The sequence below is a fragment of the Chelonoidis abingdonii genome, chromosome 2, assembly GCF_003597395.2.
Source record: "Chelonoidis abingdonii isolate Lonesome George chromosome 2, CheloAbing_2.0, whole genome shotgun sequence".
NCBI classification, from domain to species: domain Eukaryota; kingdom Metazoa; phylum Chordata; order Testudines; family Testudinidae; genus Chelonoidis; species Chelonoidis abingdonii.
In genome coordinates this window covers 260,476,292-260,548,380 of record NC_133770.1, presented here as the reverse complement: position 1 = coordinate 260,548,380, position 72,089 = coordinate 260,476,292, and the positions used below count along the sequence as shown (strand labels likewise).

Genomic DNA, 72,089 nt, shown 5'->3' with positions numbered 1-72,089 from the left:
TCTACCAGAAATCTCAAGGTGAGAATAACATTTTTCTGAACTCTGAGAGAAGATCTGTAAGCAGCTCATGCCAGATTTACCACAGCTCAGTACTTCTCGGCCTCTCAACACCACAGTCAGGCAGACACAATGAAGTCCTCCTATAACTGATACGTCAGATTCTCACATTTCAGCAGCCAACGTTGAAGGATATAATACAAAGAGGGGATTTTCTAATTCTCTCTTCTCCTTTGAAAAAGAGGTCAGGAGAAGTGATTTGTTCTCCATCTCTCACCATACTCTTTGGGCTGGTTATTATTCTGGAGTAGCCTGCCTCACTAAAGTTAATGGGATTACTCTCCTGATTAAGGATACTGGTGTGACTGAGTTACAGGACAGGGCCTGTTTGTTCTGAAATCTGGTTACATATTTCCTTCCCTGGTGGCAAACTGCATGTTGGATGCCCCAACTGCCTCCTACTCTTTGGGTAATCTGGCTTTTAAACCCAGCAGATTGGAAAACACATTTTAAGAATACATCACTTTCCTGGTTTAAAAAGCATAAAACTAAATAACGCAAACCCCCAATGTTCTCTCCCATGGAAATACCCATTGTTTAGGAAAAAAGACTATTGCTGTTTCCTTCCCAGTCTTCTTGACTGGGGGGACATTTAACTTTGCACTAGGGGTGTGTCTCATAAATCCCTGAGCCCTAAAATGTGTGATGGAGATCCCTTCCCCTTTCTCCTTGCAGCTCCTTCCACTGGGGCAGTTTCAAAATTGTAGATGAGAAGAACCCATCCATGCTATATTTACTAGAACCCACAACAATGATTTTAGTTATCACCTAATTATTTGTCAGGCAGCAGACTTGCAGTCTGGAAACGTACTGGAAGTGATCTTTCAGGGTCAGGCACAGTTGATTCTCGTATTGATTTTTACTCCTGAAGTATTTGCCTCTTGAAGTTGGCAAGCTGTTACTATAAATACTTGAAGACAGGCCGATGCATTGTCATTTGAAAAAATTCTAGGAGTGAGGGAAGAGCAATTGTTACTTTTAGTAGCTGAATTTTGCAGAAGGTAGAGTCTCAGCTAGAGAAGGTAGAGTCTCAGCTAGCATGGCTCTATATCTTAGTCCACACTGCTGCTGTGCATGGTATGACTTTCCTCAGCTCATCTGCATACCCTTTGTCCTTTACTCATGTAACTCCTTGTCTCCACTGAGGATTTGTCCTGATTACAGCCATTGGTGTCGCTGAAGTGGTGAAAAGCCTTGGTGTGGACAGGCAAAGCCAGTATTTTCAGTAGTATGGCTTATCCCTGCTTGAAACAGTTGACCAATGGTTAAAGCCCTGGTCCATAGTCAGGAGACCTGCATTCTATTCCCAGATTTGCCACCGACGCGCTGTGTGACCTTGCCCAAGTCACTTCATGCCTCTATGCCTTGGTCCCCTACCACGTTTTTTCAGTCTTCTTCATTCAGTGTGTAAACTCTGCAAAGCAGTGCGGCCTCTTAGAGTATGTCTACCCAGCAACAGAAGCCCGGGCTCACACCTAACTCCCCTTGTGTCCGCACACCAATTGAGTTAATCTAGGGCTTGAACCTAGGGTCCTAGGTCTCTGCAGGGCTGGAGGGTCTGAGCCCATATTAAGCTGGAATTTAGGGTCCAAGCCTATTGCTTGTCTGTGTGCAAGCTGTCCCACCTTGACCTGGGTCCCAAAAGTCCTCTGTATGTATCCCAGAGTTCCTTGGGGCAACTTCCTTAGTCCTCTCTATGGCAACAATCTGTTGTGCAGTCTATTGCACTCCATTGCAAGTAGAAGTGTGCACTGTCAGAATGGCACAGAGGAGCCAGTCCCAAACCCTCTATGTAGCCTCCTGTAGCAGTGGCTCTGGCTCCAGCTCCTCCTCATGGTTGCCCAGAGCTTGCCCACTGCTGGGAGCAAAGCTGACAGGTAGGAGGCAGCTCCAGCTGCCAGGATGTTGAGAGTAATCTCTCCCCTGGCTGTGCTGAGCCAGGAGCTCTTCATTTCCCTGCAAGGCAGCTGGTTGATCTCACACTGCTTTCTGTCCCTTACTCCCAGGCATGGGTGGCAGGTATCACAGGCCCAGGGAGGCGAAGCCTCCCCAAACAGTCCTGCATGGTCCCGCCCACACTCCGCCCTGTGACCTGCTCTTGCTTGCCACTTTTCCCTTGGCCCCAGCCCAGGCAGGCTGCTCCTCTTCCCAGAAGCAAGCTGGGGATGCCCAGTGCTGGGAGGGCCTTAGGCACTGGGACCACAGTGCCCGGCCCTCTGGGACTGGGGGCACTGGAACTTCCTGGCATTCCAGGGTTGGAGCTGCGGCTCCAGGGAAGGAGGATGCAGGGCCTTGGGCAGAACAGGTAAGGCTGGAGACTAGCCTCCCTGAATGAGCAGCTCACATGCCAACCATGGTCCCTGGCCCCTGCCTACTTTCCCTGGGGTGCACTTGCAGAGGTGCCTGGTCAGTGTGCACTGTGAGGGAAGTGAATGGGAACTAGCGCCAAAACTTCTCCACAGCCTCCTAGGGATCCCTTATCCCTGCCTCCCAGGGTGCAGCAGGGGCCTTGGGATAAGGGATGCCTTGGGGGGTGCTGGAACACACTGCACCCCAAGCCCTGGGGATGCACTTCACCGCTCTGCAGCTTGCAGCAGCCAGGCTGGGATGTGAGTTTGTGTTTTTCCTCTGAAACCTACATTTTATGTCAAACCTCCAAACAGACAAAAATAAATAAAAACCCAACCAACCAAAAACCCTTCATTGAACAGCCCATTTTAAAAATTAAGAATTGCAAAGTTTTATTTTAATAGATAACAGCCCTAGAGACTGATGTCTTAATTATCCTCACAACAGGTGCACATGGGCATTTATCTGCCAATGTGACTCAGCCTAGAGGTGGAGAGCCCAATTCTCCCATTAGGTGGTAGTTATAAAGCCTTCTAAAACTGCTGTCATTTTACTGAGACAATCACCAAAGGAGCTAATTCAGTTCATGCACTCGTGCTTCTTATGGGCAGCTGCATCCCATCAACAGCACCGCCACAGCTAGGAACAGGGTGGCAGTAGCTTTCCCACACTGCAATATATGCATACGGCTAGAGTGTATACACTGTGGGATGAGGGCTACACACTGTGAGATAGTTACTTTGACTTGGCTCTGTGCACTGCAGCGTGGCTGCCAGAGCCCTGGGTTTGAGCACAGGTCAGAAAGTCCTTATCCTAGGGTTAAAATGCAGTATAGATGCTCAAACCCAGGGATCAGCACCAGCTCCAGAGTTTTTGCCGCCCTAAGCAGCAAAAAAAAAAAACCCAACCAAAAAAACTCCCCCGCAGTCATGATCTGGGGGAGCTCTACAGCCGTCGCGTCAGTCTTCAGCGGCAATTCGGAAGCAGGTCCTTCCCTCTGAGACGGACCAAGGGACCGGCTGCCGAAGAGCCCGACATGCCTCCCCTTTCCTGTGGCCGCCTCAAGCATCTGCTTGCTGGGCTGGTGCCTGGAGCTGACCCTGCCAGGAATCCCAGACATGGGTCAGCTGACTCGAGTTCCACTAACCCTTGGCTTATATTGCTGTGTAGGCATACTCTTAGTATGTGTCTTTCCTGTGCTGAGCACAATGGCACCCTGATCTCACTTAGAGTTCTAGGTGCTACTGGAATACTGCACATAAAACAAAGTCCTCCCACCACTGGAATTTCTAATATAAACATGTAAAGATATGATATAAGAGGGAGGGAAAGAGAGGCAATACAGCAACACAGAGAAGAGGAGAGAGGCAATACAGCAATAGATGTTAATTACAAACATCTAGTTAATCCTAGCAGAATCCTTGTACTACTTAGTCACAAGCTTGGAATAGTAAGCTAGACTGAGAGTGGTAACAGCATCTGTTAGCAAGTAAACATGCAGTTCCAGCTCTGTAGACGGAACCCAGACCAGGGCTAATAGTAGATATATTTTCATTTGGGGCTAAATCATGGAGTTAGCACAACCCCTGAGGAAGGGGCAGCATGTAGTCATAATAGCAGACTAGCTCCTGGGACGTGCAGGGCGAGTCCCTGGTTTCCTCTTGCTCCCAGGGCTGGCAGGGTAAGGAAATAATGTGGGGCAACCTTTTACCCGGCACAGCTTTCTTCTACCACACTGGCTCAGCTGCCCTGGCTTCTCAGAGCTATGACTCCCATATGCTACCTGCCTGTCTGTCATGGGGGAAGTATCAGCCACACCAGGTGTTCTCCTAGTCCTGTAGCCTGCAATGCAGGTAGCAATTTATGGCGCTACAAGAGTTTGTACACTACAGGCCATAGTTTCTCCCTCAGTGAGCACTTGAGCTACATCTCTTATGGATTCTTTACATAGTTTGTAATGAAACAAGGCAGTAATGTCTGATGTTAATAGCATATGAAGCTAACGATCAAGTTTGCTTAATCTTTAAAAACCTTTCTGGCATATCAGGAAAAGCAGATAGGAATACAAGGTCAAAAGCAGCAGGTGACAGGGCTTCCAGCTCTGACGCAAGAGAAGATTGAAATCTTTATTGTGTATCTTCATATTCACTTCCTCCCCTCCTCAGAGATTGATTGGGCCACTAATGCTGCTCTTCTGAATACAGAAATAGAAGAAGCTCTTGACTTCTGTCCACCATAGGCCAAATTCACCTCTAATGTTTCCTTCTATGATCCCTGGTGCCAGAAGAAAGATTGATGATTGAAATAAAATGTCTAATTTTTCATCCCTCACATTTTAATATCTACAAAAAGCTGCACTAATAAATTGTGTTATAATTCTACCGAAATCACATTTTATTTGGCAACTCTTAACCAAGTCCATTATAAACATTACTTCCATAATGTATCATAACGTATAACTTGGTAACGCATGCATTGCTTTAATTAACAATGCGTTTTGCCTCTTGGGATGGATCATATAGAAAATATATTACTTCATTTCCACCACAAAATATTTTATAAGCAGAGATCACACATCAAAGTTTTGGATATGCTATTTCTTTGTGAAATCCAGAAGGAAGTTGGATAATATTCCTAAATAAAACCATATTGGTCACACCATGAGATGCGACTCTGACAAGACCAGGTTGGTGTTTTGGTTTCTTGTAGACAGTGATCAGGAAGGTAATGGGCTTTGCAGAGCAGCTCAGGAAGGGCCATTCCGTACAAAGGGGCAGCACGGAAGGAAGCAGAGGGACTTCTTTGAGAGAAGCACATCAGCAGGATGTCAAGGCTGACATGAGCAGAATATAGAGGGAGTAAGTAACCCAAGTGTATGAGAGCAGGGAAGGACAATTCTATAGGGATTTTAGGGCAATTATAAGAAGCCTGAATTTGAGACAGTGGAGAAGGGAGAGTTATCAGAGCAATTCAAAGTGAGATGAGGTGGCAAGAAAGGAAGCCTTAGTGACTGCATGTTGGATGGAACAAGGAGGGTACACTGCAGGGGTCAAGGGTAGGGTGTCCAGACAGCAAGTGTGAAAAATCAGGACAGGGGGTGGTGGGTAATAGGAGCTTATATAAGAAAAAGACCCCAAAATCCAGACATCTGGTCACCCTAGTCCAGTGGTCTCAGTTCAATTCAGGCGGGAGTCCAAGCAGCTTTTTTTTTTCGCTTTGGCAGTTTGGGTGGGAGTCAGACGGGTTTTTTTTTTGCGCTTTGGCACAGCAGAGGGTGTGTGCTCAAAATTTTTTTTACTGAGAGGGGTGTGTGATCAAAAAAGTTTGAAACCACTGTCCTAGCCAAGTAGTCAGGGGAGGGAAGTTGCAGTAGTCAGGGGAGGGAAGTTATGAGGCCTGGGCAACAGTGTCACTGACCTACATTAGTTTGTCATGTTCGTTTTTCTCATCCTTCCTTCAAGAACATCCTCCAATAATTTCCTCATGAGCAGTCAAAACGGAGTACAGCTCAGATTAAACAATTGTAGTCTTCACTGGCAGTTTACAGGAGAGAAGAGAGACTAAGGTGGTCAAAACATGTATATTGAAACTTAAGATCACAGCAACACCTTTAAAGCTGGCAATGTAAACTTGAGTGGTGTAAGAAAGTAGACAGGTGAAAGTCCCCTTTTCCACACAGGAAAGATGTTCTCTCAATACATCTTTGTGACTTTGAAGAGTGATGTCCTCTCCCATTTGAGGTTAGCCTGATATCTCAATCCATTATGATTTACCCGGTCTGTGTGGTGACAATGTAAGTTGCAATACACAGTAGCATTTAAGACTTTGGCCAAATTCAGCCTTGGGATAAGTAAGCACAACCCCCTCCTCCCTCCACTCCCCCAAGAAACCCAATTCTAATTGCACGCCACTGTACCCCTGATTTGTAAATGGAGATCAAATTTGGGCTCAACAGAGAGTTGCACCTTTTCATGCTAGGACTGAATTTAATTCATTATTTTATGAAGCACTATTTAATATGCCATTAATATTAATATTAATGCCATTTAATATTCACTGAGACAAGTGAAGTGCGCAAAGTGCAGTGAAACTGAATTGTATCTTGTGTGTGCCTATTATACCATAGTCATGGGTGCACTGTGAAAGATGCATCGTAACAGTTCAATTCTCTTTTTTCATGTTTTGCTATTTCATTATTAGATTCTTTTATATAAAGCTATCTAAGGTATACTGTACTCTGGCTCCCAGCACCATCCACTTACATGTAAATTCCTTTCTCATAATATAAAGATCATGACCATCCTGATATTTGGTTCCTAAAAGTCAGTTATTCATAGGTATTGAGCTTGTACAAGCTATTTCTACTTCCTTCTGCTTCCTCTCTACCTTTGGTATCTTTAATACTCATTTCTGTAGTATCTAGCCACATATGACCTTAAGACTTGCAAGAGGTTGCCAGTAAAGGACGCTGCCTTTTCTTCACTGCTTTTTGGGTACGATGCTAGCGCACGCACACACACACACGCGCACACCCTTGTACATCTCACTTTGTGTAAAATTGTGGAGTAGGGCAGAAGTTTGCCACAAGACAAAGACGTTTTCCTAGAGCTCCTCTTTTGGAGTTTTTCTTATCAGCACGCCCATGATTCTTCCCATTTTTTTGAAATCACAGAACACTGTCTTTGTGGTGGATTGAACAGGAGAAACAGGGATGCAAGGCAGACTACCTATATCCAAGACAGAAATGGGATTTTGTCAGATATTAATGTTTTCTCAAGCAGGCATCATCATCTCAAAATTGGACAGCACTGCCAATCACTTCTCCTGTGTACAAGATTCTGTTCAACACTTGCCTCAATCCCAATGACAGAGTGGCAGAGATTCCTCCTCAGAATATGCAGGGAGAAGGAACTGTCTCAGAACTCACTATTTTAGAAGGTAGACTACGGATGAATGCATGGAGATACCAGACCCTAAAATACAGGCAGAGTAAAGGGGCAAATGGCTGAACAGCCTGTGCTTCCCTAAGAGAATGCTGGTAAGTTTGGCAGCATAATGAACTTAAGAAAAAAACAACCCTCAAACACCACCCTCGTTTAGGGCTTGTGTATTCTTAAATTAGATTTTTCAGGTCATTTCTATTTTATGTTCTCAGTTTTGAGGTAACAGCTCAAACACACATTTATCAGGTGCTTAGCAGAAAGGAGAAATAGATGAGAGATACTGCCGCGTGAAAGAATTTGGATGGGTCAGTCTCTTGGAATGTTTAACATTGCATTAGGTGTTAGTGGAAGAGATCTGGCTCTCTAAAGATGTTCTTTAAGGACAGTGAATTATAACCCAGCAGGGTGCATCTGTGCTAACCAATTCTTAGCAATGGAAATCTGTTATTGCACAAAATGTAGCACATGCAATCATGGATTATGCTGCCAGGGCATAGTTCATTTCCGGCCAGTTTGCTTTTTTGCTTCCTAACTTTCTACCTCCATATCTCACAGCTTACATGATATGCACAACTTTTTGGCTCACATTTTGCCTAGCAATGATTCATATACTGCTGCCATGACTGAAGTCAGGGAAATCTAGTAATCATTATACAGTAAAAGCCTCCCACGGTCATGAACACTCTCACTTTTATCAACCTTTGGCTTACATGCCTCTTCCATGGCCAGTGAAGAGCATTTTTTGGTCATTGTAGCTGGTGCAAACTGAAATTCTTTGATAAAGTGACAAACATTGAACGTAGTGAAATTTGCCATTCCATGTGTATAGTGAGGAGTGTTATACTTCTTCCCACCCTCAGACTGGGGACAAAGCCTCTCTCCTTATGTAAGCAGATGAGAAGGAAGGAAACCACAGTGCTATTGTTCATTTGTAGGTGGCTTCTAGGCAAACTGACACATGGCTCCCCACTCTTCCACAATGGTGTCACTTCATCCTACAGATACATATCCTTGCATGTAGAAATTCTCACAGCAGGAGTGGATCCACTGGTGAGGGAGGGACAGAAAGCAGAAGCCCAAGAGTGGAAGCTCCTTCCTCTACAAAATGTTACATGTCCCTAGCATGTAGGCAGCATGGGGGGGGGGGTACGAGACTTTCCTTTCTCCTGATTAAACTGGCTTACAGTAAAGCCAGCATCCATAACCTAAAGACTGGCTGTGGGAGCCACATAGCTTCAGATAGTCTTCAGCAAATATTGGACGTAGAAACAAGGCTTTGTTTCTAGGATAGGGAAACAACAGCCATCTCTGGCAGCAAAAGGAAGGAGCCAGTTTGAAAAGCACAGAAAAATACAAATGAGCCACCAGCAGTTTCTCCACTCCACCCAGAGGCTGGAGGATTGATCAGGCTGCAAAGGCCCCCTTTGAGAATTTTTTGGAGGAGGGAGTGGGAGAAGAAAAGAAGTAATGGGTCCCAGCAGGCTTCCATCTACCAATGCACATCTCACCGCAGGTGTTGCTTGTTACATTCCAGCATACCAAGATGTGTTTCACTTGGCCTCTCTCTTTTTATGGCATGTAGCCAGATGCAGATCCATGCCACACCTTAGACTCTCACCACTTTCTTGCAAGCAGTGGTAGCAGAAGTAGGCAAGAGATGGATGGGGGGCAGGGAAACTGGGAATGGCTTTGCCCAGCTGTCCTGACTTAGCTTTCTCCCCTAGCTGCCACAGACCAAACCCTCCTCCCTGGACTGGTGGTCCTGAGAAACTTAACACAAATCTAAAGAAACAGACTATCCTGAAGGTGTATAATTCCAGGATGCATCATTGTCTGTTCGAGCAAGTTATACTTGCTGGGGAAACCATAATGAATTTTGGACACAATGACAAAATCTAAAAATGTTTTCATTAGTGTAATTTCAATGAAAAAACTGTTTAGACTTTAACATTTACTGGTAATGTTTGCAACACACTAGAAAAGGTCAAACTTCTGTTTTCACTATCCACTCTGAGTAAAGTGTATAAAATAAATGACAAATGATGAAAAGTAAAGTTGTTTTTAAAAAATCTGTTACATTTTAGTACTCTTGGTATTAAAGAAATCTTTAAAAATATGCTTTAATTGGCAAATTCCTTTAAATGCAATAAATTAAATACAGTAGTGTGGTTGAGATTTTAACTTCCTTTAATGAAATAAATTCAGTAAAATTATTCAGTGAGCAATTTCAAAATCTGCTTCACATATTTTGATGATTGCACATTGTGCAAGACTATTTAAGAAACACTCTTACTTAGACCTGTGGTTTGTGTTTATTAAGTCAAACAAACAAAGTGGACAGTTGGAAGACAAGTTTAATAAATATTCAGTTTCCTACCACTGTCATCACTTCCATTAAAGGCTGAGAAAGCTTTGAAACTACATGTCTGGGTCCTCCAAGAAAGACCTCAAGCAAAAAAGGAAGAAAATATTCCTAATATTGCCAGATTTTTTTAAAAAGAGGAAAATTAAAAACTGATTTTCACTTTCAAACCAATTTACAAATTCAAAGGATGGTAAGGACTGTTGTGACTACACATAAATTAGCTCTCCACTCCCCTTCCCCCTGCAACTAAAGTTTTTAATGTAATTAGTTTCTGATCCTAGAGCCGGACTTATAACATATTGTTCAGTAGGATGGCTAACAGTCAAAGGGACAGTGCAAACCAATTATCAATCTTTATTAGTTATTTAAAAGTCCAAAGAGTTTTAAATAATAGTTTTAAGTGTTTGTCAAATATGCTTAAGTAGTTTACAGTCTTACAATGCACTGTCATACAATCATAATTAAATTCACCACTTTTCAGCAATGTGGTTGAGTTCAGCATTAGAATCAGAAATACCTATTTTGCTTAAGAAGCACTTCACACCATGAGTGAATTATCTTGCAAACTTTTATATTCTTGAGCTGAGGCACAGTTTCCTTTAAATTATTTAGTGTCAACAAAATGAATTTGCTACATCAACAAAAATCGCTAAATTAATCAATTGCTGAAAAATAAGCAAAAAATTTCTGGGCTATAAGGAAGCAAAATGTAATTGAATGAAATTAACAAAGAGCTAAGGAAAACTAATCAACACAAATATTATTTTAAGACACTTGCATCATAAGACTTTTTAAACTCTCTGGAATTAGACAAATCATACAATGGTTTACTGGATACAATCATTACTACCTGAATAGGTATTTTCCTGTTTCATGTATGCTTTATTAGCTTATCTATAAACACAATAACTATTTCAGCTGATTGCTTTCATTCAGATCAGTGTCACTTTTCATAAATACTTGTAACCATCTGCTAATACACAACTGCAGTAACAACTTAGTTCATTTTGAGGGGAAATAGCACAGAGTGTCTAAGGGTCTCACTCAAGTTACATAAGCACACTTACCTTAAATCAGACTGCAAGCTTATAAAGAATCAGAGGAATAAATTTCTTACTCAATTCTTAACATCTCCTTTGATTTCCGATTCAGGATTCAAACCATGTTAAATGGATGGGGCAAGTTATCTTGTATTCCCCAACAGAACTTAAACTGGTTTTGTTGGAAAACTAAGATGGTTCAAGTACCACTATCATTAAAACATGCCATAAAACTCCACAGCTCAGTATCCAAATGGCAAATATTTGTGTGCGTATCTGTATTTTCTATTCAGAAACACCAGATGCTGTTTGGCCTAAATACCTGGGGTGGAAACCTGACCCTACTGAAGTCAACAGGAGCTTTGCCATGGACTTTATTGGGACCAAGATTTCATCTGTTTTTATTAAAAGAGGCTTTTCTGTCCATTTCTTATTGGAATGCAAAATGTCTTAAGGTATATTCTGATATAACGTCAAGTGTTTAATTCTTACAATAGTTTCTAGAGCTCTCTGGTAGTCAGAAAAGGGAAGCTGCAATGTGTGGTATTAAAAGATATTCTAGTCATCAAGTCTATAGTCCAAAGTTGTGTAAATATCCTCAGCCATTTAAAATACCTACCTACAAGTACATACTACTTAATGTAGGTTCTCTTGGTCCAATAATACTCAAGTCAAGATGCCTGGTAATATAAATTTCCTAATAGCAGGTGGAGAAAACAAAAAGCAAAAACTTTGGGAAATCATCCCTTTACAATATGAATTGCCCCAGCTGAATAAATGCTTTTGAAAGCTGTCAAAACAGGGAAAACCATCAAATGGAAGGAAAAAGAATGTTCATTTTTGATGGGGTTAAGTAGAAGGCAGAGACACAAACCTGACTGCATTCATCATCAGAACTGCTCACACTAAAACCCATGAGAAAGCAACATATGAAACAATCTTTAAATAAAATATTAAAAGAAACACCTTTGATCACAGAGGGTGCTCCCAAAGAACCTCATTCCGCATCATCAGAACAAACTTGATATCTGGATTAGCCTAAGGGGAAATAAGTGTGACCATATCCAAATAAGCCAGTCCAGACACCAGGGAACTGCCCTAGAAGTACATAAGGCCAGAACAGAACGAGCATGGGACAACTGTGTGCAGGATCTGCCTACCACAGCATCTGCTGTGACATATATAAAAGTTGTAGCAACAGAAGGAAAAAATGCATGCAAAGCCAGATAGCAACCCCAGTTTTTGAGACTTCTTTCTACCCATGAATGTAGCCACTGCCCTGGTGCAGACCATGCTGGTGAACATAAGAACAGCCATACTGGGTCAGACCAAAGGCCCATCTAGCCCAGTATCCTGTCTTCTGACAGTGGCCAATGCCAGCTGCCCCAGAGGGAACGAACAGAACAGGTAATCAAGTGATCCATCCCATCGCTCATTCCCAGCCTCTGGCAAACAGAGGCTAGGAACACCATCCCTGTCCAGCCTGGCTAATAGCCATTGACGGACCTATTCTCAATGAATTTATTTAGTTTTTTGAACCCTGTTATAATCCTGGCCTTCACAACATCCTCTGGCAAGGAGTTCCACAGGTTGACTGTGTGTTGTGTGAAGAAATATTTCCTTTTGTTTGTTTTGAACCTGCTGCCTGGGTATATTCTTGGCAACATAGGCGTCCCTGATGGAATCTCAGATCTGGTTATAGAAACTATAGAAGTCTTCCAGCTCTTTTAGGAAACAAGTACTTTCATTCAAATTCACACAAATGGTTTAGTGTGGATTAGTATCTCAGTTTTGTTTCTGGGAGAAAGAAGATAGCTAAAAGGAACTAAGACAGAAGGCAAACACGGGAGGTATAGTCTTCACCAGGTTGTCTGGTAAGTTAAGTACCTGCAGGGAGAAGGGACTCTAGGGGTACATGTACACTGCAGCTGGGACCAAGCCTCCTAGTGCGGGTGGACAGACTCTCAGAAGCACTGCTTGAGCTAGCATGCTAACAATAGCAGTACAGACATTGTGGCTTGTGCAGCAGCTCGAGCTCTCATGCTCCCCCACCCCACTCCTGCCAACCAAGTCCGAGTTTGGGTAGCTAGCCCAAGCCTCTGCTGGAGCCACAACGTCCACACACAATTTTTAATGCACTAGCTTGAGCCCCGCTACCATGAGTCTATTTACCTGGGCTGGGAGGCTGATTCCCAGCAGCACGGTAGACATTTTAACTGTTCAACTTGCATGGTTGAGGAGATGGCCACTAAAAGATCACTTTAAGATCAGAAATCTTTCCAGTATCAAGCATAAGGACTGAAAAGGAGAAGTCATGAAAGCATTCAGGATAAGGTAAGGCATACAAGGAGTTATAAGTCTGGTTTGAGCTTGTCAACTTTGTTAAGAAACTGGGATAATTCTTCAGTGGTACTCAGCCAGAGCGATGTTTTTACCCACCAGATGGCCATAGCTTGAACCTACAGGCAATTAGCAAACTTATTGCTTATTTCAGAGGTTAAGTTAGGAACTTCAAGATTAAACAAATACAAGAGTCTCTTTGTGCAGTAATCCCCCAAAATACCTGAAAGCACATCAGCACAAGTAGAAAACTTACCACGTGTAGCACAGTGCATATTCCCTATTCCCAAAAAACACTCTCTCCCCCAAAGCTGTAGGGGATGTAGCACTGGCCACAGGAAAACAGATCCTGCCTGAGGAAGATGGATGGCATAAACTGAGCATTAGGTTTATGAAGACCAGACAGAGATGTCTCTGGGACCACTTTGGAACGATCAGAGCAATCTTTATCCGTTGAAGTGGATGTTTTCTGGAGGACCTTCTCTATTCGTCCGATGAAAATGGCGTATGCCTGTTTGAAGTCACATGGGTGAAGGCATGGACAACCACCTACATTTCCTATCATTATCAAGGAAGCTCACCAAGTGACAGTTCCCACTCTAAGTCACTCTGGCTGAGACTCAGACTCTCCTGACCCTTGTGTTCAATAGCTCTGTAATTATAGCAAAATGACAGACACTTCATCACAAGACTGGTGATGGGTGCTCAAGAATATAGCCTAGTTCCCAGTTACAGCAGCAGGAGGTGGGATGGTTCACTTCTGGCCTCCTTTATAATCCAGCATGAGCTTCCAGGAAGGACCAAACTGCATTGACAATTTGGGTGATCCCTGCAAATGATTTTGCTTGTATTAGCTGTCTAGATATGGACGGTCATATAAGTGCTATCCTTGGGATAGAAGCCTAAACACCATTTGATAGCCCACTAACAACTTTATCAGTTTAAAGTGCCACAGTGACCCCCAAATCCACTGTCCTGAACAGTGGTCTGCTCCTCTGCAAGTATCTATTGGCACCTTAACAGGATTGACACCTCCCCAGTCAGACAAACATATAGGAATCATGGTGGCCAAGTAACATAGCAACTTGCAATATTAGAACTTTGAAATGAGAAGGAACAAATATAATTGCACCAAGGTAAATTTCATGGAGTAGCTATGTGAGATTCATCACCAAAAAGTCAGATAAGGTAGTCCATGCCTGGGCAAACACCTGGAGTCCCTTTTGGTCCCAGCTCCCCTTAAGAGTTCATTGTGAGTGGTTGAGTCCTTACTGAACTGTACCTTCTCCCCCAGCATGTGCTGAAAGTGACATACTGAGTAAATTTACGGTAAGAGACTACTTGCTACAATTGCTTGAACTGCACAAATCCTCATCCAAGACTGCCAGAATTTTGATCCATCATTAAGCCATGAGTAGCAAAAACACAAGTTACCTGAAACTGCTTTGTTTTGTTTTAGAATTTCAGAACACTGTACATTGTTGTACTAGAAGTTTAGCCTGAAACACTGAACATATCCTGGGTTCCACTGGAGAACCAAAATTACTTCAATTCACCTGAAAAATATGCTTAGTACAATGGGGAAGTATTTAAAAAATGAAGTTGTCAACAGGTACGTAAGTTGAGAGGGAGACCCTTTGTATGGCTAGGCTATCTTCGTTAAAATGAGTTCCAGTGCCAGCAAGTATAGCTATGATTGAGCATGAGCAGGTTTAAAGTAACTGGTAGACTGTTGGGTTTTGGGGTTCTGTGCTTGTGCAAATCAATAATCAAAGCCACTTGCTGTACGAAATAGTCTAGAATAATATTCAGAATGCTCCCCCTGAAAAAGGATTTATTTTTTCCACTTCTTGAGCTTGTTCACAACAGGACAGAAAAGTCAGAAGAACTGCTGGACTTAACACAACACTACCAGAGAGAGGATCTAGCAACATCTGGAGAGCCACATGCTGTCTGTCCTCATTTTCCCAAGGTTCCTTCAGCTGGTTCCCTTGGCTCCAGGCCCCTAAAAGAATTGGGAACTCACTCTATCCACTGCCTCTGAACGGAAGCAAGAAAAATAGGTGAATGACTGTACAGAAAGTTCAAGGGACTCTCACAAGTGAACCCTTAACTAATATTGACTAAATCCACAGCTAAAAACCTGATAATCAGAACTCCACAGCGCAAATTATTCACCTGCATGAAGATGAGAACTCAGCTGGTATGAACTGTTGGGCTAACATCAAAGTTTTGTTTTCCTATCTTCATCCTACTGTCCACTCTCTAGTCTAGACTGGTATATTTGGACTGAAGAGAAAAATTTAAAAAACAAACAAAGATCTACCCTCTTGACAGTAGTATGCAGATTAGGATGTGGAATATAAATGAAACTTGAATACATGACTACAAGAATTCCAAAGATGTTTTACATTACCTTATTTAACTGGGAACCTTCTGAGTAAATTTAATTACTTACCATTTACGTTAGCCATAAAGCAGTTTACTAACTTTGAAAGTCTACTTTAGTCACACATTCACTCAAGACCTATTCCTCAGATCAGGCTTCCAGATGGGAACTATTGGTAAAATGGCAGCTTCCGGTGAGAAAATTTTGAGAGAGAGAAATAGTGATACTAGTGGCATTTCTATAAACAGTTTTGAAAATTCATTTTTAATGTATACATTCTTCAGTAAATATTTTCATAAGGTTTTTCTACTATAAGTTTTCCTTTAAGTTTGTGAAAGGAGATATCAGAAATACAGTTTTCATCCACCCTGAACCAACTTGCAGGTTGCTAGCTTTGTAACAAAGCACTAGGAATTCTGTACATTTTCCCAAAAGAAAAATGAAAGAAATTAAACCATGCAACAACTATTACAAAGAACAAAACATTAGATTCAATCATGAAAACATTCCACACATTCAGCAAAATGAGCATCTTAATTTCTTTAAACTGTATTGTTTTCTCTCTCTGCTCCAGGTGTACAGTTTATTATTAAGACTACCCGTTACTTGGGTAAAAGAAAAGCAATACATAGATATTTTTAAACCTCCATTCACAGACAAGTTTCATCTTCCTTTGGGGCCATTTTTGTCAAATAAGATTAGTGTCCAATTTTCCAAGACAATCAATCCATATACGTCCTAGTGAAAAAATGACTGGGAATGCTGCTAAGTGGACGGCATTCTGAAGGGAAGATTGGGCAGAAGAAAATGTGCGTAAATCAGGAACAGCAGTTCGTTTAGCAGCAAGTCTGTTATTTGCAACAAGTTTTATTAAGATGTCAAGTGATTCAAGGACTTATTTGGCAACCCTAAGCAGTCAACTCCCTCTGTCAAGAGAGACGAAAAAATATAACACTTAAGTCATCCAATTTTTAAAGCTTTTTTGGGAAACATCATTACTTAAGGTCCTCAAACTCCTCCTCAGAATGCCATTTCTAGCCAAGTGTAGAGACTGGGAACCATGCAAAAACAATTCTGGACATTCACTATAAACCTAAATTTAAAACAGGTAAAGTATGTCACATTTACAAAAAAAAGCAAGCAAAATGGAAATGCTATTTACAAGCAATAGCACTTTACATGATTTCATTTTTAACATTCCCTTTTTAAAAATCCCTGTGGAAAAAACTGTATTTCAGTTCAGTTTACATGGAATCCTGGATAGGCATCAAGGCTTAAGCATTACTCCCTTCCAGTAAATAAAACAATATCATCAATTTGCTCAATTTATTTTAAACAAATCAACTTAGAAATGTCATTGAATTAAACAAAACTTTTGAATATATAAACACATTTGCCATGTTCTTGACATAGGTATTGATACCAGTATAAGTTAGTATTCATTTATTAGGAAAGCTGTCAATTAGTAAGGCATGTCTTCAGTACAATTAAAATGGCAGCTTGTTTCTTTAACTATTCTTGTCTTGCAAGTAAATACTATCAAACTGCAGTCCTGTATAAGTTAATAGTGGATGGCTGATCAGTACCATAGGTTACAGCTTCATTTCTTTGCCACATAAAAACCAACAAAGTCAATCACATGAAATAAATCATGGCTCTTTACTAGAATTCAGTAAGTGATGTTAATTATGGTCCTTATGAAACACAAAAGTTTGGAAAGGCTATTTACAGTGTACATTTAGAGAGATACAAAGAAACCTGCCAGTTTGATACGATGCAATTACACAGTGCCTGAAAGTAATGACAATTCTCAAACACCACTTTAATCAACAGTTTCAAGTGGGAAATATTCTTTATTTTACAACTGCTACACTTGCATGGAATTTCTTATAAAAACACTAATTCCCTTCAAGAAGTCTAGATGCATACTCTACATACTACAGGTTAAGGCAGTAAAAAAAAAAAAAAAAAAAATGTATTCCTGATAACTGGTGGTCTTGACAATGTCAATTAAAGCTGTCTGAAGCCATTCTTTCATTCTCCACCAAATCCTTGAAGTCCTATACAGTTAGTGAATGAAAACAGCTGATCTTGCTTTAAAAAAAACAACAACAAAGAGAAAGGTAAATGATAAGGGGAAAGGGAAATATGAATTTTATTTTAAGAGTTTAAAAATTGATCAGGGATGATTTTAAATGAGAGTCTGAACTTACCAACCGAAAAAAAAAAAGGATCAAGTAGAAAACAATAGAACTGATTTTATGCACATTGCCACATTCTTAATTAAAATATACTGTTACTTTGAAAAATTCAAGTAATGCAATAGAGGCTATCAAAAATAACTTCATGAACCATACTCAAGTTTCAGCAATCACATTCTCAGCCTTTTAGCCCACCAATTTTTATTTTCTTTAACTTTTTATAATAAACCATGAAGATTGAACTGTACAAATGGATTTTTATTTAATGATTTTATTTGCACTTGTGATTCCTTTAATGGCTAGCATGCTTGGCTAACCAGCATATTGTAAAAATATGGCAGATTATGTATTTAATCAAAGCACTTATTTAGGCATGAAGGAAAATCGAAATGGTAGATATCTCAGTTTCTTATGCATCACTCAAAAGAAATGCAAGAAACACCACCTATTTTATAGACAACTATTTTACAGACAACCCTTCTTAAAAAAAAACCAAGACTTTATTCCCAGCTGCAGATGAGATAGGGCATAATCTGTTGTAAACAGGGTACTGTGTTGTAAAACCAGGGATTTTTTTTTTATTTTATTTTTAAGATCCTTCCTTTACAGTGGAAAAAAAAAAAAGACGACTCTTCAAAGCATCTTCCAGCACTGTAGCACTTTCTGCTGCTCTATCACAATTTCCTTTGATTCCTTTTTAAAGATGGTTGTGTTCACAGCAGTTCTGTTTTAAAAATCAGTTGAAATATATAAAATCCTGTACATGTTCACAAATTATTGCATAAACAGCATAATCTTCATGACAGCGTTTCACCAACACACGTCCATCTCAGGAAATTCACGTTTCCCTTCTTGCTTTTTTCTTCTTTTTAACTTGTTTTGGGGACTCCCAGCTATCTTCAGACTTGGCTAAAAAAGTAACAAAAACCAAAATGAAACCCATGTAAAGGTTCAGGACATTTATGCACAATTCACTTCAAAAATATTAATTCAGTACATTTCACATTAATATAAGATGAAGTTATGCAGAAATATAGCATGTACTGTTCAAGCAGTTTTTTTTTTTTTTTTGGCAAAGTTCTACTCCCCCCTTTCCCCCCTGCATGGCAAGTACAATTTGATCAGCCATGCAAAAGATGACAACCTAAATTTAAAATAGTCTATTGCTTAAATTCCTCTCACATGATGGGGTCTGGTTTTGTGCTTTAAGATATTTAGGAATCTTTCAAATTATTACACAACAGTAAGCTTTTCAGCCCTTTCGTAGCTAAGAAGTTAGGATTCTCTAAATTATTAGTACTCAAGTGACAGCAGTCTAGTGTACTAGCTTGTTCTTTTCTAGACACTTTAAATACACAAATCACAATCTCACTGTCACCTTGTACTCTCCCCTCTCTGCATTTGTTGTATCCATCTGTTGGCTCCCCTCATGTACTTACATTGCAAGCTCTTTGAGATAAGCACCATCTTTTTGATACACATGAGTACAGGTTCCTGATCTCTGGTTTGGAGCTACTAGATATTAATTAGCACAATGCAAACAAAAACCATACCATCACCAATAGCTTAGGCTGAGGTGCGTATGGCAGAAAGCCATATGCCACATCCACCTACCCAGTACCCAGTTACTCCCATGTTATCACTTGCTCTTTCATGACTACTACAATTCACTGAAACATTCTGAACTACAATCTATCACTGATGCATTAATACTCAAATATGCTCAATCCAAAGAAAAAAAAAATCAACTGTTAATGTTTTTCAACAAGGCTGGTCCTTAAATATTATAGTGATTGGCCCCTTACAAATTCCAAAATAGAAAAGATAATCAAGACTAAACAGGACTTCTTACAGTTAGTAACAAGACAGGTCGGTGTTGTACAAGCTTCTCACATAAGTCTGCCAAAGCATCTTAGTCATAACACGAATCTCCAGTTCTGACTTTAGTAAGCAAAATTTACCAAGTATGCTGAATTGTTCATATTTCACAGCCCGATACAAGCGTCCAGTAGGGACTCAAACACTAGGCACCAGTTTCATTTGTGAAACAAAATAAGATTTGAATCCAGGTTTCCATACAGCAAAAAGCTACTGCATTTGCCAAATACAGGCCTTCCTTCTCTCCTCCCCGCACTCAGCAGATGGTTAAATAGTACTCCCAGTTATTAAGCATGTAAATTTAACCGAAAAAAAGTCAGCATGACTTGACCTTCATACTGAGTGTTACTTACTTTGTGGAGGAGGCACACTGTTTTGTTTAATATTAGGACTGGAAACATCTGTCTCTTGTAGCATCTGTGGCACTTGGGAAGAGATCTTGTCAGAATCACACTCTGATACAATTACAGATGGCTCAGTAGAAACAGCAAGTGGAGGAGTCTCCTCAGGCTATTTTGAAAAACATTTTTTGAATTAATTTGGTAAAGTATAGAGTATATAACATTACGAATTGTTTAAGCACTAGCATTTCTGGCTGAATACTTACAGGTCTTCTGAAAGGATAATACTGAAAACAAATCTAAACTACGATCAATGTCTTGTCAAATTTTACCAACAGAGTCATAAGATCATGGCTGCCCCCTAGTGAAAAAACTGAATTAGTTTGAATAAATGTTTACAGGGCTACTAGGCCATTTCATTCCTCTAGTCAAAGTAACTGGGGTGAGGAGAAAGGAAAAAACCCAAAGGATAGAAAGAATTTGATCTAGTTTACAGGAATGTATTTATCACAGCTGTGTAGTGCACTGTGAAATATTACACACTTTTTATTTCATAGTAATACAATTGATCATTTAAGCAGGACTACACAACTCTAATTACTACAAGGTTCATAAGATCACACATTCTACAGTAATCAGAAAGTGTCTAGTTAATGTTGCTTAAGTATTCACAATACCATGTCTGTACAGTCAGACTACTAGTAGTACCACGAAAACATTACATACTTGCAAAATTTGTAAGATTTTAATGGTGACCACTGTATAATGGCCTAATGGAAAGACAGCATTATCCCATTAGCTACATTTATAGTATTTCAAAAAAGCAAATTCAATTACTGCATGCTTTTTTGGAGATACACATGTTCAAATATTGCAGGCAGCACTTGTATTTTAAGTAAAACCGTTTTATGTAACCTATTTGTATGGCACTTCTTATCTGGATTCAAGCACAATAAAATACAAGCCAAAACACAAAAATCAGACAGGTAGCCACCCCAAACACCAGCCAGAACAAAAAGGAATATGGCACAAGAAAAAACTCCAACTTTCAGGCTAAACCACTTGACTAAAAAGGACTTAAATCCACAGGAGTAGGGGAGAGAATGGGTAATAGATGAAAAGACAATGTAGGGTCTCTATAAAAGGTGGTTACAGATAGGCTAAAGCAGCTTGGACTTGACACTACCAAGGCAAGTGTCAGAGGACTGAGAAAAGGTCTGCCTTCAGCCCCACGATGACTGAGTCTAGGGACAAAAACTGATTGTAACGGACAGGCAAGATCATAAACCAAGATCATATGCCCTATGTACTACTCAAGTACAAAGGGCTTAGATTTTATATCTACTGATTTGTATTGTACCCAGTCATGACATCTGGGCACCTTATAATAAAAAAACTTTATGGGAACCTTATAATAAAAATTCTTACAAGAAATACCCACATAGCTACGAATAATTTCTCAGTTATGGAAGTCTTTATATACAAGGATATCCAGTTGAATCCGGTAGAATGCCATGAGTTAGAGCAGGCCTCAAAGGATGAGCACGACTGACTCAATTTCATTTGCTATCGTGAGTAGCAAGTAAGGGTACATCTACATAGCAAAATACACCTGCAGCAGAGCCAAAGTCAACAGACTTTGGCTTGTGCTGCAGGGCTAAAACTAGCAATGTAGACACTTTAGGTGCAGCCTCGGCTCTGAAATTCAGTGAGTGGGGAGAGTCTTGGAGCCATCTCCAGCTCAATCCTTAATGTCTAAACTGCTATTTTTAGCCCTGCAGCAAAAGCCCGAGTCTGTTGACCCAGACTCAGACTCACTGCCCGGGTCTTTTTTGCTGTGTAGATGTATCCTAAGAGGCCACATTTTGCAGCTTGTTATAAATCAATTTCAAAGGAAGCCAAAACTATGGAGCACCTAGTAATCTAGTCTAGATTTCACAAAGTTATGGATGGTGGAGGCAGGTCAGCCTTGCAGACGGGGACTTGTCAGATGGTAATAACCACAACAGTATGTCCAGGCTCAGAAAGCAAGAAGGTTGTCTATTCTCTGACCTATTTTGCCAACACCCTCCGTGGTCTCCAGAAAAGACAGGCACATCTATCAAACTGATTAAAACCATAATCATTACCCTCAGTCTTCTTTTGGGTAGAGTTTTAACCAGTTTTCTCATCATAATAAGAGTTACTTAGAAAGTCTGTTCACTGGATGACAGTCAAGAATGAGTTACTAAAATGGGATAATTATGTAGCATGAGCATACTGATACTAAAATCCATTCTTCTGTATGCCTTTCCCACCCCTAGGTGAAGATGAATAAGTGTACAAGATTACCTTCAGTACCCTCCAACCAAGGATAAGCACAGCAAGTCTACAGCAGAATCATCTATTCTCAACTGAAAAAGCAACCTCGTTATTACTTGGACAACAGTATCATTCAGCAAGGACATTGCTGTCCATCACAGGTAGTCAGCCACACTGATAAAAAAGTTACTCACCTCTTTGTAACTGTTGTTCTTTGAGATGTGTTGCTCATATCTATTCCAGTTAGGTGTGCGCGCATGCCGGGTGCATAGAAGTCGGAAAACTTTTCCCTAGCAGCTACCCGTTGGGCCAGCTGTGGAGCCCGCTGGAGTGGTGCCGATATGGCGCTCTATATAAGGCCCTGCCAGCTCGACCCCCCTTCAGTGCCTTCTTGCCGGCTACATTGACAGAGGGGAAGGTGTGTGTAGGGGAAATGGAATAGATATGAGCAACACATCTCGAAGAACAACAGTTACAAAGAGGAGAGTAACTGTTTTTTCTTCGTCAAGTGCTTTCTCATATCAATTCCTTAGGTGACTCCCAAGCCTTACCTTGGAGGAGGGGTCGGAGTCAAGGTAATGCAGACTGAAGAAAAGCCCTATCAAAGGGCGCGTCATCGTGGAATTGCTGGACTATGGCGTAGTGTGATGCGAAGGTATGCACTGAGGCCCATGTGGTAGCCCTGCAGATGTCCTGAAGGGGCACATTTGCCAGAAAGGCCATAGACGATGCCTGAGTCCTTGCAGGGTGAGCCGTAACAGCAGGCAGAGGGACTTTTGCCAGACTATAGCAGATACAGATACATGCGGTAATCCATGAAGATATTCGCTGGGCAGAGACCAGAGTGCCCTTCATCTGTTCCGCAATGGCGACGAACAGCTGGGTCGTCTTATGGAATGACCTTGTGTGTCTATATAGAAGGCAAGAGCTCTTCTAACGTCCAGTGAATGAAAACACTGCTCCCGAAGGTTGGCATGCAGTTTCGGGTAAAAAACTGGCAGGAAAATGTCCTGGCTTACATGGAAATGAGATACCACTTTCAGCATGAAGGCTGGGCGAGGCCTTAGCTGAACTTTATCCTCGTGGAAGATAGGTATAAAGTGGTTCACATGTGAGAGCTCATAGCTCGGAAACCTGGCATGTCAAAGTAATGGCCACCTGAAAGGCGGCCTTCCAGGAAAGGTAGAGGAGTGAACAGGAAGCCAGTGGCTTGAAAGGAGACCCCAGCAGACAGGAGAGAACCATGTTCAGGTCCCAGGCTGGCACAGGAGGTTTCATCAGGGGATGGATTTTTTCCAAACCTTTCAGGAAGCACCACACGACTGGGTGTGCAAACACTGAGCGTCCTGCTGCTCCTGGATGGAATACTGAAATGGCCATGAGGTGAACCTTAAGGGAACTGAAGGCTAGATGTTGGTCCTTCAAGTGCATCAAATAGTCCAAGATGCAGGGTATCGGAGCTTGGAGTGGGGATACCTGCCGCTGGGCACACCAGGTGGAAAACCTTTTCCATTTAGCTTCGTGAGTCTGGTAAAGGGTTTACGGCTTTCCAGGAGTATGCATAGTACTGAGTCCGAGCAAGCGCGCTCAGCCTGGTTTAACCACAGATCCTCCAGGCCATAAGATGGAGCGACTGAAGGTCCGAGTGTAGAGACAACCTTGGTTCTGCGAAATCAGGTTGGGACTGAGAGGTTGATGTTGGGGTGCCCATATCGATAGATCCACCAGGGTGGGATACCAGCACTGGCAGGCCCAGGCATGGGCCACCAGTAAGACATCCACCTTGTCCCTGCGACCTTGAGATGTACTTTGGGTATCAACAGAAATGGCAGAAAGGCTGGCCCGACCACGAGATCAGGAAAGCATCCCTGATCGAGCCCGGACTGTGATCCCTGAAGGAGCAGAAGGCTGGGCATTTCCTATTGGTCCACAAAGCGAACAGGTCGATTCGGGGAAACCCCCAGGTGCGGAAGATCGAGCAGATGACTTCCGGGTGAATCGACCATTCATGCGTGAGGAAGCGTCCGCTCAAGCTGTCCACCAGCACGTTTTGAACACCCAGCAGGTACGAAGCTTGAAAAAAGTGATGGAGTGGGCTAATCAGAATTCCCACAGAAGTAGGGCTTCGTGGCAGAGCGGCAATGACCAGGCTCTGCCTTGTTTGTTCAGATAAAATATGGCCGTGGTGTTGTCTGTCAGAACTTCCATGCAATGGTCTCATAGGTGGGGAAGGAATGCTTGGCATGCAAGAAGGATCACCCTGAGTTCCTTGATATTGATCTGGAGAGTTAGTTCATTTTCCTGCCACAGACCTAGCGTTGTCCCGGCTTTGAGGTGAGCCCCCCATCCTAGTGCGGATGCATCTGTGCCCAGAGTCAGTGTGGGTTGAGAAGGATGAAACGGGACCCCAGTACCTACCATTTGAGAGTCCAGCCACCAGCGCAGGGAGTCAAGTGTGGGGCTCAGGACTATAAGCACCATATCGAGGTTGTTGTGGCCCGGTCGATATACAGACGCCAACCACGTCTGTAGGGGTCTGAGACAGTCTGGCATGTTGCACTACATAGATGCAAGATGCCATGTGACCCAGCAGCTTGACACACTGCCTCGCCATGGTGGTGGGAACCTGCAGAGATTGGTGATTATGTTTGTTAGAGCTAGATGCCAGGCCTCTGGGAGAAACGCCTGAGCTTGACTTGCGTCTAAGACTGCTCCGATAAACTCTATCATCTGGGTTGGTAAGAGTACGGATTTGCTGGTGTTCAGCATGATACCCAAGTGGTTGAATGTGTCCATGACCAACTGCACCTGAGACTGGACTTGCTGGTGAGATCAACCCTGAATAAGCCAGTCATCGAGGTACAGGAACACGTGATTGTGATGACGGTGAAGAAAACCTACCATGACCGCCAGGCACGTGGTAAAGATCCAAGGGGCTGTGAATTGGTAGTCTCGTGCACCATGAACCGGAGAAAACGTCTGTGGGACGGGGCAATTGAGATGTGAAAGTAGGCGTCTTTCATATCGAGGGTGGCATACCAGTCTTCTGGGTCCAGAGAGGGGATGATCGTGGCCAAGGAGACCATGCGAAACTTCAGGTTGACAATGTGCTTGTTGAGCTCCCTGAGGTCCAGTATGGGCCTTAAGACTCCTTTTGCCTTGGGAACGAGGAAGTAGCGCAAGTAGAAACCATTGCCCCTGAGCTCTGGAGGCACTTCCTCCACTGTTCCTAGGGCGAGGAGTGCCTCATCCAGGAGGTACAGAAGTTGCTCATGAGAAAGGTCCCTGAAGAGGGACAGGGAAGGCGGGTGGGAGAGGGGGGATAGATCGGAAGTGGATAGAATATCCCGCCTCTATCATGTGAAGGACCCAATGGTCCAATGTAATAAGGGACCCAGCATGGTAGAAACGGGAGACAGTTCAGGAAGGGATAGCTGGCTGGGTTTTGCACTGGTGGTCTGTCCTCGAGCGCACCTTCAAAAATGGGCGCTTAGGACCCGGGGGGGCGGGGTGAGGGAGGGGCTTGCATTGGCCCTGGCTCTGTTCCAAAGGAGGGCATGATGGTCTACGATGTGGGTAACTACTTCTCCTATGGGAGAAGTCCTGCCTAGGTCTAGGCGGGAAGGGGTGGTGTTGCGGGAGCTGAGGCTTAAACGGCTTTCTTTGAGTTGCTGGGGTATGCATGCCCAAGGATTTTATGGTGTTCCTTGTGTCTTTCAGAGTATGCAGACGAGAGTCAGTTTGCTCAGCAAACAGGCCCTGGCCGTCAAATGGAAGATTCTGAATGGTGTGTTGCACTTCAGGTGGGAGGCTGGATGACTAAAAGGATGATATTTTAGGTAGCTCTAGTGCCTGAATACAATTTTCAGAATTTTATTTTCACATAAAATATAAATCATAAAAAAAAAATCAGATTCTTTATAAAAATCTTACTATATCTGTTTCCTTTGGGCGATCTGTGATCTTTGCTACAAAGTTATTCTAATAAATAACTATTTGAAATTTAGACCTTGTTGTCTCTGGAAAATCAATGACGTTTTGTATTTGTCAGAGGAATGTTTTTAAAAAAATTTCTAATTTTGCATGCCATAGTGGAAACCTATGTTAAACATCATATACCCATCAGAAGAAATTGTACCACCCAAACAGCAGTCTCAGTGACTTTTATAGTTTTAGCCATTACATAACTACAAGAATCTTTTACTAACAGAAACCGACAAAACCAACAGTACTACAGAGTTGTAGTGGCCTACTTAACTTAAATAAATGAAATATTATGTGTAACACAATTTTGTAAAGCGTGTCTGATGTTTTCAGTTTATACATAAATGCCATCGACACTGAACATGATTCCAGCCTACTACCAGAAGCAGAGATCCTGTGCTGGAAGATGAGTGTATCATTCAGTGACAGTATCTAAAGATCCTGCTGCCTGGAGAAAGAAGTGGGGGGGGAGGGCGGGGGCCGGCTGCCTCCTTTCTCCTCTCTTCCCCCACAACCAAAAGATCTCTTGCTGTTTCGAAGAGATGAAACTCGCTGCCAGAGCATTTACAGACTTAGATGACACAAAGTTCTTTTCACACCTGTTATATGCAACTTCCACATGCAAATTTCCTCCAATTTTTCAATTCTTGAGATAGGAGTGCATTTTAAGACTGATTACGTAATAGATACAAGATTAAATTCCCTGAAAGTACAGATTTCAAAAATGAATCTTATTTGTTTCAGTTACTTCCCCATAGCAAATCTACTTGGTTTACAAGTCTAAAGATGTTGTTTTTTTTTTCTACCAACACTGGATTCTGAAGGGCCAACACAGCTCACTGAGAGAGCCAGAATAAAGATTTTGTAACTGAAATTTAACAATTCTCTTAATGTGGATGCCAGAATACAATATAATCCAAGTTTCACTTCCATTCTTATATCAGGTCTGATTTATTACTTTGTAAACCCTCAGTTAATGCAATCATACTTTATTCAGTTATATTTGCTGTCTTGAACAATAAACACCGGGTAAAGGTCTACTGAGTCAGCAGATGTGCCCTTTAAATTAAGGAGGCAGAAGTGCACCTAATGAATGTTCCGAGCCTATTTCGTATTTGAAAGCACATAGCTTGAAGTGATGGTAATGTTAAGGACGTAGACAAGTCAATAAAATGTTTCAATGCAGTTTTTCATCTTGAGTATTTCAAAATAGGAACTACAACATTTTTTAAATTTCATACCTCAGCTGGTTCACTAGTGCTTATGGTCTTCAAAGAAAAAGCTATTTCCTGTTGTGACTGAGCTTTTGCAGTATCCTCCTGGAATTCCTCTCCAACCTCTCTATCCAGGTCTTCAGCATCCTACAGAAAAAAAGAGAATGATCCAATACCTGCAGAAGAATTCCATTTATCCTTTTCCTGTTAAGTCTTAGTTCCGCTGTGATACTAACTCAACTAGGTTGCATGAATGATGTTAAGAGAAGAAAACATGTAAAGAAAGTATTAGATTAATACAACTGGACATGCAGTACAGGCTAGGACTTTTACAAATAGTTTCTAGAATGTAACACGAAAATATCTATTGAGGCAAGATAAATCAGTCATGTCCTGTAGGCAATAACCTATACAAGTCAATTACTTATCACAAACAAAATAATTAAGTGTTTTAAATTATGAAGCACTTCAAATGTATGTACAAAGTGTGTGAGAATATGTAAAATGGAAGTGTGTGTGAAATTTAAAGTGAAGTTCTGTTCTGAAAAACTGATTGTGTAAAATTGTCATTTGGGGTTTGATATTTGTTAATTCCATGCTCAGTTTACAAGTCAAAAGACATTTCTAACCATGAGCCCTGCAGACTAAACCTGAACTCAGCCTATTTCATACATCAAAACTATTAATGAAGGTTATGCAGAAAAAGCTACGCCCTCAGTGATGTATATGCAATTCTACTGTCTTCAAATTAGGTCTACAGAGAAATATTTTTATTTTATTTTAGGTGTTTATATAGCCCCAACCACCACGGTATCTGATCACCTCATAACCTTTATGTATTTATCCTCACATCACCTATGTAAATTAAGAAAGTACTTTTATCCCCATTTTCCAGACGGGGGAAACTGAGGCACAGAGGCCTAGTGATTTGCCCAAGGTCACATGAAGTCTGTGACAGAGCAGGAAATTGAACCCAAATGTCCCAAGACCAAAGCTATGCCCTAAACACTGGACCATCCCTTCTCCACAGATTCCCTTCAGCTTGCACAGATGGAACCAATCAGACTGTAACAATTCTGTTGGTGAACGAGGAGGAATAGAATTCAGCTTTTTTTCTTTTAACTGCCTTTGACGTCTGTTAACTAAAAATTACTTCTTTTTGGTCACTCAAATCAGCAGATATGACTGACCACACTGGAAGTATATCCACTGAATAAGTAGTTCCCATCTGTACACAAATCACTTTTCAGATCAGAAAATCGCTGTCAGACCTACTTTAGTGTTCTGGATTTAAACTGTAAACTAGTTCATCCTAGTGTAAAAGCAATCTAACCTTACAACAGGCTCTCATACTGACAGTTCTATATGCACCCATCAAGCAAGAAATTTAAGCAATTTAGGTTTTTTAAATACTGTTTATAAGCTCTGTGGATGGTAAGAAGTTATTCTCACCTTTTGTACATTTATGCTGATATACTAATCCAAAAAAGGTAGTTTTCTTAAACTGAGAATCAGAACTAAAGTATTAAACAAGAACTTTATGAAACATATCTGGAGATGCAAAATTAAATGAAATTAGAAATACTAGGGTGTAGCTAGCACTTGATTCTTTGGACAGGAATCAATTTGACAGGATAATTGACAGGCTGGTAACTATAGTACCTGGAATTCAGAATATATTGCCTCTGCAGATCCCTGTTGGAGGAGTTGTTTCTTTCAAGCCACAGGCCATTATACAGAAGAGAGACAAACTCAAACACTGAGCGTGGAATTTGAGCATTCCAAGCTGTGATTTTAGAAGCTCTGCTCCTTTAGAACCCTCATTTCTTCTTTACTACAAGACAGACACTGTAAATCTACAGTGCTTCTCCATCTCTCTAAAGGCATTAGTTACAAATCTCAGTTACTGGTTAAATCTCTCTTTACGAAACTGCCTCTGCAGAGTCTCACTGTAAGTGACTGGCAAGTAGTAACAGTCCCAAGGAGGGAGACCAATTAAAAAAAAACCAAAAACACAAAAACAAAAACAAAACAAAAAACCCCACCGAAGGAATGCTTTCCTCCAAACAACATCCAGTATGACTTCAGATTTGAGACAGTAATGATTTGTAAAAAGTCTAAACTGAACTATGAAAAGCAGCCCTGCATTTGATACACATTTGAGCACAGGCAGCTAAAGTAGTTACTCTTCCAGTAGAATGAGCTCACCCTGTCTGGGAACACTAGTAGCACTAGACAGAGGTGAAACTCTTGTGCTATCTTTGCAAATACTATAGACTACTGAGGTGACCTAAGGAACTCTTACTCCTGCCCAGGTAGTAACTAACATCTTGTCCAGACCTAGCTTGCTGAGCTCGAGTGTAGCTTCTCCTAGGAAGTTATGATTCCTGGAGACTTAGAATTTCATACAAAAATCAAGCTAAATCACAATCTTAGGTAAGAGTTTAGATAAAGTCACATCACCACCATATCATTAGGGTATATGGTATAAGAGTCTGCCAAAAGAACTTCCAGCTCACTCATATTGTACCTATATTTAAGAAAGGAACAAAAATGATCTGGGAAATGACAGGCCCATTAGTTTGACCTCAACTGTATCATAGAATCATAGGAAGGGACCTCGAGAGTCCAGTCCCTGGCACTCATGGCAGCACTAAGTATTATCTAGACCATCCCTGACAGATGTTTGTAAGGTCTTAGAACAAATTTTGAAAGAGCCAGTAAAGACTGAGATAAATGGTAACTGGGATAAAATACAACATGGTTTTACAAAAAGTAGATCATGCTAAACCAACTTGATCTCTTTCTTTGAGAAAATAATCAATTTTCTAGACAAAGGAAATGCAGTGGATTTAGTCTACCTGGATTTCAGTAAAGCATTTTATACAGTTCCACATGGGAAATCAGTAGTTAAATTGGAATTATGGCAATTAATGAGAACAGAAAGGTGGGTAACAAACTGGTTAGAGGGGAGACTACCATGGGTCAAGCTGAAAGGTGAATTACCAGGCTGGATGGAGACTGCTAGTGGAGTTCCTCAGGGATCGGTCTTGGGACAATCTTATTTAACATTTTCATCAATGACCTTGGCACAAAGAGTGGGAGTGTGCTAATAAAATTTGCAGATGACACAAAGTAGGGAAGTACTGTCAATATGAAAGAAGACTGGCATATCATACAGGAAGACCTGGATGACCTTGAAAACTGGAGTAAAACAAAACTTAATAGGCACTTAGGGACGAACTACAAAAGATTTTGCTATAAATTGGGGACATATCAATTGGAAGCAACAGAGAAAAAGGCTAATGCAATCTAGGATGCATCAGGAGAAGTATTTACACTAGAGACAGGGAAATGTTATTACCTCATCTGGAGTACTATGTGCAATTCTGGTGTACCATGTTTCAGAAAGATGAATTCAAAGTGGAACAATTCACTGAAACATTCTGAAATACAATCTATCACTGACTCATTAATACATTCTCAAATTTGCTCAATCCAAAGGAAAAAATGTAGGTTTGAAATCAAATGTTCTAACCATTAGAAGACGAACTCTGAAACAGCCGTACAAGGGGAGCAGTGGGGGCAAAAAGACTAACTTGTTCAAGACTTAGCTTTATAGAGGGAACTGCATGATGAGGTGGCCTATAATCACATATGGCCCATCCGCGACTGCTGATAAATAGTTTAGGATAAGCGAAACTGAACTGGTTTGGGAAGAACACCCAAATTTTGCCTCATGTTTCATGATTTTTCTGTTGATCAACAATGAAATATTTGACACTGAATGAATCTGATGAACATGATTCAATTTTTTGAATCATGTTCACCAAAAGACTCAGGCAGCTATCTATAACTGGCACCAGTCAAGTATTTGAAGAATCACGTTAATTCTTGACAAGCAGAAATGGATTCAAAAGTCCTGAAAAAAATCAAGTGCATCTTTTAAAATTAATCAAGGATTTTGCCCCAGAGAGATCTTATTTTATTTCACCTGTACAGGAGAGCTAGCTTCTTCACCTTGCTTCTTTTTCTTCTTCTTCTTCTTCTTGGATTTGCCACTAGTACAGCTCTGGAGAGTTGGCTCTGCTTTTTCTCTTTCATCATCTGAAGCCTGAGTATTAGAAGTACAAGACTGAGCCCAAAGAAAGTATAATTTCTCACTGTTTTTTGCTGACCTTCTAAAGATGGTATGCATGTCAATCCTTTGTATCGTTTGTACTTAAATGCTTAAAGATGCAAATGGCCAGGTAAAATTAAGAGTATTTTGGTAATAGAAAACAATCTTTTCATGCTATTTAGCAACACTGTTAACAGCAACTTGAATGGCAAATAGCCAAAGATAATGACATATTTGCTTTGCATAATCAAAATACCAAAGTCATGGTAGGTACTGTGAGCTTTCCTCTCAATACTAGCACAATAGCTCAACATTTTTAGTCTACAGTGAGCACTCTACTTCTACCCCTTCCTTTGTAAATTACTCCAGAACCTACTGGCAGTAGAGCCAGTGCTATGATAAGCTATATTACAAGATACTTTGAAAAAGTTTCATCCACCTGCAATTGCATGCAAGTGCTGCAGAGCAAAATGCAAGCACTTAAAAAAATGTTTATTTCAAGGAATTGCTGCCTCATACCAATCCTAATTTGGGCAATGAGGAGTGACACATTAACTGTTTTCCTTCTTGACTGTTGTGCTTTTATGTTTGTAACAATAACAGCACCACTATACATGTTCAATGAAAAGTGAATGTAATGTGGGAATTAAATTGCCTGTTTATTGCTACCATGTACTACTACAATCCAAAAAAGGCAGTAAAGGATAAGGTAGGAAATTCTGTATGCAATAAGTTAAGTAATCTACCTTCTGAAAATCAGATAATGGTTCCTCAGGCTGTGGAACAGAAGAAGCCTTTTCTTCATCTACCCAGTTCCCCCACTCTTCTGCTGGTGCATTCCAATCAGAGCTAGGGTCAGCAGATGAAAGACCATCTACGAAGGTTAAAAAATAATGACAGTTTCAGGAAAACCTACCTACTCTACAATACGATTGCCAGTTTTCAGAAAAATGCCAAAAGCACTTCAAAAGTCAATCCTGTAATAAACTCTAAATTCTTTTGCTGTTAAGATAGTACAAATACTCATTATTATTACTTTTAATGTTATAGATTTATTTTTTATTAATAAGTAGAAGATGCTTGACAAGGGCTTAAGGTAGGTAAAACAGAACACCAAATAGAATACATTTACTTGGAATTAGTTACATAGCTTCCATTTAACAGGGAAACCGTTGATAAAGCAACTGAATTGCAGGCTAGTCTCACAGTACCAGAAAATAAGACCTAATTGCTTTGAGATTCCCCAATGGAACCAATTTAAATATTTAAAATAAATATTGTAATATTTTAAATTTCTAAAGTGATTTTTTTCTAGATGGGCAATACTGTTACTTCAACAACAGTATAAAATACTAAAAGTCCACAAAGATTTAAATTTCTGGAAAATTAATTTTCTTGGCAAAAATTGCTATCAATATGAATTCTTTATAAACTGCATCCACATTTACCGACAAATTAAGATCCTGGAAGAAAGATACTTTATTGCATAAATTGGTACAAAAAGGATATTAGTTCTCGTTTTCAACAGTTAGCCCAGTTCTTCAAACCATGGTATGAGCAGTCAAGGTGACTCTTTGTAAACAGACTGGTGTATAAATGCATTCTGTTGATTTGCTTTCAATCTTGAACTTAAAAGTTGATTTACTGAGTTTTTGCATACTGTATTTCTCTTCAAGTTTTGCAGGGCTTTGCTCCATTTTTCCATTAGGTTGTTTATTTCACTGAGGACTGTGCAAATATGTTGTCACTGATGAATGTGACAGATTTAATAAGTGAATTCATATTTCATAGAGTAGAAATACTGATTAGAGCGAATTATGAAGAAAGGTGGAAATACTCTTTTGTACAGAGTGACAAGCTGGTTTCAAAGTTAACATCTAATGTCATGTACCATAAATATGAGAGGAGACTAAAGAAATTAATGTAAAGGGAGAACGGGGGGGGGGGGGGGGGGGAGGAGGAGGAGGGGGACACAAAAACCTTGTTTACCAATGATGAATAGTCCAAATTCAGAATATTTATATTTGCATCCCTTTCGTCCATGCATTGACTTCTCCAATCATTTAAAATACTGCCAAAACTGAATTCCCTCCCACCTTGGGGTGAAGTTAGTGTACAAGGTAGTAAGACAACTGATATGGTCCAATTATAGCCTAACATCTAAAATCCTTAGCAAAATACTGGCTTCTCACTTGAAGATCCCAAAGTTGTCCTTTCTTTTCTATCCAATCTGAAGCTACCTCTGCATCTGAGTACTTTTATTTGTATCCAGCCTGAAACGGGATAATGTACACAAATATGTACACTTATGTTTCCCACTTCTTCTCTCACATTTGTATTTCAGTTACTTGATATCCATGACATTATTAAACTATGTAAGCATAAACATTCCCAGTGGCTCAACATGCTCAGGAATTTGGATAACTATACCCTTTAGAATTCAGACAAGTGACTGACCCTAAGATGATTCTAAGAGCTACAAAAAAAACAAGTTTGTATTATTAAATCAGATGAAAAAAGACTGAGTGCTGGACTAGTTGTGTCAAACTAGTCATACAGAATCTACACTATTTTCATTATTACTTCCTCGCTGCTCTTACAGATACTATCTTTCTACAAGCAATTTAGTAATTGTTTAATAAATAATACAGTAGTATAGTTGACAGGATAAAACTTACTAGCCAGTAACACTATAGCTGTTTCCTAGACTAATCAGCCAATGGATATGCACTAGATTGATATGGAAAGTTATCTGCTTAGATTTGACCATGGAAATAAACATCCATAAATATTAAGCAGCTTAATGTGAAAATATCTAAAACAAGAGAGTAAGTGGCAAAGAGTTCTGTGGCACCTTATAGACTAACAAATGAACTGGAGCATGAGCTTTCGTGGATGAATACTCACTTCATGGCTTGCATCCAACAAAGTGGGTATTTATCCATGAAAGCTCATGCTCCAATACATTTGTTAGTCTATAAGGTGCCACAGAACTCCTTGCTGCTTTTACAGATCCACACGGCTACCCCTCTGATAAGAGAGTAAGTGTTCTTTACAAGTATAGTATTAATAGTAGGAACTAAGATTTAAATATTCAGTTATATTAATATTTTATACTCTTCACATTTGGAAAGACTGATCTGTCTTGAGGAACTACAAGATCATATTTCAAATTTACAAGAAAAAATCAAGAGCTAATTATGAAACTGAGCTTTATATACCAGTTCTTAAAATGATTTCAGGGGTATTCACTGTGGGGGACAGTTATATAGTCAATAATTGTGTGTTTTTACTATTATTAGATGGTTCACAGAAAACAGGCTGAATTCAAATGTTTTCCAATACTCAGTAAAGCATACAGCGTGCTATGACCAATACATAAACTGAGCTCAGAGGCTTGTTATGTACTCATGCTGGAGTATTAACCCACCCTATTGGATCCCATAGCAGTATCTACGTAATATCAAGCCAGTACAGTTCACTCTGGGATTCAATTACTTATTTAGACTATTTCTAGCAAAAACCAGAAGAAACTGGATACAGTTTTTTTCCATATCTGAAACAGGTACATTTCCGTAACCAAGTGTTTCAGTTTAAAAAAATAACTATTTGAGGACTATTTTATATTTAGATAATCATTAAAACTATGAATTTCAGCTGCAAGTAAGTTTCCTGATATCTATGCCTTAAATTGACATTTAATATTACAGAAATGAAAGATATAAAGCAAAAGCAACAGAATATAAAACCAGAAGCCAATTAATGTAAAAGTTCAGATTGTGTGGCTGAAAAAAAGCAGAGAAAATTTTAAAATCACAAGAATTTTAGAAGAACATACTTAACCCAGACCATTCATCATCAACATGGCGCTGACTGCGGTTTAAATCCCACTGAAAATCAGAAGTAGCAGGCTGAGTAACTGGCTCATTGCTGGATCCTGTAAGAGAGCAGAAGAAATACACTTATGAAAACTTTGGAAAATTTTTTAGCTTATAAACTTGGGTCTGTGGTGCTGAATTTTCTTATTTAAAAATAATAGGAAGTAACAAGGTAAGGTAAGAAAAAGAGGGAGAATCCAGCAAACAAAATAAAACTTTTATCAGAGAATTCTGAGTGAGCAGGAATTCTGCTCTCTCCCCTCCTCCTGTGCATATTTTAATTCAGAAGGAGCAAGAACAATTATCAGGATTTCAAAACTCATTAGATTCACTATGACGTTGCTTGCAATTTGAAGTTCTACATTCAGAAGGACCGACATAAAAGTCTTCTAGAGATTCTCTATACGCAGCAGGCTGGCCTGCTAGTCAAGCAGAAACATACTGGACTATGGTACCAAATTTAATCTCTCTTTTTCAAGCCAAGAGAGGGGAACACTGAAGAGTGCACACAACATTCAGTCACAGTGATAAAGGACACCACAGACTGCCTCCGAAATGAAGCATATTCAGAGGGAAGAGCGGGGATTTAGAGATCCCAGTAAAAGGAAAAAAAAATTAGAAATACTGAAACAGCAGACAAAATTAAGGGGTCATAGGCTATGGGGAAAGAGATAAACACTGACTACACAACATTCCACTGAACCTTATTTATTGTTGATTATATATTGAGGGTACAACAATCAGATTCTTATGAAAATGGTAAAATTACTTGCCTGTAGTTCTGCTTTTCAGAAGATGTCTTATAGCAGCGGTTCTCAAACTGGAGTCTGCTGAGGGTACTCCAGGGGATCCACATGTCATGTCAAGGGCCACTGGCCCTGCTGATCAACTCCTCCCCCACCCTCCCAGTGCCTCCTGCACGCTGCTGAACAGCTGTTCCGCGGAGTGCAGTAGGCACTGGGAGAGAGGGGGAGGAGCGGAGACTGGGCACGCTGGGGGAAAGGGGTAGAAAGAGGCAGGGGAAGAGGGCAGGGGTGGAGCAGGGATGGGACCTAGGGCTGAGCAGGGGTTGAGCACCCCCAGGGAAAATCAGATGCCAGCTTGCGGGTCTGTGAAAAATTTTAAGTCAAAATGGGGGTCCTCAGGTTAGTAAAGTTTGAGAACCGCTGTCTTATAAGATTCTCACTTCTGGCTTTTAACTCTACTAGTTCTTAAGGTTTAAAGGTTTCACCATTGAGTGCAGTGTAGCAGGAGAGAGTAAGAGCAATCACCATCGCTGGCTGTTATATGCAATACCCTGCTGAGTACAAATGCTGCTCTCCAAGTGTTTCAGTCAGCTGTCTTGATTGTGCAGGAGGCAAAGCTCCCAGGATAAACCAATACTGGTGGAGCACTGAAAGAATGCTAGCAAAGTTTTCCAGCATGCAGAAGACACAGTAGGTGGCAGTGCCCTGAGAGGTCTGAGAAATCTATGAATCCTTTTATTAATTCCCTTCCTTCATGGTCCACTAGGATAAAAGGATTCCCTGAACTTCTCTCAACATGTTTATAACCTTTGCAGCTACATCAAATCTCATGCTTCAGGGCTTCAGACAGTTGTCTGCAGAGGTTGGGAAGGAATTTTTTCCCGATGCACAACTGGCTTGGTTTATTCTGCTCTGGTTTTTTTCCCATCTTTCTCTAAAGCAGAGATTGGCCAAAATGGGGGATGTGACACCAGATTGGGGAGATCAGTAATTTGAGGTGGTACAGAGAATCTTGTTCCTTAGATGCCTGACTGATATGTCTTGCTCACACAATCAGGGTCAAACTGATTAATTTCTGACCCAAAATCTGGCAATTTCTCCCCAAGTGATATTGGCAGGGACCTGGAGTGGGTTTATGACTTCCTCTACAACATGGAACACTGATCACCTTCTAATCTCATGTAATTAATTTCTACCAGAGCTGGGACTTTAGGCATTGCTACCACTTCTGGGATTTAAGTCTCTCCTATTTTCTGCCTATGGCACACAAGAGTTCAGTCTACTGAGGACTGATATGTTTTAGTCCAATTAAACTCATTGGGCTCAATATAGGAGTATCTGTGGGAAATTTAATATCCTGTGATGTTAGACAAGATCTAAAAGGTACTTTCTGGCATTAAATTCTATGAAATTAGATACTGAAACACCTAACTCAGGTGTTGGAAGTGCCAAGATACTGGGTGTAAAGAATTCAGTAATGAAGCACTGAAGCACACACAACAGGGCCAGATAAGAGACACATCCAGGTGTAGACGCACCAAAGTACAGAAGAACCCGGTTTATCTGATTTAACTGAGACCAGGGCTAGATTGGATAATCAAAAATTCACACAATCCAGAGAGTGGGAGAGTGCGAGGCTGCAGCACTGTCTAACGGACATAGGAAGGATTGCCCACTTCTGGACATGTGCACACTGCTTGTTCAGTTAATACAAAGAGCTGGATAATGGAGGTCAGATAATCTGTGGAACAGCGGAAAAGGAGGGGGGGAAGTGCCACAGGAAAGGCAGAAACACCAAAAAAAAGCAACAGCTGAGATGCATCACAGAACTTGCACGAGCACTCAATGCAACTGCTTCACAAAAAGTTTAGGTAAATATGCCAAGTTGACGGAGGAATGGGTAAATAAACATGCAACAAAAGGAACACAGAACTAGAATGAGACAAAAGTGCAGTCGATAACATGCTGCTTCTCCTTTGCTGACAGTGATCTTCTAGGACAGCGTTTCCCAAACTTGGCCTGCACTGCTTCCAGTAGCTCCCACTGGCCTGGAGCAGCGAAACACAGCCAGTGAGAGCCGCAATCGGCCAGACCAGTGGACGGGGCAGGTAAACAAACCGGCCCGGCCCACCAGGGGCTTTCCCTACACAAGCGGCACCCCAAGTTTGGGAAACACTGTTCCAGGAGGTGATGCAGTGTTTAGAAAGCAGTATTTATTCTTGGCAGAGGTAGCATATAAGAGTTATTAGGTCTAGCTTGCAATCCTCTCTGCTAGTGCACCTTTCTAAGGTAAAAAATACCTTAACAGTTAAGGGATTTATTCCAGTCTCACACTAAGGGGTTAAGACATAGGATTTACAATCCTGCATACATGGTATCTTTAGGGAATTATGTTTATGCTCCTTCATCAGAAGTCTGAAATTTACATCTGCAGCAATAGCCAAGTGATCCTAAACACGGATTGCTTCTGATGAATGATGAGCAGAACAGGAAGGATCTGGAAAAGACACTGAGATGACAATCTCATATTTAGTCTAGCTATTGGGTTTTTATTTATCATTTTGGAGAATGAGGTATTTATTCTAAGTGCATAACACTTAATGTATAATACATAAAAACCAATTCCATGCTTAAAGATGTGGCAAATTCTTTCTACAATTTAGGCTTAGACTACACTAGCAATTTATGTCAGTATAACTATGTTGCTCGGGGATGACAAAAATCCACACCCTCTGAGCAACATGGTAATACTGACCTCCCAGTGTAGACAGTGCTACGTTGATGGGAGAATTTCTCCTGTTGACACAGTTACTGCCTCCTGGGGAGGTGGATTATCTACGCCGATGAGAAAAGCCCTCCAACTGGCATACATAGTGTCTTCACTGAAGCACTATAGCACAACAACTGCATCCGTACTGCTGCAGCCTTTTAACTGTAGACAATGCCTCTGCCCTGCGAACCACAAACTATAATCATTTCTGCAGAACGATTACTGCCGCCCCCTCAAAAAAAGGTGTCTAATTTAAGTATAGTTGTAGAAAAAGCTTTGAAAAGTTTAACATACCAGAAATTGCAGGATTTAGTCCTAAGGAAGTAAAAGAGGCAGAATTTGATTCAGAGGCCTTGATCTTTCCATCTACATTCCAGGCAGCTGAAAAAAAAAAAATCAAGAGTTTGATAATTTCACACTATTTTGACATGTTGAAGGCATTGAAAAATCAGTTGTCTAAAGCTGCAGGAATATGGTCAAAAAATGAGAAGAAATTCCAACCGCAAGACAAAGTCTCATCCTAGTAAAATATTACCTGTGGCTTTAAGTTTACTCTTGCTTACCGAGTACTATAAGACAACAAAGTGGGTGAGATAATATTTTTTAACTGGACCAGCTTCTGTTGGTGAAAGACAAGCTTTTAAGGTACACAGTGCTCTTCTTCAGGCCTGGGAAAGGTACTCAGTGCAAGTCTATGCTTAAAACGCTGCAGTGGCTCAGCTTCTCCCATCAGCGTAGTTAATTCACCTCCACAGGACACCAACAACATAGTTCCACAGATTTAAGTTTAGACATGGCTTCAGTGTCACAAGTTAATACAAGGTGGAAAAGATTGTTTAGCATGGTGACATATTCTAAGGCAGTGGTTCTTAACCAGGGGTCCGGGGTCCCTCAGGGAGTTGCAAGCAGGTTTTGGGGGGGGGTCTGCCAAAGACGGCAGGCATTAGAATTGCTAGAGCCCAGAAGAGAAAGCTAAAGACCTGCCACACAGGACTGCAGCCCAGGGTCCCGAGCATCGCCACTCAGGTCTGAAGCCAAAGCCTGAGCAACTTAGTTTTGCTGTGTGCCCTGTGGCATGGGGCCCCAGGTAATTGCCAGGCTGCTATCCCTTAATGCCGGTCCTGGCTTTTATATGCAGAAAGAGAGTTGTGGCACAGCTGGGCTGTGGAGTTTTTATAGCATCCTGGGGGGAGCCTCAAAAAGAAAATGGTTGAGAACTTCTGTTGTAAGGGACAATTCAAGGGGAAACGGCCCGTTAACACCTTTGCAATCATAGAACAAAGGGAGAAGGGTTAGGGGTTACAGATTGTTGTAATTATCCAGTGTCTTTATTGAGACCATGTTTTTTATGTCTAGCAAAGTTATGAAGTTAAGCTCCCTGGTTCATCTTTTGAAGGGCAGATATACACTTAAAATGCTGCATTAGCACCGCTGTGTTGATGGGAGCAGCTCTCCCATTGACATAGTGCTCTCTACACAGGTGGTTAGGTCAGTATAACTGTTACTGATCCACCCCCAAGCGGCACAGTTATACCAATATAAGTCTGTAGTATACACCTACAGAAGAAGCGCCAGGGTTTTTGGCGCACTAGGCGGGGGTCCTTCCACGCTCCCAGTCGTTGGCAGCAATTCTGCGGTGGAGGGGTTCTTCCACGCTCCAGGTCTTCGGGGCACTTCGGCGGCGGGTCCCGGAGCAAGTGAAGGACCAGCCGCAGAATTACCGCCGAAGACCCAGAGCACGGAAGGACCCCTGGTCACCAAATTGCCGCCGAGGTCGGCAAAATGCCACCCCCCCCAATCCTGGTGCCCCGTCACCTAAATGGAAGTGCCGGCCCTGTACACCTAGCCAAAGTTGTTGTGCAGGTTTCCGTTGAGGACAAGGACTGAGAGGTCAGATGTGGAGCGATCATTTTGTGAAAAGTGTTAGTTGACAGCAGGGGTAGGAAGCCTGCAGCACGCGAGCTGATTTTCAGTGGCACTCACACTGCCTGGGTCCTGGCCACTGGTCCGGGGGGCTCTGCATTTTAATTTAATTTTAAATTAATCTTCTTAAACATTTTAAAAACCTTATTTACTTTAACTACAACAATAGTTTAATTATATATTATAGACTTATAGAAAGAGACCGTCTAAAAACGTTAGAACGTATTACTGGTACGTGAAACCTTAGAGTGAATAAATGAAGACTCGGCACACCACTTCTGAAAGGTTGTCGACCCGTGGTCTACAGTAACAAGGTGTTTTTGTCTTATTTTTCTGTACAAGTTCATTTGAGAGCCTAGTGATTGTCTGGTTTCACCCACATAGTTGTTACTGGGGCATTTAATGCACTGGATGAGGTACACCACATGAGATAGGCATGTGTAGGACCCATAGATCTTGAAAGATGATGAGTTGGGAGGTGTTAATCATCATGGCAGTGGAAATATGTCTGGAGGTTTTGCATCTGTTATGGCAGAGAGTCTGGTGCTGCTTTGAGTTGGTAGGTTCTGGTCTGTGGGGATTCTGATTATGGTAAGGCTGCAGGGGTTGTTTGAACACCAGAAAGTGGGGCTTAGGAAAGATCTCTCTTTTACAGAGGCAGGCAAACTACAGTCCGTGGGCCACATCCAGCCCATGGGACTGTCCTGCAAGGCCCCTGAGCTCCTGGCTGGGAAGGCTAGTCCCCAGCCCCTCCCCTACTGTCCCCTCTCCCGCCGCAGCCTCAGTGCAACATGACGCCAGCGCTCTGGGTGGCGTGGCGTGACTGGCTCCGGTCAGGCTGTGCAGCTGCGAGCTCCTGCTGCTCTGAGCAGCATGCTAAAAGGGCAGGGAGTGGGGTTAGATAAGGGGCAGGGAGTTCCAGGGGTCAGTGGTGGTTGGATAGGCATGGGATTCTGGGGGGGAGGAGGGGGAGGGGGCTGTCAGGAGTCGGGGGTGTGGATGGGGTCAGGCTGTTTGAGGTGGCACAGCCTTCCCTACCCGGACCGCCATACAGTTCTGCAACACCAGTGTGGCCCTTGGGCCAAAATGTTTGCCCACTCCTGCTCTTTCAGGATGTGGTCCTCATCGAGAATGGGTTTTAACTGTTTAACTATACCCTATGTAGGTTCCAGTGTAGCGTAGTAGGTGACAATTAGAGGCACGGGGTGTCTCTGTATTCAAGCCTTATCTCACAGTCAATGCTGAGGCCCTAAACTTGCACCTCGCTCCGTCAGCTTGCAATATCCTGCCAATTTTGAAAGGCTTGCTCTCCCATGCCTTCCAAATTCAGACTTTTCTAAAAAATAAAAAATGCTTTTGCCACAGAGTTGCTCATTGGTGCTGAATTACCTACAGTTTATTTTGTAGAAAAAAAAGTCTTCAATATTTACCTCAAAAATAAGCCTAAAAAAATCCCAGTAAAGACAAATGCTTACTTAAATAAAATTGGAATTTCTTTGATCAAGTTGAAAATGCCTTGGATTTGGAATTCATTAGCCACCATTTAAAAAAAATATGAATTACTAAAAAACAAAAAATATATCCACCAGGCTCTCAACCAACCACGTCTACATTTTTACACTACAGATTTTTAGTAGTGCTTTGGGGGAGAGCAGGCAGTTTTCTAGATGACTGTAGGGAAAAAACATTTCCCCATAATTAACCTGGCAAATTTAATGTGTTACAAATATAAACTATAGCAGTTCAAAGCAGCCGAACTGGACTGTCTTCCTAAACACCAGGACTCAATCAATATTAACCAAGGAAATAACTTCATACTAAACAGCAAAAAGATTACAAAATGACAATTATGTTTTTAAGAATCCCAACATTGTTTTATCTTTACTAAAAGGTGCAAGAATGCTTGAATGAAGCAACACTTACCAATGGTAGGGAACAAAGTACGCTCTCCCCAGGACCTACTCACAAGGGATACACTCCAATCTTTTCCATTTCCACTAGCATCTCCAGTGTCCTGACCCCAAGCACATGTCTCAGTTTTCCTCTTCCCTGCTGTAGTTGATGGAACAGATGTCCATTTCTCCTCACCTGCACTGATCTCTGAGGAAATTTTTACAGACTTCTCATTCCAATTTCCTCCATTTACAGTAGGACTTTCATTCAACCCTGAAGAAACTTAAAAAATAAAAACATGTTAAAAAAAGTAACTGGATGAAGAGTTAAAAATATTATTACTTGAATATAACGAAATCAAGTGGATTATTGAATTTTGGTCAGTAGCAACTAAATATTAGATACCAGAATCATATGCAGTTGCAAGACAGTTTTAATACAAAACTATGAATTGTTACAATAAATCTCTCTTAGCCTCCAAAATAGGTGAACTTGTTAAGGCTGAAATGTCTAAAGTTAGATCTACAGTAACACTCATGTTTCAAATGTTAACACTTATATCATCTGTGTCCCTCACCTCTGCCTGTAGGCTCCATTCCTGTGAAGATACTGAAATGTTTTAACACTCTGCCTTCCTCCTGCAATGTTAGAGAACAGGATTCTATCCCCCGACCCCTTCTTTCTTTCCCCCTTCTTCATGCCTAGAGGGCCTCCAGCATATCCTTTTTTGCTCCACATTCTTCTTTTGTTTCACCTTCTTCCTAGTGGGGGTGGCTAAACACTGCTCTCTCCGAAGTCCATCAATATTATTCCTTCAGTCAGATTTTGGGGGACAAGAGACAGCAGTGCATAGTGCTCCTTCCAGGCCCAGGCGTAGAACTCTGATCCCAATATGGCAGTGTGTTGTGGTATTTACATATTGCCATAAGTATGCTAAACAAATGAGAACCCTGGGTATTAGGAGTTTAGATTCTAGCAAGGTTAGTTGCACCAGCCCAATTCTGGAGTACCTGAATACTCTTGCATGCTTATAAGAATAAAACCGTAAAGCAGAAACATCCTAACCTGTATGTACACAACTGAAAAGGAACTGTATTCTGGATGAACTGCTGACAGCAGAAAAAAGAACTTTTGTAACAATGCTGCAACACTGTTTGGGATCAAGAGAATACTGAAAAAGGAATGCGAGAGGAGGGAGTATTGATGTCAGGAACCACTGCAGGAGCCAGGAGGAACATAATAGAAGAGAGCCAAAATGGGACATCAAGGCAGCTTCTCTATATGGTAATGGAAGAGGGGCAGCTACTCTCTCTCTCTCGGTCCTCTGGTTCTGATGACTAGTGACCCTTCACTTTCATAGCTGGGAGAAATAGGAAGCAACATCAGAAGGCTGTGCCTCATTGTGCTCTTCTCTCCCTTAAAGGGCTGCTACTTCCTGCCCACTGTTGCTTCTCCCTCATGCATTAAAAAGGGAACCTCTAGCTCTGCCAAGAGCTGTCTCTCTTCCACCAGGGAAGCAGCATTTGAGAGAACTGTGAGAAGCCCCTTCTGGCAGTTCAGAACTAGGATGGGATGAAGGAAGGTTTCCATTTTATTCAGGAAGTAAGCCTAGTGAAAAAAATCCCATCTGAATAGTCAGGAGCTTTCCGAATTGAAAAGGGCATATAAATATTGGTCTTATTAAATTTGAAAATATAGAGACAAATATTCCACGTTCTGCCCCTTAAACTTGGTTTTCTTCCCTGTCTAGTACAGCATAAAAATATCCACAGCTTTTTGGGATATCCTAGCCCTGAAGATGACCACAGTCACTACTGTAACAGGCTATCCTCCTGGAAAGCTATGAGTGCCAAGAAGGTGTACAGTAGTACAAGAACCTGAATAAAATATATGCATTAATCTCCTTATCACACATCTTTTTCTCTAACAGTGCTGCACATCAACAGCAGTTTGCTTGTGAAGCAAAGCTCTGAAGGATTGACAGCAAAAGAACTGCTTTCTGCTGGATGTCATTTCTTATAATTCAACATGTTGATCTACCAAACTACATGGACTATATTTGGTCACAGCTACATCCACCAGCTAGCTTCACATTCTCCTGTAAATGTAGTCAGTTATACTACAGACTTAAATAGTTACCATCTGCATTTGACCAGGGCCAGAGTTAAACAGTTTCCCAAATGTTCCTGGATCAGCTTCTCTTACAAGAAAGACTAACTATAAGCCTCAACACTCAAAACATAAGTTTTTATAATTTGAGCTCAATTTTCAGAGAGTTGGGCTAAAATTATAGTAGTTCCATGCACCAACAGGTATTTGCATGTGCAAAATCTACATATGCCCACTACTGTGGTATTTAGGTGCCAAATGACCTTTTTGTGCCCGAACTGCGTATCAGATTCCTTAGATTCAGGACCTGTGTGTTTAACTCAAAGCAAATATGTTGAGGCGTATATTTTATTTATTTATTTATTTACTTTAGGCAACTTATCTCATTAACCTGAGAAAGTGAACACTTAAGGCTAGTCTGGACAGTTCTCAAATGTTGTTCCAAGACACAAATGTTTGTGGTTTACTCAGTAGTCATTTCTATACCAGGTATAAACAACATAAAAATTCTAGGTACAGTACAGCAGTATTATTAGAGTAACTAGGGGGTAAAGAGTCTGCACAGCCAACGTCCTGTTATTGAGAAATAACTGTACAATGACTGTGCAAGTCAGACACCCACAACTGAAGAGTAAGCAATTGCATAACTGAGAAAAAAAGTTCTAAATCATGGACTGCACAGCATCCTGCACTCTGACCAGGTGGAGTTCTAGTTCTGTATAGGAAACTATTACTCAGATTAACAAGTTAACATGCACACTAGTCATAAATCCTTTTACCTTGCTGAATTGTTGAATCTCCCTTTGCAGATTTAGAGCTGCTAATTTGAACATTCAGAATTGTATCACCTGATTAAAGAGAAATCATTGTACATCTCGTTACATGCATCTATAGTAAGTATTCATTACCAAAGGCAAAATTATACTTCAAAGGATCAGCTCTTCAACAATCATTAACAGGCAAAAAATATTTACATCCTAAACTAAAGGAGAAATTTGCAAATATAACAATTTTTTAGAAGCTACATTAAAACCAAAAATATGGGCAATTAATCTCAAAGGCTATTTCATTTATATATAGTTTAGATATCTCAGAATTTAAATCAAGGGACCCTAATCAACTTTTAATTCAGTTTAAAAAAGTTAATTTGAAAGTAGCCCAGCTATTTTTCCAGTGCTCATGAGCAGCATGCTCAGACCAGATGGAAGAGGTCATTTCTTTGCAAACACCTCTGTTAGTCTCTTCCAGACATTACTACAAAAGGAAACCACTGTTTCTACCTCTTACCCAACCCAGGCAGTGCTGCAGATGCAGCTGAACTCCTTTCAAATTAACCTGATGCAAGGTGACATCTGAGAACTGATTGTGCACTACACACTGCCATGGTCCCTGCTCAGATTAATGACTACTGTAATCTATGTCCGTAAGGATCACAATACAGTTAGTCAACACATTTCTTGAAGTTGCTGGGTTGCCTTACTTCCTACATGCCTCCAGTGACAAAGGGAAAACTGACATGGTACTCAAGGGCAAAGACAGTGCATTCAGTCAGGATGGAAACAAGCTCTGATCAAAGAAGAAACCAGGATCTGAGGCATCAACAATGCAAGGAGTCAAAGTCAGAATGTGAATGTAATGTAGTAAAGCACCAGAGAGGAGCTAGGCTCAAGCTTTCTGCTGCTATTTCAGAACACTTGACGCATTGTTCTTTGTTTAATTAGGCACTCAGGTGCATCAACAGGTACCAGACTGTCTAGAGGAAATCTGGTATCTAGTAGGCCAACAAAACGGTGTCTTTCCACTCTTCTTGTGGGGCTGGGGAAACTGATGAAGCTGTGGTACCATCAGTTACGCAAACAATGCCCAGATAAATTAGAACTGGTTGGTGGTGGAAAGGGGGAAACACGTAGTTTGTGTTTCAGTTTAATAGAAAACACACTGACCACAAAGGGGAGGGAAGAGTGAGAAGAGGCTTGCTAAAAAACCATTGGGATCTGCCAAAAAATCAGGAATGATCTGTGAAACAAGGAAAATCTTCCCCAACACAGTCAGAAAAGGACATGGATAGTGGTGGGAAGGGGCCAGACTAGGTACCTGATTGAGGGATGCTTCTACAAGTTCCAAGAGGCACAAGACTTTACAGTTCTCACCTGCTCCAGCTGAAAACATGGACCCAATAACTGGAATCTTAGTGGGACAGGTATCTTCTGTTAAATGCTGTTCTTTTAGCTTTTCCTCTACCCTTGATTCCTTAAATCCACACAAAGTATTACAACTTCCAGTTCCAATATCCTTTACATGGATATATCCCCCTCCTATTATAATGCATTTAAAGGGAACGCTGCTTATTTTTCAAGTATTCTTTCATTCTACAACATCATACCTTTATTTTTTCTGGGACCAACTGGAAAAGATGGTGTAGGTATTAGTTGTTCAGTGGTTACTGTAACTGCATTTTCCATCCCAGGAAGATTTGGTTCTATTGGACCAGCATCAGTCAGTACCTTGTCACGCTTACGCTGCTGCCTTTTCTCACGGTTACTGATTTTAGTTTCCCAAGCTCCTAAAATATCCCCATAAATAAAAATGGCATTAAATGAGTAATACAATGGTCAAAGAATAATCCAACTAAAATTTAACTAGGAACCAAGTTTAATTTAAGAATTAGCAATAAGATAGACTGAAACCAATAGATGAAGGTGAGAACAAGGGTAAGTAACTGAACTTTACATGTAAGAGTTTAAATGGCATGCTTGAAAAGTCAGTATGTCCTTTTCCTCGATGTGAGAATAATAGTATTTTGTTTTTACAACCACTCAAACCATATGAGCCACAACACTTCAAGTAGAATAAAATGTAGGATGATTGCCTTTGATGAACATTTTAGTATTTTTCAACCCTTATAATCCAACATTCACAGATCAAAATTGCCAACACTCCAGTTCTGAAGCTACCACCTTAACTTTTCTGTTCCAGAAATCCTGGATTTTCAGATATTCAGCATGCAAACAGTCTTAATCTAAGAACATTTCACCAGGTAGTAACCACTACATGACCACATATCCGATTTAAGATTATGACATCAGCTAATTAATTTTGTTATATGTTTAAGCAAGTAAATCTTAGATAGCATGTAGGCTAAAAAGTCTCACTGTATTGCCTTATCAATACTGTTCTTAGTACCTTCATCGGCTTCTTTTCCATCGAGACGTGACAGGTCCTGAATGGTTTTAGCATCTCCCTTTGATTTCTTCTTATTCTTTTTTGACTAAAATTAAAAAAGCAGTAATTCAGTCTTATATTATTAAAGAGACTAAATGTTTCTATTACAGGTATTAAGAAAATATTGTTATAAAAAGATATTTACAGATTAGAAATGAAAGACACTTTGCAAGATTAACCTACTGGTTAGTGCCAAAGTAGTGGCTTTTAGGAAACATTTCTTCAGTATGCAAAGTTTTATATCTAGGAACAAGGACTGCAGGCTATATCTACAAAATGGGGGACTGTATCCCGGAACACAATGATTTAGGGGTCATAGTGCATAAGCAACTCATAAGGGGCTCCCAGTACAACACTGACGAAAAGGCCTAACACATTCCTCAGAGAAACACCCGGGGGAATAGCAAGTAGAAGTAGAAAAGTGATTTTACTTCTGTATATGGCATTAGTGAGACATACTGGAATACGGTGTGCAGGTCTGCTGTCCACGTTTTTAAAAAGACTTTGAAAAACTGGATGATACAGGAAGGAGGCAAAAGAATGATTCAAGGGCTGGAGAAAATGCTCTTCAGTTAGAGACTTAAAGAGCACAGTCTGTTTAGTTTGTCAAAAGATGACGGAGGTCATTTGATTACATCTAAGTACCTTCACTGGGAGAAAATGCCAAGTACTAAAGTGCTCGGTAAGCATATAGAGAAATGAATAACACGAACCAACTGCTGGAAGCTGAAGCCAGACAAATTTAAAAATTTGTGCCTGCTTTATAATTTGAACACTTATTCCTGGGGTCATTCTGCAGCAAAAATATAAAAATTCTGCGAACAATATTTTAAAATTCTGCAAATTTTATTTTTCAAAATAACACTACATAATCACACCAGTTTTAATTATTTTGATAATTTATTTCAAAATACCTGTCAGCAAGTATGTCCGTAACAGTTCAGATGCGCACAAAAATTCCCCAGGAGAGCGTAAAAGAAACTCCTATGACAACCCAGTTCCTGTTTCTCTGCCTCCTCTTCTCCCAGAGCCCAGCAAGAGGGCCAGAGACCCACAACTCCTCCCCCTACAGAGCCCAGCCACGGTGGTCCCCCAGCCAATACACTCAATCCCCCTCCCCATAGAGTCCAGCCACAGCCCCCACTCCACCCCACAGACACCCACATCCCCTTCCCCCCAGAGCCCAGGGTAGGGTGACCAGACAGCAAGTGTGAAAAATCAGGACAGGGGGTGGGGGGTAATAGGAGCCTATATAAGAAAAAGACTCCAAAATTGGGACATCTGGTCACCCTAGCCCAGGGATCCAGAGGGAGAAACACTTTGATGCTTGGTCTCAGGCTTACATGGAGTTTCCTGCACACTGTCTCCTTCCCTCAGGGCATGCTGGGAACTGCAGCTGCCAGGAATGCTCTAGCTCCCCCATCCCCACCCCGGCAGAGTCTTCTATATGCAAGTTGGGTTCTGCGGGGTTCAGTGGCCCCTATTGGTGGCCAACAGCATTACATCCCATTTCTGTGGGGGAAGGAAATTCTGCGAACATATTAATTTCTGCAAAATTCTGCATTGTGCAGTGGCTCAGAATTCCCCCAGGAGTAAACCCTGTAAAAACTACCAAGCCAAACAACATCCTGCATCTTTTGGAGTCTCCAAATTGAGACTCTCTGAAACATACGCTAGCTAAATAAACTATTTGGCTTAACACAGGTAAACTGGATGAAATTTTATGGCCTGTGATATACAGAAGTCAAATTACATCACTGAATGGTCCCTTCTGGCCTCAAACTATATAAATCTATGCAAAGAAGTATCTTGAGTTAACTGATGCATTCCACCAGGGAAGCCCTAGACTTTCACTGTTATCAGAGCAAAGACACAATGAGTTCAGAAAGTAAACTATATATAGGCTTGGCAGAATTAGATTTTTATTTTTTTGCAATTTCAATATAGATTTTTTTTAATATTTAATAATTTTTACTTTTACAACTGTGAAAATTAAGGAGCGTAGTATTGGGGCTAGGGCATCATTGAGAGTGGGATGCAGAAGGCTCTCAGCACGGCCAAGAGGCCCAAGACTCCTGAGTGTGAGGTACAGGAGAGGCTGCAGTCCTCGCTGGAAGAGCGGACACCTAGTCAGGCCTGCAAGGAGGATGACGAGCCCCTGGTCACAGGGGAGATCACCTCACTGCAGTATAGTTCCCGTTTGGGGATGGCTCTCTCACTTCTGGCTGAGAGTGTGAACAGGGCCATGACAGCAGAGCTGCAGAGGGCTCCCTCCATTGCCATAGGGCTGGTGACACCTGATCCCTGCAGGAACAAAGTGCAGGGGAGGCTGCTGGTCTCGGCAGACCAGAAGAGAGACTCCATGGTTGGGGACTCTTCTTCCTCTTTGCAGTTCTGGCCGGAGGTCTTTGCTCTGCCCTGCCAGGACTACACCTGTCCCCACAGGGACCAGATGTCATTGGCCCTGTGGACATGCAAGGAGCCCTCTGCAGCCCTTCTGTTATGGCTGCTCCTTCACTCCCATGACAGTGGGGCTGTAGAGGGCTCTCTGCACTGTCACAGGGCCAGTGACACCCACTCTGTAGAGGTCAGGCGCAAGAAAAGCTACAATCCTGGTGGAACAGAGAAGGGACTCTTGGCACTCCCAGCTGGTGAGAGAGCAGGGACGTGACAGTAGACATGCAGAAGGCTCTCTATGCTGCTGCAGGACCAGAGACACCCAATCCCTGCAGGCACAAGGTGTGGGGACGGCTCTGGCGCAGCAGAGTAGAGAACAGTTGCCGGGACTGCAAGGAGGAGGAAGAGGATGAGCCCTGTTCCCTGGGGAAGGCAATCCTGCTACTGAATGGCTCTGTCCCTGGGCAGGAGCCATTCAGCATCAAGGTGGCCTCCCCACAGCCAGCGGTGGCGGCTCCTCTTGGCAGCCATGGCAGGGGTCTCTGCTCTACTAGTACCAGAGCCTTTCCCCTCACCTTGCGGTGGCAGGGATCCAGTGTCCCTAGCCGTACCAGGAACCCTCAGTAGCTCCACTGTCGTGGTCCTGGCTTCCTCACTCCTGTGACTGCAGGGCTCCCTGCAAGGCTGCTGGCACTAGGCGAGGGGGCAGGAGGAGCTGCATTCACACCAACTGTTACACTGAAATGGATGAAGAAAAAATTCATCAGTAAGCTGAAATTGACGTTAACTGACATCTGTGGATTTAAAGAGTCCTTCCAAGTCTAAGTAAGGCTGCAAGTTCATCATGGAGATCACGGAAGTCACAGATTCAGTGACTTTCTGTGACCTCTGTGATATCTGCAGCGGTTGGTGCGTTTGGCTCAGGGGCAGCTGAAGAAGCCCCAGTACCAGGCCCACTGGCCGCTGCTGGGGCAGTCTCAGGCCACCGTTCCCCTCCCTCCCCAGTAGCAGCAGGAGTTTGGGTGTGGGAGGCAGTTGCAGCATGGTATGGGGTGAGGCAGGCTCTGGGAAGCGCTTACCTAGAGGGCTCCTTGGAAGCTGTAACATCCCCCTTGCTCAGCTCCTAGACAGAGGCGCAAAGCCAGGTATATAGTCTGTCGATCCCAGCAAACCTCCCCCCACTGGGGAACATATTACTTATCTACTTTTTCCATGACCTGCCAAACTCAGTCAAGGTTTCTAACATCAGTCGCCATCTCATTATATCACTGATTAAAACAGTCAGGAGGTGCAAGATGACTATACAAAATAAGGATTTTATTCATTCTAAATGATCACCTTCTGCTGCACAGAAGGCTGCCAATCTTGGCTCTGCATCAGCTGAAAGATACATTAAGAACTTGGCAGACTAGCAAAAAAAAAAACTTAATCAGGCAGATGTGTGGGCCTCTATACAGAGGAAAATTGAGAACATAAAAATAAGCTCTCCTTCTCCGCCATAAGAAAGTACTGATTCAAGATGATGCATGCTTTTTTCAAGCTTGCAAATAAAATTAGCTATGAAGGAATTTTAAGGAGCTTTCCATTTGCTCTAGTGTGTCACTTTCCAGTGGATGGCAGACATGTATGGCAAATTAAGTTGAATCACTTATGTTTTGCTCTTGTGTAACTGAACAAGGCAGAGAAGAAGAATGAAGAGGGAAGTGGCCAAATTGCAGACAGTACACATGCATCTTCAGTATAAGACCATTCTGGAGATGACAAGCAGAAGACTGTAACCATCTTCAAGGAATAAGTGAGGCTCGTGGCCCCTGAAGAGAAAGACAGCAAAGGACTGCAGAAACACAAGAGGAGCACCAATACAAAAAAACCTCAATGTACGCCATGTAATTTTTTAGATTTCTTAACTTGTAGTCATCAGTTTACTCCTCTAAACCAAACAAAGAAAGAGCACTCTGGCAGGGCCGTGGGACATTATACTCAGTGCACTCAAGCTATTAACAAAGCAATGCATTTATGAAAAGAGGGTGATTTCCCAGTGTGACTAACATAGCTGTCTAACTATCCTCACTAAGTTGAAAAAGAGGCTTGGAGCTGTTTTTAGCTGACATTGAAGGGCACCAATTTACATCAAGACTTCACATTTTTATCCACTCCAAAATCTATTTTCTTTTAATTTAAATAAGATGTTTTAGATAATTTAAATAATGTTTCTTTTTAAAAAACCTGTTTAAAATGAAATATGAATTTATTACAAAATACATTAAGGCCTAAACTTATTACAATCTCTTAAAACATTTAAATAATAAATATGCTGAATCCATGAGCCTCTATCATAAACTTTGAGTTAAAGCCTGCTTTTCTATATAAATAATCAACCAGGGAAAAACTAACTTTTGAAGTCAAGCTTTATAAATATGGCATAGTGGATCATATATTGTGTTAAGGGCTTGATTCTGTAGGTGGCCAACCTGCAACTCCAGAGCCACATGCAGTTCTTCAGAAATTAATATGCGGCTTCTTGTATAGGCACCAACTCTGGGGCTGGAAGGACAGGTGCCAACTTTCCAATGTGCTGGAGGGTGCTCGTTCCTCAATCCCTGGCTCTGCCCCCTCCCCCTGAGCATGCAATGCCCTCATTCCTCCTCCTCTGTGCCTCCTGCATGCCACAAAACAGCTGACTAGGAGGTGCGGGGAGGTGCTGATGAGTGGGCAGGAGGCGCTGGGAGCAGGGGGGTAGGGGTGGAGGGGAGAAGCTGATGGGGGCTGCTGACGAATTACTGTGGCTTTTTAGCAATGTACATTGGTAAATTCTGGTTCCTTCTCAGGCACAGGTTGGCCACTCCTGCTGTAGGGGATACATGGGCTGTGGTACTGGGTGCAACAGACTGGCAAACTGACCTCACTCCTGTCCCTATTTCATTAGTTGTTCTCCGGAATTATTTGGTTTCCAGGCCCTGTGGATCCTCCCTTTAGGCTGGTGGGAGGGTCCTTTGGCAGTGGGCAGGCTCTGCCCGCCCATTTCCTGGTTCCCAATCGGAAGAGACTGGTAAAGTCATCACAGGGGATGGGACCTGCCTCTGACTCCAGGGGACATCACATATCTCATCAGGATCATTTACTGAGCTCATCTGGGTAGCCTCCTACTCCTATTTATAACTTCTCCTTACCTGAGCTCTGATTGGCTCAGCTCTCAAATATTTATGACTCCAGCCACCATGGAAACTTACTCTCCAGCTTATAGAAAAACACTGATCTGCACAGCAACTACCAGCCCTTGCTTCTGGACAGTTCTGGGCACTTTAACTAAATGGCCTCTGTTTCCATGCATGTTTATACAGAGATACATGCAAACAGAAATCCATTAAGTGTCTTAGCTGCCTCCCTCTTTTTTCAAATAAAATACTGCAATGCAAAAGGCATGTGGGTTACATGAGCAGAAGTCATGGATTGTTGTTAGGTCTTGTGTTTTCCTGGAAGATGAGATGAAGGTGGAACTGGAGTTATGTAACAAAGAAGAAGTTGAGTGTTCAACCAGAAAGGAGCAACACTGGTGTCAAAGCAGGATACTGTTGAAAGAGAGAACAGCATTTTTCTGACTGCAGCCTCTCCTGCTGATTTCAAGACCTGAGAATTGGAGGGAAAAACATCCATGGTTACAGGTCATAACAGGGACCCTATTTTCAAGAAATTCCTGCACCTCTGGATAAAAAAGAAATGTGCGCTAAATGTAAACTGCAACACAAAAAATGCAAGTCCTGGTTGTGAGAATGAATGTCATTATGACAAATGCGCTCAAAGGCAATGACTCTGAAGATGATACGGACATGTCTGAATAATCTGGATCAACTGGTTAGTACATTTATTTTTGCATCATTCTTATGACCTGCCTACCATCTTATATGCTAATAAATAACTTAGATTATTGTCATAAATTTGTGTTTTGGATGCAGTTCTTATGAATTTCAAAATGTTTATGTTCAAAATGTAATTGCCCCCACAACAAGCTAACATAACATTAGTCATTTACATTATTACTGTTGGATTTCTGAAATGATTTGTCATGGCTCAATATAATCAAACATCTTAGATGACTTCATGTTTAAAAGTAACACTTTATTAGGTATTTATGAATTTTAACATTTTTTAAAATGTTTTTCCCCTCCTCCAGCTGTTTGGTATGTTGCTCAAGATAAACATTTAAATAAAATTTAGATAATTCTTATTATTTATTAGTTATTTTCCCTATAAAACTGAACTTAGAATAAATTATATAATTTAAACAGGGTTACAAACAGCTGCAGTAAGGAGGAATCTTTCATTTATAATCTTTTTTAAAACAGTGCAATATGCAATATTCCAGGAGAGAGAATTACTTTTTTTACTATTTTGTTTTATGGTAAACTTTAGACACAGGAGGATATGAATGTCCATCACCTGCAAGAGTCTACAACTACAGTGTCATCTGCTGGTATCACCAGCAGTGCTGCAAGTAAACATATGTCAGACAGTGACTTCTCTCTCTCTTTTTTTTTTTTTTTAAATAAAGACTTTCTTCATCACCCAGTAAAACCACGGACGAGTTTGTCATCAGGATGAGCAAATTTCAGCAAGACTCCATAAATGAGAAGACTGCTCAGGTCACTTATGCAACAAAATCTCTCTTCTGTCCCATTCAGACCAAAACATTTAATTGACATAGTTCAAACATTACAACCAGGTTACACTCCACTGGATAGAGCAGACATTGCTGGATACAGTGTATGGGAAGGAAATTGAAGAGTGTAAAAAAACATTGATGGAAAATTCATTATTCTGAATCTTGATGGGTAGAACAATATACACAATGATCCAGCAATATGTGCTTGTGTGACCACAGACAATGGGACTTACAGAAACAATTGATATATTGGGAAATACCGATACAGCAGAATACTTAAAGTAGCTGCAGGTAATAGAACAAAATTCAAGTGTGGACCCTGCTCACAGACAAGCTGCAAATGTAGCAAAGATAAGAAGAAATCCAAATGAAAATGAAGGCAACCTGAAAACTTATAACATATGGATTCAATGCTCATTTGACTAAAATACAACTCTAGGAATAAAGGAAAACGTTGAAATTGCAAAATACTTCTGTAACAACCACTTCGCTTCAGTTCACTGAAGCGAGAAGAAGGATCCAAACTAATTCTACCCAAGATATGCACTTGAACTCAGTGGTTGACTGTTCTGAGCCATTTATTAAGAACTGGTCTATTCTGATGATAATTTTCGAAGAGAATCATGACAAAATAGATGGAACTATAACAGCCAAATTTCAGAGTAGCAGCAGTGTTAGTGTTAGTCTGTATCTGGAAAAAGACCAGGAGTGCTTGTGGCACCTTAGAGACTAACAAATTTATTTGAGCATAAGCTTCCGTGGGCTACAGCCTACTTCATCGGATGCATGTAGTGGAAAATACAGTAGGAAGATATATATGTATTTGTTACACACACACACACACACACAACATGAAGCAATGGGTGTTACCCATACACACTATAAGAAGAGTGATCAGTTAAGGCGAGCTATCATCAGCAGGAGAGAAAAAGAACTGTTTGTAATGGTAATGGGGAAAACTATTTCCCCATGCTTACTGTGTAAAGGCTCTATTTAGTTGTAAATCAACGTTTTAATGGTTATATTAAACAGTAATAATACACCTCTCTTAGAAAGTAACAGAAGTACAAATGGGAAAATCGATTAAAATAATCAAGGCTTTTCACTTTGGGATTTAAATCATGATTTAAAATCACCCTGATTTACTTCAAGGCACTCTACTAGATTCTCTCCTTATATTTCCCCAAAATGATTTGACTGTATTACTCTAATAAAAACAGCCATTTAGTGGCATAGAATTACTTGGAACTGCAGTTTAGGCTTGGTATTTTTTGGTGAGGGAGGGAAGGAGAAAAATGAGCAGTGAGAAAGAAATGTTTGTTTCTTCGCTTAAAAAAATGTTATCTTTACTTCCAAATACAAACACCTATGATATACTTTAGAATTCAGGCTTCCATCTAACATTGGAACATTTCTTGTTATTCAAATGCAGAACTAACTAATACAAGAATTTCCAATAACTTATTTACCCACTCAAGCTATAAAACCATTAACAGTTGGGAAATATATCAGGACCAAATATTTGGGTTTTTTTAACCAAATTGTTTCCTACATTCAACAACTTCTCAGTAATAGTTACAGTTAACCGTTTATGCTGTTTACAGAATACATCTTCTACTAGTACACAATGAATCCCCAACAGTATCATGAGAACAGTTTTAGCCTAATCACTTTGTTGTTTATCACAGAAAGATTTTAAAAATTCCTTGTAGGAGCGAGTACACTTTTATTAGAGCTAGAACCAAAACCAATGTGACAGTCATTTTCAAATCAGGAAATCACTGCACGGCAATTTACCTGACATATTATAATTTAAACCAGCAGATGTAACCTGTATTTTCAATTATATAAAGTTGTGAGCAAAAGAGCCAAGACAAAGTCAGTTTTGGTCATAAGCCTATTTTAATCAGCTAAATAAAAGCTGCGTGGTGAACTGAGGGTATATTTGCTCAGTGGTTTATGGTACATGTTAAATTTGGAAGAAATGAGAAGGTAGTCCTCAATGTGTAGGAAATGATAAATTTAAACGCAATCTGATGTTCTATTTAAACATGTATAGCAGAGCTTTAACAGAAGATATAAGTTTAGCCAGCTAAGTCAACAACAGAATATGCATGTCATTAATTTTATAACAAAAGCTAAAAAAAAATTCTCCTTTATTTATTGCCAAAAATCAGACTTCAAGGTTCCATAATTGTCTTCAAAAGTTAAGGACAACACCATCACCTAAAGGCCAGATCCTGGAGCCCTTAAGTCAACAACTCCCATTCAAGTAAAAGGGAGTTTGCAAGTATAAAATTTGGCCTTAAAACAGCACTCCCTCAGCTGTTAGATGATACCTTGTAAGTTATTTGAAAGATTACAGTGATCACCTTTTGAGCATCTAGAGAGAGTAAACACAGCTGAATACTGATTTGGCCTTATCACATACAGGAGCTGCTTTTCAGTATTTTAAATTCCTTTGTTTTAAAACGAAGTGCAAACATTTAATTTCTGATGTAGGGTCTTAGTATCTTTCAAGCTATCTTTCAAAAAAAAAAAAAATTAAAAAATTGGCAGTTGGAAAAACTTACTATTTTTGTAAAACAATTTAAATTGGATAAGAGCTCTTCAGGGCAGGAATCGTCTTTTATTCTCTTTTACATAATGGAACTGTTTGAGGCCTTCACATAAAACAAATACATAAAAATTAATCTCATCAGGAAGTTTACTATAGTTTCAAAGCCATAAATAACCTTTTCGTTTTTCTTGTCTGCATCCAGTGGCTGCTTCGGATTTTCTCTTTGAACCGTCTGAATTATTTCATCCTCAGACACTTCAAGAACAGGCCGTCCATTAGGCTGCATATGTAATCAAAAATTAAAATCAGATTAAATCTGAGAAGGCAGGTAAAGCAAATCACAGAATAAGTTATATAATTACAAAGACAGTATAAGAGGTTTTCTTTGAAGCCCACTATAGTTCTATGCATTATGGGGAAAGAACCTAAATGCTAGCTTAATTACCTTTTAATGTAAAGCAATTTAGTTTTATATGAAACATTTTCAAAAAACTTATTTTCAAAATTTCAGAAGACTGCTACTGTGGTTGTATATACTGTATGAAGTTCAGAAACAAGTACACGAACAGTAAATATGCTAAATGCATCTGGATAAAAATCAGACTAGTAGTTTCTACAGTGAGTCTGTTGAATAGCAACAATCTTGCATATTATAAACAAGCAGATTAAGAATCACCACCAGTGAAGGAAAGCTATTATTTATTTATAGTAATATCTATACCCAACTGTAACCAATTATGTAGTGGAATGTTACACAGCTTTACTATCTTTAATGTAAACAAACATGAAATAAAAGAGGAAGTATTTTATCAATCTTTATATCGAGGAGTATTAAATATAGAATTGCTCCTAGACAAAAAAAATATGCACCTATAAAACTTTCAGGAACTTTAGGTCTGAACAACTGTAGGTTGGATTCCAAATAAGTTTTGCTAAACATTACAATTTTTAAAAAAGTTCTTCCTGATGAGGTTTAGGATTGTGTATATTGATAGCAATTACTTTAATATACATAAGTGAATGGGCATGTGCATTTGTTTTCTCACATGTATAGACACAGAAGTACACCTCTACCTCGATATAACGCTGTCCTTGGCAGCCAAAAAAAAATCTTACCGCGTTATAGGTGAAACCATGTTACACTGAACTCGCTTTGATCCACAGGAGTGCGCAGTCCCACCCCCACGGAGCACTGCTTTACCGCATTATATCCAAATTTGTGTTATATCAGGTGGCGTTATATCGAGGTAGCGGTGTATATGCAGTGTCCATGTGAGCAACTGCACAAGTACTCACAATTGGAGCACAGTGTCCTCTGCAGTATCTCACTGTAATGCAATAATTGCATAAATAACTGCTTAAGTACAGCAAACTACCTTCCAGTTAAATCTCTGAAGTGCCAGCCACAATTCTGTTTTGCCAAATGTATGGGGGGAGGGAGGAAGGAAGGAAGGAAGGAGAGAGAGAATGGAGAAGTGTTTCCCCCCCAAAACAGGGACTATTTTTCAAAACATCAACTTTGTCAGATACCAAGTTCTTAAAACTACAAGTTACAAATGTAGTGGGTTACCTATTTAAATTAAAAAACAAACAAACCACACACATACATGCACGGATATGCACGCTATTAAAAATCTTTAACGGAGTGAAATTTTTTAGACATTATTCACTAAAAAAAAAAAAAAAAAAAAAAATTAGTTTTGGTCAACCCCAAACCATTCTCAAAATGTGACTCAAATTCACCAAATAAATCACTTCAGCTAATGTTTCTGAAGGCGGGCTCCTCATGAGCCATTCACAAGATGGTAAGAGGAGAAGGAGGTGCACAGATAACTTTAGGCCTACTGGTTACGGCACTCACCTGGGATGTCAGAGATCTGGGTTTTAATTACCCTTTTTGTCACATTTATATGGAGAAGGGATTTGAATTTGGATTTTAAAAAGAAGTATTTAAAATAATTTGAGATACACCTATCTTATAGAACTGGAAGGGACCTTGAAAGGTGATCAAGTCCAGCCCCCTGCCTTCACTGGCAGGACCAAGTACTGATTTTGCCCCAAATCCCTAAGTGGCCCCCTCAAGGGCTGAACTCACAACCCTGGATTTAGCAGGCCAATGCTCAAACCACTGAGCTATCCCTCCCCCATCTCTCTCCTTACAGGAGAGTGCCCTAGTAACCAGGCTATGGGATATTCTGGCATGGGTGTCTCTCAAGCTTTCCTGTTGAAGTTGTTCCACTGTGTATACATAATTACATAGTCACTGGAAAAGGTCGTGAACTTGGGTCTCCCACCTCCCAGGCAAGTACCCTAATCACTAGGCTATAGCAATCTCACTCTCTGGCCTGGTGACTATTCAAGTATTTTATGCAAAGTGGAACAGCTTCAACTTGAGAAGCAGAGAGACCTATACTAAAATAACTCATGGCCTAATGGTTAGCCCTTGTCTGCAAATTCAAATCTCATGTCCACATCAGACAGAGGGAAGAACTGAACCCCAGCTCACAAGTGATTTCCCTAACCATTGTGCTAAAGGTTATAAGGCAACCCCACTTCCTGCTTTCAGCCAGTTTAGGAATCTAGTCTTTAAATTTATTTGCATTTAGGTGGAAATATTTTTTTGTTTTTGTTGACCCAAATGCTTTCTTTGACTTGAAACTAGTTGTGTCTACTTTTCTGATGTGCTCAAATTTTTTTGATTTGGTTCAACCTGAACTAATTTTTTAAATATTTTGGAACTGCCAGTGAACCGGAAAAAAATCTGTAATTTGCCATGCTCCACTTATATCTGGATTTTTTAAAAAACACTACAAAATAAAGACCTCTGCACTTTTATTTAAAATATTTCTGCAATACCCCTGACCTCTTTTCCCCACTCTTCGGACAGTCTTCAGTCACACTGTTAGTTCCTAAGTGCTGTATTTGCACAAAGTAGTAATAAAGGACATTCTTGCTGCCATTTAAACCCAGAGACTTATTACAATTATTAGCCTACATCAACCTCCTTCTCCCATCTATGGAGTACAGAGAGAGAGAAAAAAGGGGCATGAAGGTTAAAACAAACAAAAGGAAGTACTTCACACAACAGTCAACCTGTGGAACTGCTTGCCAGGGGACACTGTGAAGGCCAAAAGTATAACCGAATTAAAAAAATAATGAGAAGTTCATGGAAGACAGATCCATCGATGGCTGTTAGCCAAGATGGTCAGGAACGCAACTCCATGCTCTGGGTGTCCCTAAGCCTCTGACTGCCTGATGCTGTGACTGGACAACAGGTGATGGATCACTGATTGCCCTAGTCTTTTGATTCTCTTTGAAGCGTCTGGCATTGGCCACTGTCAGAAGACAAGATACTGGACTAGATGAACCATTGATCTAACCCACTATGGCCATTCTTATGAAGATTTCATCTCCTGTCTATGTATCATTTAAGTTATGTTTCCATGATATGTTTAGTCTGTATGGCATCATATTTAAATTAATCTCCATGGGACAAGAGCTGCATCTTCATTTTCATTTGATAGTACCAAACATTCTTGACTGAGTTTGTATTTTCTTTTACAGGATACAATTTTAACTAAGAATTAAAAACCATGTTTAATATTAATCTCAAGTGCTAGAACTAAAGTTGTTGCATTTAATTTCAGAACAGGTCAAACTCTATGTTAAATGGTATACTACTTTAATACTTGCTGACAGATTCAACAAGAAACATTTGTTAGATGGAAGAGCTGCTACTTATCAGCACCCAGTATATCTAGCTATTACACTGCCTTCATAACTATTCTAAGGCCAGGTCTGCATTACAAACTTACATTAATATAACTGTATCATTCGGGTTGTGAACATCCACACTTCTGAACGATGTAGTTATACAGTCCTAACCACTGGTATGAAAGGCACTATGTTTGGGAGAGCTTCTCCCATTGACAAAACTACTGCCTCCTGTGGAGGTGGATTAACCATGCCGATGGGAGTTCTCCTAACGGTATACTAGTATCTGCACTAAAGCGCTGCAGCTGCATGGTTGTAGCTTTTTAAGTGTAGACCTGCCTCCTCAGTGACTTGACTTAGCAGATACATACTCTTCAGATTTCATTTGTTATGCGTTGCCTGTTTTGAAAGCCAAAAATACAGAACTGCTGTCCCTTGTAACTGATTTAATGCCCAAGGGTGAACACACACTTTCTGCACACATGACGTGGTGACAACTGTTGAGTGCATTTTTTGTGGGCCCTGAAGTGACTTGGGTGAAAAGTGCTATTCTGCCTTGCGGTGGCTTAAAGACTATGCTATCCTGCCTTGAGCTGACAGCTGAAAACAGAGAGGAAGAGAAACAATTTTAGAGAACTTCAGGGATTTAAAAAAAATTATCTGAAAAAGTGTTACTAGAAGCGTACAGCCTTAACTGCAAATGGAAAGGTGTAATTTTGGACTCAAAATTATCTTTAAAAATAATAGTTGCAATTTTCCACATTTAAATACATCCCGAAAACTTTTTTTTTTTATTATTATTATTATTATTATTTTCTGTTGTGAGATAGTTTACTAATAACTCAAACTCAGCCCTGTATCACAACAATTAAGTTTTCATATTGTGGAACCTTTTCCAAGTACTAAAACAATCAATCTGAGACAAGACTGGGAGCTGATCCAACCTTAGTTATGAAAGATTACTACATTTGATCCTTTATTTAAATAGTAAAAAGTATCAAAATCTGCTATGTTCCAGTATACTTACAAAGAACCCATGACACTTTCCATAGCATAAAACAGTGGTTCCCTATTATTGTTTTTAAACTAAAGGCAACCCATCAACTTGATGGTCTTATTTGAGTCCCATCCAGGGTCCAAATTCAAGGGGGAAAGTGCGCAAAAACCAGAGATCAGCATCATCCTCCCCTCCTGAGAGAATACCAACCATGAGAAGCTCCGGCAGGGGGCGGGGCAGCCACACCACTCAGGGGAGCACGGGTGCTACAGGGCCTTTCTGGTCAGCCCAGGTCAGGGGGTTAAAGACTAATGCTTACCAGTTAACAGTTTAATATTTTACATTCTACCGTTAATATATTAAAACGACCTCAATGAGTGGCAGGAGCAGCTCTCCCACTGACACAGTGCCATGCAAACAAGCACTTATGTTGGCGAAACTTACGTCACTCAGAAGCATGTTTTTTTCATACCTCTTGAGCAACGCAAGTTTTGCCAACATAGGTGACTGTGTAGACATGGCCTTAGCCTTAGCCCTGCAGGAGACAGTTGCCACTGCCGTGGGATGAGCTTATTGTCCAATGTCCCCACTCTCCCTCCAGGCCTCCCCTCTGCACCAGGCCCATGACACATCTAGAACCTTCCGACAAGCAACTGTTTGGGAAACACTGGTGCAGAACATGCAGCATTGTTCCATATACTTGGCTACACAAATCCATCCACCCACCCAGAGTTGGTACGCTGTCAAAACCACAGGCCTATGGGATACTCTGGTGTGGCGGTCTCTATCAATTTATCCTGTTGAAACTGTTCTACAAGGTATAAATAATTAACTTTACAAAGGGATAACAGTGAATAGTCATTATGAATGTCTACGAAGTGCCACTATGAATGACAATGAATAGTTACTGGGCTAAAGAGAGAGAATGACTATCCCCTGGTAACCTAGGATGCGAGGGAGAGAAGGTGGAGTCCCTGCTCCAATGACTAAGTATTTATACAAAGTGTAATAGCATCAAGAGGAGATAGAGAGACCCACACCAGTATATTCCACTGCCCAGTAGTTTGGGCACTCTTCTGAGATGGGGGAGACCTGTGTTCAAAATCAGACAGAGAGGGGGAATTCCATATCACAGGTGGATGGCCTAAACACTGGGCACTGATGAAGGTGACACTACTACTTCCTCATGCTCCAGCTGATTTGTGAATCTAAGCCTTTAAAAAGAAACAAAAAATCCCTTTTGGGTTTCATCTGGCCTGAATTCCCCCCTCCCCCCCCCCAATTTTCTGAATTTGTTTTGGATTCGATTCAAACTGAAATAATTTTTTTCCAAAACTGTCTGTGAACTGAAAGGTCAGTTATTAGCCCAGCTTTGTTCACTGGATAAAAGGGTTTAAAACTGAAGGCTATGGGAAAGTGAGTAATATTCCCCTTGCACCAGCTAGAAAGCAGAGAGGTGTTAGCAAAGAACCCCATCCAACCTTGTAGGAGACAGGAAGCTCTGGGATTGGAGGTGAAAAAAATAAGTCTTAAGAGGAGATAAAGAGAATGCTTGTGCTCCCTACCAGCAGCAAGAGAAGGTGAGTGCTTTGCAATTATTACTCATCTAGTAAGCCAGAAGAGGAGACGGAAGATGGATCCCTCACAAACAAGATCCAGGGACAGCACACCTTGGTAATAATCCCTATAGACTCCTCTTTCAAGCACCTAGCAGAGGCAGAGATTGATTTCTCCACTGGATGTGGACTCCAAACAGTGAGCTATCCCCATCTTTTGAATCCATCTATGGCTAGTAAGTTTGGCCCTTGGTAAAGGTATTACCGGAGATTATTATGATCACAATCAAATATATTCACTAAATAGTTTTGGCTATTTGACTAATTCTCTCACATTAATTTATATTAAAAACTTTAGATTGGATATTATTTGACTAGCATACTGGCAAGTAGCACACAACTGTTTTATTCCCTTAAGTTGCAAGGGGTATAGCTGTAGTGGTGTTCTTTACCCTACATATGGGTGACAAGTGCCAGGTAAATTTTTCCAGCCCTGTATGCAGTAATACATGAAAGTTGTAGGTTACCTGCCACAGTGAAAGCTCAGTAATTAAATAGAATACTAAATTATATAAATATTTTTAACAAGACATTGGTAGTTTTCATCTCATTCAAATATATCTCTTCACATAGTGTTGTATTTCATATTTTATCATAGTTTACTTTAAAAATGATACTACAGTGAAAAATATTTAACCTTATTTAAAATCTGGCAACACTGGAAGGATTAAACTACTGGGATAGATCCTGCTAATTTTTCATGAGAAATAGGGTTAACTGGAACAGCATAGTTAATGATGCGTATCAGAGAGAGAGAGAGAGAGAGAGAGAGAGAGAGAGTGTATTTATAGATTCAGTATGTGCATTTTCTTTAAGAGAATTTGTGTTCATGGGAAGTTAAAGATAATAGAAGACAATACACCTAGTAAAAACTCAAATATTTTGGTGGAAGGGAGTGTGTTTGAGTTAGTAAGTGGGCTTCGTCCCCTTTGTTTCTTGATGAAAAAGGCCTCAAATGTTTGTTGTTTATTTTGGTTTTCTTTTTCTTAGATATATAAAGAATGTCAAGTCTATTCTTTCCTGATTGCTGGAGGACATCGTGGAGGACTCAGATGTGTGTGCCTTCACTGAATAAGAAGGATTTTGAATTTTTGGGTATGGCTACACTTGGAATTTCAAGAGTGTGGTTGGGGCGGCAGCGCTGGGAGAGAGCTCTCCCAGTGCTCCACGTAAACCACATCCTCTACAGGTGTAGCGTGCAGCACTGGGAGCTGCGCTCCCAGCACTGCTGCCCTGATTACACTGACGCTTTACAGCGCTGTATCTTGCAGCGCTCAGGGGGGTGTTTTTTCATACCCCTGAGCGCGAATGTTGCAGCGCTGTAAAGTGTGAGTGTAGCCATACCCTTTAACAAATATACCCTCTCTCTAAAATGGTAATTAACCAAAGTTTTAAACAGTCTTAATAAATACCCTCCCCTTCCAGTTTCTCAGCTTTCACTCTCTGGATTCTTAAAAGGTAATAATTTCACTGGTTCTTGGTCACCACAGAGGTTTCCAGGAGCGAAGAACTTAATTTCTAATTAAAAAAAAAGGAGGCATACCCACTTAGCCATTCTTCTTCACATAGCAAAGAACCAGAAAAAGGTATAAACCTAGTTTCTTTCCACTTTTCAGATCATCAGTTAAACTCACACTTATTTAGATCTTATGCAAGGCAACTGAAAGACAAGGTTATAACAGGCCAAATGACGTACACTCCACCGTCTTCCACCCTATTTTGGCAAAAACAGTATTAAAACTATTTAGCCAATGCAGAAAGCTACAGGCCAACCTGTTTAGGACCCAAATCTCTGACAAGACAGAAAGAGCTTTAGAAGGGTGTGCAGTAACTTGATGCATGGGATTAATTTGCTTACTAGGTGAAAGTACAGCAAAGCAAGCAATATCAAAAACAAGGTGGATGAGGTAATATCTTTTATTGGATTAATTTCTACTGGTGAGAAGCTTTCAAGCCCCAGAAAGCTCTTCTTCAGGTCTGGGAAAGATTTAAGATACACCTTAACTCACTTAAAATTGCCTTCACGAAACAAATACACTCCATCAGAGAAGTAGTTTGCTTCAAGGAACAGACCTCAATACCCCAAGAGAACTTGCTTCAATACAGAAATAAAGCCTCTTCCAACCACATACCCCTAGTTGTCACCACCTCAAAATGGAACCCATATGGTATATCAAACAACTACAACCCAAAATCGATGGGGACTGCATCCTGAAAGAAATCTTTCCTGAACCCCCACTTCTGGCCTTCAGACTCCCTCCAACATCATCAGAAGCAAGCTCCCCACAAACCAGGCCACACCAACTCAAAGCAGCACCAGACCTTTTCATAACAAGAGATGCAAAACCTGAAGGCATATCTCCACTGCTACAATGATCAACACACCTTTCAAGTTTCAATGGTAGCCATTTTAGTCTATATCAGCAAAAAAACCAAGGAGTTTTGTGGCACCTTTCAAGATCCATCGATTCTACACATGCCAATCACAACAGTTGTATACCTCCATCCAGTGCAATAAATGCCCCAACAACTACATGGGTGAATCCAGTTAATCACTATGCTCTCAAATGAACTTGCACAGGAAAATGATGATAGACAAAAACCACCTGTAGGTGAACATTTTTCACAAACTATATGTTTGGCTCATCAGTCCTTATTCTCAAAGGAAATCTGCACAATACTTTCACAAGACGAGCCTGGGAACTTAAATTCCCAACTCTGCTAGACACTAAAAATCATGGATTGAAAAGACACACTGGATTAATGGTTTATTACAACAATTCGTAACATACTAACCTCATCTTTTTGTCCTATGACTAAGATGTTAACTGGCCACTCTACATTGAATGGTCCCTTAGAATATGAGCTACCTGTTTATACCAAACAATCTGTTCTACCTTGCATTTACCTGTGAAACTGAGTACCTTTCCCAGATCTGAAGAACTATGTGTGACTTGAAAACTTGTCTCTCTCACCAACAGAAGCTGGTCCAATAAAAGACATTACTTCATCCTCTTTGTCACTCTAATATCCTGGGATGGACATGGCTACAGCTATGCTGCAAAATCAAAAACAGAAAGCTGCCTGCACATTGTGATATTTAAAGACTGAAAAAAATGCAATGGAATACTGCAGTGCAATGGAATTTTAAAGTGATATCTTAAGAAACAGCATTACTTACTTGAGATTATCCTTAGTGCACTTATCATACCCACTAAGTTTCTCTCACTTAGAAATAGCTTTTAGATTATTACAGTGTGTTCCTCTATGGATTATCGATTTCGTTTCATCTTTTCAATGAGACATGCAAAATCTTGAGTTGTCAAGTTTATCTCAAAGTCTGTTACTTATTGCTACAGTTTATAGCATTTGTTCACTTGTCTGGACTCTAAAATAAACTTAAAAAATACCTAAACTTGTTGAGTGAAGAAGATAAACCTAACTTCTGTAGAGTTAAAGCTTTCTTAAATTGAAAGGTAATTAAATCTCAAGACCTCAGGGTTTCTTAGAAAGATTTAATGATGAACTAATGCTAACCCATCTCCCAGCAAAAAGCTTCAATGCAGTTACTGCTACTCAAAGCTTTTCAAGTTGCAAAGCAATTGAAAAGAAATGGGCGATTTCACATGATCTATTCATAATCCAGAGAAACATGCAAATACCACACCAGTTTTACCCTGCAGCTTCTTGGGAAACCTACAGCACTAGGACTACTTGTCCCTGGACTTCACCAGAAGCCCTCCTTCACACCAGCGTCCACCCTGAAGCACTATGGTAAGTTTTTCAAACTCTCGTTATAAATAAAACAGAATGTTGCAGCAGTTTTACTTTAATCTGAAACAAACTGTTCAAATTAAAGACCGTGCTTCTTTCCATCCTCAAATGCAACTGTGAAGCCAGTGATCCCCTCGCCCCCTCCCCCGTCAGCGAGCCGAAGGCTATTGGATGAGAGAGAACTGCAAGATGGCCCCCCCTTCACTCACCCTGGCCGCCCCTTTCTCCGCAAGCCTCTTCTTGTTCCGTTTCTTCTGCTCCTCAGCCTTCAGCAGCAGCGGTGCGGCCGGAGCCGCCTTGTTGGGGACGCCACTGCCGCCTGTCAGGCCCAGAGCTACCGCCTCGTCGTCTTCTTCCCGGCCAGGCAGGCTCCGGGGCTGCTTCCTGCGGGAGCCCGTTGCGCAAGTCACGACCCAGAGCAGCCCCAGCAGCAGCAGCAGCCCCAGGGCGGCCGTGGCGAGCAGCACGAGCCAGCTCGGGAGGCCCTGCGGCTCGAAGCCCAGCTCCAGTCCCAGCTCTGTGCGCAGCAGGCCCAGCCCGACCGACAGCGCTTCCCGCACCCGGGCCGACACCTCCTCGGCCTGCTGGGCCAGCGCCTCCTGCCAGCTCCGCGCCGCCATCACTGCCCCCACCCCGGAGGGGCCGAAACCGAGCGCGGGACGGGCGCTCAAGCCGAGTGCATCTCCCGCTAAGGCTGAGGGCAGGACGCAGTCACTGGGAGCGGCCCGTTCAGCTCCGCGGCGCCTCGCTCTGTCCCCACCCCCGGCTCTAGTGCAACGTCACCTCTCAGGCTCCGCTGAACGTCGGCAGACGGCGCCGCGCAACGTCCCGCCGTACGCGGTACGCAGAGTGACGTAGGGGCGGGGAAGTGGCGCGTGCACCCGCCTCCGGTCTCTAGAGGAGCGATACGGACGCATGCGCTGTCACTCTCTCTCCCCCGCCCGCCAGGGCTCCCTGGAGCTGTCAGTCTGCCTTCCCCCGCGGGACGGGGCGGAGCCAGTCAGGCGCTGCGCGTGGCAGGGGGAGCCCTGGGCCGCCATCTGCACCATGTTACTAGGGTCAGCGAGCCCCGGGTGCTGCGGGGGGCGTGACCACGAGCCACTAAAGCATTTTCTTCCCGCGGTGCCTTGGAGCCCATGCTGCCGCCGGGAGGGGCTAGCACTGAGTTACACATTGACAGGGTGAGACACCCCAATATCGCATGGCTTGCTCGAGAGGGCAGCGCAGTGCCCGGACTCTCAGCAGACCTTCCCGTCTGTTTTGGGGGCAGGAGGTATCCCTACTTTTTGGATGGGCTCTTCCATTGCTCCTCCTCCTGCCACAATCTTTGCCAGCTGGCTGCTGCCCCTGACTGTGAGCATACAATTTCCATTGACTTTGAGGACCAAGGTTGGCCCTAAATGTTAAATTGCCTTTGTTTTAATCAAAAACTGCAAAAATAATTTTTACTGAAGTAAGGTGGGCTGTGTCTAGTTTGTCAGTAATATCTTCTCTCCAGATAAATTCAACTCAAATAAAAAGTTCTTATCTACCATCACTCTTCATTATGAAGAATTTTCGTGCCTGAATGAATGACATGGTGAGATTGCCAGTATGGGGAGTACCAGCTTGTATGTTATGCTGGCAAGTGGCTAGAGATCAGCATTGCCCGTCATACTGCAAAGAATATATATATTAGTGAGTTAACAGTACTGTACTTGTAATCTCTATTTCAGTTTGCAACTTGTCAAACTCCATTTGAATGAGGAAGAGATGGCACAACTTGAAGAACATGGAAGTCACTACCTCACGGTCACTACCTCACAAATTTTAAGATTTTTTTTTTTTTTAGTAGTTCTGTGTATTCTATTCTGTTGATAATCTTGAAGAGAGTAGGCCAAATTCTGCTTTCAGACACAAGCATGCACAGAGCTCAGCATAACTGCAGTGGGAGTTTTGCATGTAGAGCTTGATTCTCCACTGCCTTGCATCTTGTGTAGTTATTTACACTTGTGCAAAATCATTGTAGTAACCATATCCCTTACCCTAGCTGAATTTGTTGTATAGATGGGACCTTGGGGAAAAGTTGTAATTGTAGAATAAAACAAACAAATCAGGCTTTGCTTGCTTAATTTTTCATCTTGAATACTGCATGCAGATGTGATCACCCCATCTCAAAAAGATATATTGGAATTGGAAAAGGTTCCGAAAAGGGCAACAAAAGTATGATGGGTATAGAACAGCTTCTGTATGGAAAGAGATTAATAAGATTGGAACTTTTCAGTTTGGAAAAGAGACGACTAGGGGGAATATGATGGAGGTCTATAAAATGACTGGTGTGGAGAAAGTAAATAAGGAAGTGTTATTTACTCATAACATATGAACTAGGAGTCACCAAATGAAATTAATAGGCAGCAGGTTTAAAACAAACAAAAGGAAGTATTTCTTCAAACAACACACAGTAAACCTGTGTAGCCAAGATTATAATAGGTTCAAAAATAATCAGATAAGTTCAGGAGGATAGGTCCATCAATGGCTATTAGCCAGGATGGGTGGAGACGGTGTCCCTCGCCTCTGTTTGCCAGAAGCTGGGAATGGGTGACAGGGGATGGATCACTTGATGATTACCTGTTTTGTTCATTTCCTCTGGGGCACCTGGCTTTGACCACTGTCAGAAGACAGGATACTGGGCTAGATGGACTTTTGGTCTGACCCAGTATGACCATTTTTATGTTCTTAATCATTTCACACTCTACTTTTGAAAGCAATAATGGATACATCTAAATCTCTTGAATTTTGTGAGAAACACTCTAGACCATCAAAAAGAACAGGAGTACTTGTGGCATCTTAGAGACTAACAAATTCATTATTTTTAAGAGTTAGATCAGCAGCTCTGTTTTAAGTGTTGGGGTGGGTTTCTTTACACCTTAATGTATTTGTGCATGATGCTTTTTTGGTTTAAAAGTAACATTATATGTTTCAGTTAATGGGCAATCTCATTAATTACTAAGTGCCAGATTTTCAACAGGACTCAGCACCCGCAATCAGCCAAATTTTCAAACAAAGTCATCATGTCAGATGCTAAACTCTTTTGAAAATCTGGCCCTTATTATTGTGCCTAAATTGAGTTTTTGAAAATCTGACCCCAGTTGTGAGTGCTCGACACTTGAAAAATCTGGCCCACAAGTGTTGAGTTCCTACAGAATTGTTGTGCTTCCAAAGCCAATTGCTTTCCACTGTCTATGGGCCAGATTATTTTCTGATGACATTCTTCTGAAGTCAGTGAGGCTACACCACAGATTAATTTGGCCCACTGTTTCCATCTGTATCTTTATTTATCAATGGTATAACGTTCCTGGGAGGCTACGGGCCTACCGTGAGTGCTCTGCAAGAACGAGGCCCACACACACCGGGAGTTATTGGCTTTAATGAAGGTAACGTGACACACCCACAACGGGGACTCCGGGCGTTGCTGTCACAGAGGCGGGGAACCCAGCACCGAAGCTCAGCTCGGCCTGGGTCGGAGTCCAAATGTGGGATCGGGAGCATACAGCTATATATATACATTACAAAGTAACTCATACATATGCAAGAAGTGACTTCCCACATGCTATGTTTGCCCTTTGGCCTAAGGCCATACAAACTGGTTTCAACCATTTAAAAGCAAGTTATAACTGGCATGCCGTGTCCTACAATGACCGGCCACTTAGCAAGCAGGGGCTTTTCACAAGGCCTCCGAGAAAGCGGAAATACCCTAGCTAGGCCGTGACACAGTCTTTCGCAGTCCCCTACAAATGGTTTTCATAACTTCAGTCATCACATCCTACCTGCAGACTTCTGTTCATGTTTTTATTAAAAATGCATTGGGTACATCAGTAGTCGAGAAATTAGGGGATAATACAAATATAAACTTTTCATTTATTTTAATAGTGTAATTACAGCTCAGATGATATTGAATACTGATGTCTCTGCTTTTATATTGTGAATACAAAAAATCTTTCATTTGCAAATATTTATTGGCAATAAAAGTTCTGGCAGTATTTTTTTGTCAGATATCTTGCTCCATGTTACCAATTCTGTAGACTGACAGCCAAATGCTGCTTCATTATTTGTAATTTACTTTAATTTACATATTGCCGAGAGAGTTCATGGTGATCACAAGCAGAAAAATGGGGCTTTATACCAGTAACTATTTAACGTAGTTTTGGTAAGCTTTTAAGACTAAACATTGGTTTAATTGAAAATGAGAAAGCTTGGCGGCATATAGCCCCTGGGTGCTTTAGGATACACTGTGCACATCTAATGAAAGGCTTTGGTATGAATATTATA

General features: G+C 41.2%; 1 protein-coding gene across 2 annotated transcripts; it reads right to left on the bottom strand.

Moving 5' to 3' along the window:
• Positions 1-16,795: 16,795 nt before the first annotated feature.
• On the bottom strand, positions 16,796-68,611 carry MTDH (metadherin). Of its 2 annotated transcripts, XM_032784683.2 has the most exons (13): positions 67,991-68,611; positions 57,856-57,960; positions 48,025-48,109; positions 47,225-47,404; positions 45,621-45,689; positions 42,763-43,014; positions 39,211-39,297; positions 35,361-35,459; positions 32,269-32,396; positions 31,397-31,516; positions 27,430-27,549; positions 19,916-20,072; positions 16,796-18,593 (listed from the first exon to the last, which is right to left on the bottom strand). In XM_032784683.2, the coding sequence occupies exons 1-13, from the start codon at positions 68,399-68,401 to the stop codon at positions 18,523-18,525; spliced, it is 1,884 nt and encodes a 627-aa protein (XP_032640574.1). In that variant the 5' UTR covers positions 68,402-68,611; the 3' UTR covers positions 16,796-18,522. The 2 variants fall into 2 exon arrangements, with proteins under 2 accessions (XP_032640574.1, XP_032640575.1); XM_032784684.2 differs by lacking the exon at positions 45,621-45,689 and having other exon boundaries at positions 67,991-68,569.
• Positions 68,612-72,089: the final 3,478 nt, after the last annotated feature.

Bases quoted from the DNA above. Each gene is read 5' to 3' on its own strand.
- MTDH (XM_032784683.2), bottom strand. From the start codon at position 68,401: ATGGCGGCGCGGAGCTGGCAGGAGGCGCTGGCCCAGCAGGCCGAGGAG. The intron at 48,110-57,855 runs GTTATTTATGGC...TTTTAATTTTAG, and splicing joins CAGACAAGAAAAACGAAAAG to TCAAAAAAGAATAAGAAGAA. The intron at 45,690-47,224 runs GTATGATGTTGT...CTCTTTAATCAG, and splicing joins TGGTCCCAGAAAAAATAAAG to GTGATACAATTCTGAATGTT.